This window comes from Schistocerca cancellata, chromosome 10 (assembly GCF_023864275.1).
Source record: "Schistocerca cancellata isolate TAMUIC-IGC-003103 chromosome 10, iqSchCanc2.1, whole genome shotgun sequence".
Lineage (NCBI taxonomy): Eukaryota > Metazoa > Arthropoda > Insecta > Orthoptera > Acrididae > Schistocerca > Schistocerca cancellata.
In genome coordinates this window covers 117,550,591-117,622,679 of record NC_064635.1, presented here as the reverse complement: position 1 = coordinate 117,622,679, position 72,089 = coordinate 117,550,591, and the positions used below count along the sequence as shown (strand labels likewise).

The window sequence follows — 72,089 nt, the reverse complement described above, 5'->3', positions numbered from 1 at the left end:
TACATTGTGTTCGTCAGGTGTATGCCCTGCTACTACAATGTCGTTCAAATAGTTTGAACAGTTTGGCGCTTGTGCAGTCAGCTGTTCCAAATACCACTGGAAAATGACGGGTGCGGAAGCACTGCCAAAAGGCAAATGCAAATGTCTAAACAAGCCCAAATAAGTATTTACTACACACAGTTTTTGAGATTCTTTACCGATCAGTATTTGAAGATATGCGTCGCACAAATCAATTAATAGAAATGTAGCGTCCAACACCTAATTTGTCCATAAGATCCTCTGGGCATGGCAATTGATAAACAGTTTGTGCGTTGACTACAGTCTTTAAAGTCAACACAGAGGTGATTGTGACCTGAAGGTTTGGGGAGCAAAACCAGTGGATTTTTAACATTTTTATGCAGCGACAGCAACTGATATTGTTTATATAAGAATATACAGCGTACATTTGCAGGTTAACTTTATCGTTTACCTAGGTTTCAACGTTATTAATAACGTCTTCTTCAGAACCTGTTTTTTCCTTTATTGTTATTTTAATCACCTTATACAAAGGCGGGCTGTCAGCAGCATATTACGCTTCTCTTCAGCCGCGAGTGGCACAATAAAGATGACATATAGGTGGCACAGATAATACAATAAAAACGGCAGGCAAAAACTGTAGACACGAAAAACACTAAACATGGAGCCGTTCACGCTGGACGAGAAAAAACACTAACACCAGTTGACACGGCGCACAAAACACGGACGACTGCGACGGCACAGGTGAACAGTGGTGGCGTGACGGTGAAAGAACACTAAACACAAAACGAAGGCACACACACGGGACACTGATGGCGATGATCTCCGGCGCGCGAATGTTCACTGAGCGTGTGCGAGTCCAGGGACCTGCCAAGAGAGGAGGGGGGGTGGGAGAGGGGAGAGCAGAGATGCCATGGGCAGGGGAGATAGGGGGAAGGGAGGAAGGGGGAGGGGAAGCCTGGGGGGAGAGGTGTGGAGGAAGGGGGGATGGGGGAAAAGGAGAGAGAGAAGGGAGGGAGGGTGCCCAAGGAAAAGACACAGGAAGTGGGAGGGGAGGATCAAAGTTGATAGAAGGGGTAGATAGAGGGGAGGAGGACATCATCAGGGAGGGGGAGCTGGCGGAAGCCACCTTGGGAGAGGGTAAGGAGGGTGGAGAGATGGAGACCGGGTGGGATGTGGGAATACAGGCACGGCAGGGGGTGAGGGTGGGAGAGGATGGGTGAGATAAGTGGGTGAGGAGGATCGAGTTTACGGGAGGTGTACAGGATCCATATCCTTTCAAGGAAAAGGAGGAGGTGGGGGAACGGAATGAGGTCGTACAGGATCCGCTTGATGGAGGGGAGACGGATGCGATAGGTGAGGCGGAGAGCATGGCGTTCAAGGATCTGAAGGGATTTGTAAAAGGTAAGGAGGGGCAGAGATCCAGGCCAGATGGGCGTAACAGAGGATAGGGTGGGTGAGGGATTTATAGGTGTGGAGTATGGTGGAGGGGTCCAGACCCCATGTACGACCGGATAGGAGCTTGAGGAGACGGAGTCGGGAGAGTGCCTTGGCTTGGATTGTCCAGAGATGGGGGGGTCCAGGAGAGGCTACGGTCGAGGTGCGCCAAGGTACTTAAGGGTGGGGGTGAGGGCGATAGGACGGCCATAGATGGTTAGATAGAAATCGAGGAGGCGGAAGGAAAGGGTGGTTTTGCCTACAATGAGCGCCTGGGTTTTGGAGGGATTGAGCTTGAGCAACCACTGGTCGCACCAAGCAGTGAACCGGTCAAGATTGGATTGGAGAAGGTGAGGATGGATTCCAGGACCTTGGTGAAGACTGAGGTAAGGCTGATGGGACGGTAGGAGGAGACGGCGGACGGCGGTTTACCAGGTTTAAGGAACATCAGGATATGGGAGGTTTTCCACAGGTCGGGGCAGTAGCCGGTGAAGAGAACTACATCGTAGAGCCTGGCCAGGGTGAAGAGGAAAGAGACAGGAGCTTCTCGAAGGTGGCAGCAGGTGACACGATCATGACCAGGAGCGGTGTTGCGTTTTGTGGGTCCTGTGTAGTGATAGGGGCATTGAGTTCCGTGTGTGCAATGTTGTCCAAGTACTGGAAACCAGGTGCGAGGGGAGGGACAGAGGTGTCAGTTCGATCGCGGACATCCAGGAAGAGGGAGTAATCAAACTGGGGATCATCGGGGATGGAAAAGATATTGGAGAGGTAGGAGGCAAAGTGATTGGCGTTACTAAGGGTGTCAGGGAAGGGGTGATCATCATTGAGAAGAGGATAGTAGAGGGAGGGTTTAGTTCTGGTAAGGCGACGGAAGGCTGACCAGAACTTTGACAAGTTAACGGGTAGGGTAGCATTTAAATGGGTGCATGTCTGTCGCCAGTCCCGGTGTTTCTTGGCCGCGAGCAAATTTCGAATGTGTCGCTGGAGTTGCCGGTGGCGTTGTAGTGTGTCCAGGTCATGCGTGTGGAGGAAGGCACGGTAAAGACGGCAGGATTCATGGAGGAGGAGGACGGCCTGTGGGGGTAAGGTAGGGTGGTGGGGATGGATGTCGACAGTAGGGACATGGGCCTCCACGGCCTCAGACAAGGTCTGCTGGAGAAAGGAGGCGGCATGGGTAACATCGTCAGGGTGGTGGTAGGTGAAGGGGTGGCTATCGACCTGGGTGGAGAGGGTATCGCGGTAGGCATTCCGGTTGGCACGGGAATAGTCATGGACGTACATTGGGGGAGGGTCATTACGAGGGTCGGGGTGGGGGCGACGACCGTCTGAAACGGTGAGGAAGACAGGGAGATGGTCGCTACCAATAGGCTCCAGGACATCCACCGTTATATGGCCAAGGAGGTTAGGGGAGGAAAGGATAACATCGGGAGTGGAGTTGGATTCGGAATGGGTGTGCTGGGGAATGGGGATGAGGTCGCCGTGAAGGGAGGAGAGGAACCGATGCCACCGCCGTAACTGGGCGGAGGAACGACTATGGATGTTGAGGTCGGCGGCGATCACATAGGAGGAGAAGGTACGGTCATTGTGAGAGAGGAAGTCGAAGGGAATAGGGGCGTTAGGGCGGACATAGATGATGGCGCAGGTGACGGTAAGGCCGGGGAAGAAGAGACTAAGGATCAGGTGTTCGGTGGGGTCGGGAAGGAGAGGTTGGAGCCGAACTGGGATCTGGCGGTGGTGACCAATGGCAACTCCGCCACGCGCAATCGGGAGGGGATTATCAGAGAGGTGAAGGAGGTAGGGCGAAGTGTGGGCGGTGTGGTGGGGTTAGAGGAAGGTTTCATTGAGGAGGAAGGCATCCACGCGGTGGGTGGCAAGGGTGTGCAGGACGAGGTTCTTGTTGGCGGGAAGGGAGTGGATGTTGTTGAAAAGGATACAGTGCTGTCGCGCCATGAGAGGGATTTAGACAAGGGTGTCAAGACGGGAGAAGGTGAACAGGGGCCTGGTTGTTGGAGTAAGTGGCATACATTTTTAGGTGGAAAACGGAACGGGCAGCGAGGGATATCTGTTGGAGGGTGTGGGGGCGCTGGAATAGGTGAACATTTTGGAGGACCATGGTGAGGAATCTGATGATCTCCTCAGCGGTAGGGGGTGGGCGAAGGGAATTGCCGGGAGGGGTGGGGGCGTCCAGAGGGCAGACAGGAACGGTGAGTTCAGGAGTGGTTGGAGGGAGTCGGGCCTTACATTTCTGGGAGTATGTAGGTATTACAGGAGGGGGGGGGACACTTATTACGTATGTGTCAGATAACATTTTTGTCATGAATTAATTTTATATTTTACTATTGTAAGTTAATTACAGTATCCAGCATGAGTACGTTTTACATTCTACTACAGAGCTTTCTAAACTGACCAACAAATCTCGTATGAACATCTGTAGGAAAGGATCTATTATTACAGAAACTGCGAGGTCACATGCATTATGAATTATTGTAAACCTAGTATAGGCTGGAAGCCTTCGAAGTATACCCTATCTTTTAGATACAGTGGATCGTTCAGTAAATTGCTTCTATCTGTAATTAGGTGTGCGTAATAAGTGTTTGTTTCTATACGTCTCGCGCATGTGCGCCGCCCTCTGTGAGGCAGACCGCGCGGTCCGCAGTCTCTAGTCACACGACGAGGCCCACACAATGGGCCTAAAGTGAAGTTGCTACAGCTTGTGTAATAGAAGTGACAAAACCTTATGGTTATGCATCAAGTTCTATGAAGTTGACTTAGGCAAACATTTAAATAATAATTTATGTAAGTACTATACGTTGCATCCTGTAGGATGACCGTATCTAATACAATTTACTAGCGCATTATAATATTAACTTGTTGCAGGTTCTGAAGAAGACGTTATTAATAATGCTGAAACCTAGATAAACGATAAAGTTAACCTACAACTGTAGGCTGTATATTCTTATATAAAAACCAGTGGATTTGCCCACTGACTAGCTGATATGGGCGCATAACTCCGTTATCTTGCAAGTCTTTAAGTTCAGCAGCGACTTTGTCCCATAATGCAATGGAAACAGTTCGTGCCTGGTAAAATTTCGGCTGGGCATTGCTTTTCATAGTAATATGTGCAACAAAATTGTTAACCTTGTCTAAACCTTCAGAAAAAAAAGTTCAGGGCTTTCTTTCAGCAAGCTACACTGTCTTTTGCATTGGAAGCAGTCGCTGACAACACATTGTCTTGAATTTGAAAGCCAAACAGATCAAAAGAATCGGGACCAAATATGTTCTCACACTCACATGATTGTAGCACTGTAAAAGTCACTGTTCGCGTATGCAAGCGGTACATAGCAGGCAAAGTACAAGTTCCAAGTACGGGAATGTCTTGTCCATTATAAGTCGTCAGTTGGGTGCTAGTATTAGACAGGCGTGGAGACCCTAACAGTTCATGTATGTGACGATTTAACAATGTGACAAAGGCACCCGTGACCAACTGAAATTTCACATACTTCGCAAAAATAAGTAAATGAACAAAAAGTTTGTTTGACTGATATGTTGTCACTGTAGAGACTGCTCGCTTGCTAGTTGGAGACTTGGAATATACTTCATCAATGACAAGGGACTCGTGACTAGATTTTTGTGATTGGGCCGAATTCTGATGTTTTATTCTGTTGCAAACACACGGATTGCTCATGTCCTTTCCTACCACAAGCGTAACATTGAGCTTGTCATGAGGGATAGTCTTGTCGTTTGTGCCGTGAATAACACCAAGGGCAAGACTTAATTCTGTTCGCCTGTGGAGCCACCTGTAGAGCAAATTGACTATGCGGAGTGGAGGGTTGTTTATTTGGCATGTCTAGCGCACGCAGCCGGTGCGGAATGGCGCGATCGCAACTAAGGGACTCCACCCAACAAATAGCTGCCTGCTCAGATGTATGAACCGACAACGCACAGGAATCGTACTGATCTAATACACACATAAAAAAGTTTTGCATCACCCCGGTTCCTAGAACTCCTGAAGATAGACATAGACTGTGGATTTTGTATCAAAGACACAGACACACCCCAAAGATGTAAACAACCTGCGCCTATTAGACGGAGGGGGTCCGACAGCCGATCAGTTCCAGTCATTCCACCAGGAAGGAGGTACACAGCTTGTGTTGTCTGTAGTTCAACCATTCCCAGACAGTCAATACCGCGGTTCGATTGCGTCTGCATTATTACGTTGTGCCAGGAAGGGCTCTCAAAGTGGGAAGTGTCCAGGTGTCTCGGAGTGAACCAAGGAGATGTTGTTCGGACATGGAGGAGATACAGAGATACAAGAACTGTCGTTGACATGCCTCGCTCAGGCCGCCCAAGGGCTACTACTGCAGTGGATGACCGCTACCTAAGGGTTATGGCTCGGAGGAACCCTGACAGCAACGCCACCATGTTGAATAATGCATTTCGTGCAGCCATAGGACGTCGTGTTACAACTCAAACTATGCGCAATAGACTGCATGATGCGCAACTTCACTCCCGACGTCCATGACGAGGTCCATGTTTGTAACCACGACACCATGCAGTACGGTACAGATGGATCCAACAACATGCCGAATGGATCGCTCAAGATTGGCATCATGTTTCCTTCACCGATGAGTGTCGCATATGCCATCAAGCAGACAATCGTCAGAGACGTGTTTGGAGGCCACCTGGTCTGGCTGAACGCCTTAGATACATTGTCCAGTGAGTGCAGCATGATGGAGGTTCACTGCTGTTTTGGGGTGGCATTATGTGGGGCCGACGTACGCTGGTGGTGGTCATGGAAAGCGCCGTAATGGCTGTATAATACGTGAATTCCGTCCTCCGACCGATAGTGCAACCATATCGACAGCATATTGGCGAGCCATTCGTCTTCATGGGCGACAATTCGCGCCCCCATCGTGCACATCTTATGAATGACTTCCTTCAGGATGATGACATCGCTCGACTAGAGTGGCCAGTACGGTCTCCAGTCTTGAACCCTATCGAACATACCTGAGATGGGTTGCCGGCCGGGATGGCGAGCGGTTCTAGGCGCTACAGTCTGGAACCGCGTGACCACGACGATCGCAGGTTCGAATCCTTCCTCGGGCATGGATGTGTGTGATGTCCTTAGGTTAGTTAGGTTTAAGTAGTTCTAAGTTCTAGGAGACTGATGACCTCAGAAGTTAAGTCCCATAGTGCTCACAGCCATTTGAACCATTTTTGAGTGCTGCTTTTCAGTATCTATTATTACAGTATTGGCCATTAAAATTGCTACACCACGAAGATGACGTGCTGCAGGCGTGAAATTTAACCGACAGGAAGAAGATGCTGTGGTATGCAAATGATTAGCTTTTCAGAGCATTCACACAAGGTTGGCGCCGGTGGCTACACCTACAACGTGCTGACACGAGGAAAGTTTTCTACCGATTTCTCATACACAAACAGTAGTTGACCGGCGTTGCCTGGTGAAATGTTGTGATGCCTCGTGTAAGGAGGAGAAATGCGTACCATCACGTTTCCGACTTGGATAAAGGTCGAATTGTAGCCTATCGTGATTGCGGTTTATCGTATCGAGACATTGCTGCTCGAGTTGGTCGAGATCCAATGACTGTTAGTAGAATATGGAATCGGTGGGTTCAGGAGGGTAATACGGAACGCCGTGCTGGATCCCAACGGCCTCGTATCACTAGCAGTCGGGATGACAGGCATCTTATCCGCATGGCTGTACGGAATGAGCAGCCACGTCTCGATGCCTGAGTCAACACATGGGCACGTTTGCAAGACAGCAACCATCTGCATGGACCATGGCTGCGGTTACCCATGACGCTGCATCACAGACAGGAGCGCCTGCGATGGTGTACTCGACGAACCTGGGTGCACCAATGGCAAAACGTCATTTTTTTTTGATGAATCTAGGTTCTGTTTACAGCATCATGATGGTCGCATCCGTGTCTGGCGACATCACGGTGAACGCACATTGGAAGCGTGTATTCGTCATCGCCATACTGGCATATCACCCGGCGTCATGGTATGGGGTGCCATTGGTTATACGTCTCGGCCACCTCTTGTTCGCATTGACGGCACTTTGAACAGTGGACATTTCAGATGTGTTACGACCCGTGGCTCTGCCCTTCATTCGATCCCAGCGAAACCCTGCATTTCAGCAGGATAATGCAAGATCGCATGTTGCAGGTCCTGTATGGGCCTTTCTGGATACAGAAAATGTTCGACTGCTGCCCTGGCCAGCACATTCTCCAGATCTCTCACCAACTGAAAACGTCTGGTCAGTGGTGGACGAGCAACTGGTTGGTCACAATACACCAGCCACTACTCTTGATGAACTGTGGTATCGTGTTGAAGCTGCATGGGCAGCTGTACCTGTACACGCCATTCAAGCTCTGTTTGACTCAATGCCCAGGCGTATCAAGGCCGTTATTACGGCCAAAGGTGGTTGTCCTGGGTACTGATTTCTCAGGATCTATGCACCCAAACTGCGTGAAAATGTAAACACATGTCAGTACTAGTATAATATATTTGTCCAATGAATACCCGTTTATCATCTGCATTTCTTCTTGGTGTAGCTATTTTAATGGCCAGTAGTGTACTTCACAGTTAAAAATCATAATCTTTTTAATATGGGATTTCTTCGTTTACCTGCGTCTATTAGGCATTTGCCTGTTACACCCTCGTGGTTGACATTATTAATCGTTGCATCTTTTACCCGGTTTTCCCAAACGCATTACGCCTACTAAGCAATAGTTCATTATTAATCCGGATATTCTGTCATCTTCGATACTTGTGACACAGTCCTTTCAATTGTTCCTATTCGTGATCCTTTCTCAGCTCATTTAAGATTTTCACTCCATGTCTTCTCTGATATCAGCATTCATCCACCTGTCAGACAGTGTGTAACCAGCTACTCTTATTGCTACAGTCCGCCATACACTTTCGAATGTCATAGTTGGTTCTGATGCTCTTTTGTAGAAATTTACTTTCTTATACGCTATGGTAACGTAATTATTTCTTCCTACTTTCTTTTGTATGTCCATTTCTGCCATGAATGAGATAGTATTTCCTACGACAGTGATCGAGTTTTTTCTTTCTGTTTTCTGATCATTTGTTATTGTTTTGCCCGGAATGTGGCTTCTGGGTCCTGAAAGCTATAAATCCTGTTTTCTCTGAAATTACAAAAAGATTACATCCTTTAGCGGTAGTGGAAAAAATATTAACAGCAGTCTGACGTGTGTTCTCAACTCCCAGGAAGTTACCAAGCAATTCCGTAAGTGGGTATGGCAATTTACAAATAGCCAGCTACGCAATATATAAGGCTGTTCGATTTTGCTAATTCAGCAAATATATCAGAACTTATTTATCGCTTTTCATGCAACGAAGATAAAAACCGTTGTTCTTCAGTAAAACAAAGGAAACTAATAGCTTCTTGGTCAGCCCAATGATTCCTTTCCTTCGCTCAATGCAAAATCAATTCGGTATCATTAACAAACACTTTAAACAGCATATACAACCATTCGCTCGACGAAAGATCCGTAACCAAAGACTGGAAAGTTGTACAGGTCACACCAATATTCAAGAAAGGTAGTAGGAGTAATCCACTTGATTACAGGCCCATATCATTAACGTCGATATGCAGCAGGATTCTGGAATATATATTGTGTTCGAACATTATGAATTACCTGGAAGAAAACTGTCTAGGCCAGCCGCTGTGGCCGAGCGGTTCTAGGCACTTCAGTCCGAAACCGCGTTCCTGCTACGGTCGCAGATTCGAATCCTGCCTCGGGAGTGAATGTTTGTGATGTCCTTAGGTTAGTTAGGTTTAAGTAGTTATAAATCTAGGGGACTGATGACCTCAGATGTTAAGTCCCATAGTTCTTAGAGCGATTTGAATTTTTGTAAACGGTCTATTGACACATAGTCAACATGGGTTTGGAAAACCTCGTTCTTGTGAAACACAATTAGCTCTTTATTCTCATGAAGTGTTGAGTGCTACTGACAAGGGATTTCAGATCAATTCTGTATTTCTGGATTTCCAGAAGGCTTTTGACACTGAACCACACAAGCGGCTTGTAGTGAAATTGCGTGCTTATGGAATATCGTCTCAGTTATATGACTGGATTTGTTACTTCTTGTCAGAGAGGTCACAGTTCGTAGTAACTGATGGAGAGACATAGGGAAAAACAGAAATGATTTCTGGCGTTCCCCGAGGCAGTGTTCCCTTTGCTGTTCCTTTGGGAGACAATCTGAGCAGCAGTCTTAGGTTGTTTGCAGATGACGCTGTCGTTTATCAGCTACTAAAGTCATCAGAAGATCAAAACAAATGGCAAAACGAATGGTGCATATCCGAATGGTGCGAAAATTGGAATTTGACACTAAATAACGAAAAGTGTGAGGTCATCCACATGAGTGCTAAAAGGAATCCGTTAAACTTCGGTTACACGATAAATCAATCAAATAAAATGGCCATGAATTCAACTAAAAACCTAGGAATTACAATTACGAACAAATTAAATGGAAGGAACACATAGAAAATGTTGTGAGGAAGGCTAACCAAAGACTGCGTTTTATTGGCAGGACATCTACTATTGGCAGGAGATCAACTGAGGAGACTACCTACACCACTCTTGTCCGTCCTCTTTTAGAATAATGCTGCAAGGTGTGGGATCCTTACCGGATAGGACTGACGGAGTACATCGAAAAAGTTTAAAGAAGGGCAGCACGTTTTGCATTATCGCGAAATATGGGAGAGAATGTCACTGAAATGATACAGAATTTGGGCTGGACATTATTAAAAGAAAGACGTTTTTCGTTGCGACGGAATATTCTCACGGCATTCCAATCACCAACTTTCTGCCCCGAATGCGAAAATATTTTGTTGGCACCGACCTACATAGAGAGAAACGATCACCACGATAAAGTAAGGGAAATCAGAGCTCGTGCGGAAAGATATAGGTGCGCTTTACGAGATTGGAATAATAGAGAATTATGAAGGTGGTTCGATAAATCCTCTACCAGGCACTTAAATGTGATTTGCAGAGTATCCGTGTAGATATAGAAGCAGCAAGTAGCAATGTAACGAATTAGTCACGATTCAAATGGGACAGAGAGTTTACCTCTTTTTTTGAGTCATCGGTCTTTTGACTGCGTTTGCGCGTCCCAACCCTCAATCTCTCTCCAGTGTCGACCTCTTCATCTCACAGTAGCATATGCACCCAATATCTTCACTTATTTGCTGGATGTTTTCCAGTTTTTGCTTCCCGTACAGTTTTTAACCTCTATAGCTCCCTTTAGAGCCATGGAAGTTATTCGCTGAAGCCCGCTAATGCTGTGAAGAACCTCCTTTTTATTTGTCTTATCAGTCCACCCTGTTTTCAACATCCTTGTATAGCACCACACTTCAGGCGCTTCGATTCTCTTTTTTCCTGTTTTTCAACAATTCTGTTGTCAAAACGTACATTCTAGAAAATTTCTTCCTCACATTAAGGTCGATGTTTGGTACCACTATAGTTCTTGTAGCCTGTGCTAGTCTGTTTTTTATGTCCTCCTTGCTTTGTTCATCACGTGATATTTTGGTTTCAATGTAGTATAATTGCTTCATTTCGTCTATTTCGTGGTCCCCAATTTTAATGTTAATTTTGCCGGTAATCTTATTTCTTCTACTTCTCATTACTTTCATCTTTTTCGGTTTACTCTCACTTCATATTCTGTACTTATTAAACAGTTCATTCCATTCAATAGGTCCTGGAATTCTTCCTCTCTTTCACTGAGAATGGCACTGCATCCTTTCGCCCTGAATTCTAATACCGCTCTTGAAACTTCCTTTTATTTGTCTTTCCTTCTTTGATGTATAGCTTTAACATTAGTGGTGAAAGACTACATCCCTGGCTTATACCCTTAGTATTTGGTAAAGCCATCAGAGAGGCAGTTCCGACGTTGCGATTGATAATTGAAACAAGACTGAAAAAAATCAGGACACGTTCATAGGACCTGTCGGCTGAAAAAAAGTATTCGAAAATGTAAAATGGTGCAAAATGTTCGAAAGTCTGAGAAAAATAGGGGAAAACGAAAAGGAAAGACAGGTAATATACAATATGTACACTCCTGGAAATTGAAATAAGAACACCGTGAATTCATTGTCCCAGGAAGGGGAAACTCTATTGACACATTCCTGGGGTCAGATACATCACATGATCACACTGACAGAACCACAGGCACATAGACACAGGCAACAGAGCATGCACAATGTCGGCACTAGTACAGTGTATATCCACCTTTCGCAGCAATGCAGGCTGCTATTCTCCCATGGAGACGATCGTAGAGATGCTGGATGTAGTCCTGTGGAACGGCTTGCCATGCCATTTCCACCTGGCGCCTCAGTTGGACCAGCGTTCGTGCTGGACGTGCAGACCGCGTGAGACGACGCTTCATCCAGTCCCAAACATGCTCAATGGGGGACAGATCCGGAGATCTTGCTGGCCAGGGTAGTTGACTTACACCTTCTAGAGCACGTTGGGTGGCACGGGATACATGCGGACGTGCATTGTCCTGTTGGAACAGCAAGTTCCCTTGCCGGTCTAGGAATGGTAGAACGATGGGTTCGATGACGGTTTGGATGTACCGTGCACTATTCAGTGTCCCTTCGACAATCACCAGTGGTGTACGGCCAGTGTAGGAGATCGCTCCCCACACCATGATGCCGGGTGTTGGCCCTGTGTGCCTCGGTCGTATGCAGTCCTGATTGTGGCGCTCACCTGCACGGCGCCAAACACGCATACGACCATCATTGGCACCAAGGCAGAAGCGACTCTCATCGCTGAAGACGACACGTCTCCATTCGTCCCTCCATTCACGCCTGTCGCGACACCACTGGAAGCGGGCTGCACGATGTTGGGGCGTGAGCGGAAGACGGCCTAACGGTGTGCAGGACCGTAGCCCAGCTTCATGGAGACGGTTGCGAATGGTCCTCGCCGATACCCCAGGAGCAACAGTGTCCCTAATTTGCTGGGAAGTGGCGGTGCGGTCCCCTACGGCACTGCGTAGGATCCTACGGTCTTGGCGTGCATCCGTGCGTCGCTGCGGTCCGGTCCCAGGTCGACGGGCACGTGCACCTTCCGCCGACCACTGGCGACAACATCGATGTACTGTGGAGACCTCACGCCCCACGTGTTGAGCAATTCGGCGGTACGTTCACCCGGTCTCCCGCATGCCCACTATACGCCCTCGCTCAAAGTCCGTCAACTGCACATACGGTTCACGTCCACGCTGTCGCGGCATGCTACCAGTGTTAAAGACTGCGATGGAGCTCCGTATGCCACGGCAAACTGGCTGACACTGACGGCGGCGGTGCAGCTAGCGCCATTCGACGGCCAACACCGCGGTTCCTGGTGTGTCCGCTGTGCCGTGCGTGTGATCATTGCATGTACAGCCCTCTCGCAGTGTCCGGAGCAAGTATGGTGGGTCTGACACACCGGTGTCAATGTGTTCTTTTTTCCATTTCCAGGAGTGTATAAAAGCCAAGAGGCAACAACAGGTCTTAAGACGAAGAACGAAGTGATCGGATTGAAAAGGGTGTAAGACAGGGATTTAATCTTTCTCCCCTACTGTTCGACCTATACATCGAAGAAACAATAATGGAAATAATAGAAAAGTTCGAGAATGGAATTAAAATTCAAGGTGAAAGGATATAAATGATAAGATTCGCTGATGACATTGCTATCCTCACTGAAAGTGAAGAAGATTACGGAATCTGCTAAATGGAGTGAACAGTCTAATGAGTACAGAAAATGGATTGACAGTAAATCAAAGAAAGAAGAAAGGCATGAGAAGTAGCAGAAATGAGAACAGCCAAAAACTTAACATCAGATTTGGTGATCACGAAGTAGATGAAGTTAGGGAATTTTGCTACCTAGGTACAAAACAAGCAGTGACGGATTGAGCAAGGAGGATATCAAGAGCAGACTAGCACTGTCAAAAAGGCATTCCTGGCCAGGAGAAGTCTACTAGTTTCACACATAGGTCTTAACTGGAGGAAGAAATTTCTGAGAATGTACGTTTGGAGCACAGCATTGTGTGTTTGTGAAGCATGGACTGTGGGAAAACCGAAAACGAAGAGTCGAAGCATTTGAAATGTGGTACTACAGACGAATGTTGAAAATTAGGTGAATGATAAGGTTCATAAATGAGGAGGTCCTCCGGAGAAATGGCGAGGAAATGAATGTACGGAAAGTACTAACAAAAAGAAGGGACAGGATGATAGGAGATTCATTAAGACAACACGGAATAACTTCCATGGTATTAGAGGGAGCTGGAGAGGTCAAAATTGTAGAGGGACACGGGGATTGGAATACATCCAGCAAATTGACGGAAGGTCATCGAGTTTCTGGCGTTCCCGAAGGTACTGTTATAGGCCCTCTGCTGTTCCTTATTCATATAAACGATTTAGGAGGCAATCGGAGCAGCCGTCTTAGGTTATTTGCAGATGACGCTGCCGTTTATCGCCTATTAAAGTCATCAGAAGATCAAAACAAATTGCAAAACAATTTATGAAAGATATCTGTAAGGTGCGAAAATTGACAATTGGCCCAAAATAATGAAATGTGTGAGGTCACCCATATGAGTGCTAAAACGAATCCGTTAAACTTCTGTTACATGATAAATCAATCAAATCTAGAGACCGTAAACTCAGCTAAATACCTAGGAAGTACAGTTACGAACAACTTAAACAGGGAACAACAAATAGAAAATGTTGTGAGGGAGGCAACCAAAGACTACGTTTTATTGGCAGAACACTTAAAAATTGTAACAGATCTACTAAGGAGACTGCCTACGATATGTTTGTCCGTCCTCTTTTGGAGTAATGCTGCATGGTCTGGGGTCCTTACCAGATAGGACTGATTGAGTACATCGAGAAAGTTCAAATAAAGGTTTTGTATTACTGCGAAATAGGGCAGGATTTTGGGTGAACATCATCAAAACAAAGGCGTTTTTAGTTGCGGCGGCACCTTCTCACGAAATTCCAATGTCCAACTTTCTCCTCCGAATGGGAAAATATTTTGTTGACATTGACCTGCATGGCGAGGAACGATCACAATAATAAAATAAGGGAAATCAGCGTTTGAGAGAGGAATAATAGAGAACTATTGTTCGATGAACCCTGTGCCAGGCACTTAAGTGTGAATTGCAGAGTATTCATGTATATGTAGATGAAATAATTGAGGACGTAAAGTTGCAAGTACTACTCTGAGATGAAAGGGTTGGCACAGGAGAGAAATTCTTGGCGGATCGCATTAAACTAATCAGAAGACTGATAAAAAACTTGGCTTGCACTCTTATTGTTCCCTCTTGGTTCTCGTAAATATTGCGTATTACTCGTCTCTCCCTATAGCTTACTTCTACTTCTCATAGAATCAGAGCATCTTGTTTTCTTTTTCCATTGTCGAATTCTTCTTCTAGATCCGCAAATCCTACGTACGTGTCATAATTTTTCTTTACTCTGGTTTCCATCATCAACTGCACAACAGAGCTGCTTTCTGCTGCGTTTAAGTCTCCTAAAGCCAATCTAATCGTCATCAAACAGATCCTAAATTTTCTTTTTCATTCTTCTGTATATTAGTCTTGCCAGCTTGGATGCATGAACTGTTAAGCTGATTGTGTGATAATTCTCGCTCCCATCTACTCTTGCTACCTTCAGTGTTGTGTATGATATTTTACAAGGAGCGAAACTCGATTGTGGTAAATGAAATTAAAGCAGTCTTCGATCTAACAACCACAGCAAAAACAACTTGAATCTGGGAGGACTGCTATATGAGACAGATGTCACTTGTACAGTTTGTGGGTAGAAATCATGACGGCGCCATGTACAGTTGTGGTACGCTAAAATACAGAACTGTTCCATTAGTACTCACCTGGTACTCTCTTGAATAACGCAAATGATCTAGATATCTTACGATATTGCTAATACTGTAATACGGGCGTTAGACTGTGGACCAAGGTATAATGCTCATAATACAAATATCTAAAACACCGCTAGTTACCCCCTTGAAAGCTTGCATTCGTTGATTAACTCCCTCTTTCAATTTTCCTCTTTTTTTTCTTCTAACTCTTTGGATACTAGTGTACATGTGGTTTTCCAAAAAGTGGAACCCTGGTTCTGCTCTTGAAGAGGACATGTATCAGAGTCATTTGTCAAGTGTTCTTGTGTCGAGAGGTTTCGCTACTGCGTCGTGCTACGCCCGCAATGTTGACGCGGACACGAGCCGCCGTCATTGTACTCGCCGCAGGGAACATCTGACGCAGCGGGCTGTGACATCCTGTTAGCGGCCAACAACAGCACGCCCTGTATCTCACTGTAGCTCACTGTCATTACAAACTCCGCCAGTCAGATGCCTACACCAAGATTGTGCAATAACATAATTATGCCATTAACTATTGTTGTCGAATACTGCGTTATCTTTCATCTCTATCCCTCTCCATGCCACTCTCTCTCTCTCTCTCTCTCTCTCTCTCTCTCTCTCTCACCCTCCCTCCCTCCCTCCCATCTCTCCCCTATCCGATCCGTTTTACCAAATCAGAGTCCAAAAAGTCTCGATTAATGTCTAGCGTTTGACGCACCTCACCTCTCCTGCTATCCAACAAAGAGGGATAACAACAAAATTTATAGGGACTGTCAATACCGTCACTGCGCGATAACGATGGAAATGTTACCGATGACGGTGCCACTAAAGCGGAGTTACTAAATACAGTTTTCCGTAATTCCTTCACGTAAGAAGACGAACAAAGTATTCCGGAATTCGAATCCAGAACAGCTGTTAGCATGAGTGACACAAAAGCAGGTATCTTAGGTGTTGCGAAACAACTCAAATCACTTAAGAAAGGCAAGTCTTCCAGTTCAGAGTACGCAGACAATAGCGCCTTTCTTACCAATCATATACAACAGCTCACTGGACGGAAGGTCTGTTCCTAAAGACTGGAAAGTAACACAGGTCACACCAATATTCAAGAAAGGAAATAGGAGTAACCTATTGAATTACGAGGTGCATTCAAGTTCTAAGGCCTTCGATTTTTTTTCTAATTAACTACTCACCCGAAATCGATGAAACTGGCGTTACTTCTCGACGTAATCGCCCTGCAGACGTACACATTTTTCACAACGCTGACGCCATGATTCCATGGTAGCGGCGAAGGCTTCTTTAGGAGTCTGTTTTGACCACTGGAAAATCGCTGAGGCAATAGCAGCACGGCTGGTGAATGTGCGGCCACGGAGAGTGTCTTTCATTGTTGGAAAAAGCCAAAAGTCACTAGGAGCCAGGTCAGGTGAGTAGGGAGCATGAGGAATCACTTCACGAAGAAACTGTTGCGTAACGTTAGCTCGATGTGCGGGTGCGTTGTCTTGGTGAAACAGCACGCGCGCAGCCCTTCAAAACATTTTCTTAGGATGCACCTGTTACCGTAGTGCCCTTTGGAACGCAATGGATAAGGATTACGCCCTCGCTGTCCCAGAACATGGACACCATCATTTTTTCAGCACTGGCGGTTACCCGAAATTTTTTTGGTGGCAGTGAATCTGTGTGCTTCCATTGAGCTGACTGTCTCTGGATTGAAAAATGGCATCCACGTCTCATCCATTGTCACAACCGACGAAAAGAAAGTCCCATTCATGCTGTCGTTGCGCGTCAACATTGCCTGGCAACATGCCACACAGGCAGCCATGTGGTCGTCCATCAGCATTCGTGGCACCCACCTGGATGACACTTTTCGCATTTTCAGGTCGTCATGCAGGATTGTGTGCACAGAACCCACAGAAATGGCAACTCAGGAGGCGATCTGTTCAACAGTCATTCGGCGAACCCCCAAAACAATTCTCTCCACTTTCTCGATCATGTCATCAGACCGGCTTGTGCGAGCTCGAGGTTGTTTCGGTTTGTTGTCACACGATGTTCTGCCTTCATTAAACTGTCGCACCCACGAACACAATTTTGGCACATCCATAACTCCATCACCACATGTCTCCTTCAACTGTCGATGAATTTCAATTGGTTTCACACCACGCAAATTCAGAAAACGAATGATTGCACGCTGTTCAAGTAAGGAAAACGTCGCCATTTTAAGTATTTAAAACAGTTCTCATTCTCGCCGCTGGCGATAAAATTCCATCTGCCGTACGGTGCTTCCATCTCTGGGACGTATTGACAATGAACGCGGCCTCATTTTAAAGCAATGCACATGTTTCTATCTCTTTCCAGTCCGGAGAAAAAAAATCGGAGGCCTTAGAACTTGAATGCATCTCGTACAGGCCCATATCACTGACCTCAATTTGCAGTAGGATTTTGGAGTATATACTATACTCTAACATTATGAATCACCTTGAAGAAAATGACTTATTGATACATAACCAACACAGATTCAGAAAATATCGTTCTTGTGCAACACAGCTAGCTCTTTATTCCCATGGAAGTAATGAGTTCTGTCGACCAGGCATCTCAGATCCATTCCATATTCCTAGATTTCCAGAAGGCTTTTGATACCGTTCCTCACAAGCGACTATTAATCAAATTGCGTGCATATGGAGTATCGTCTCAGTTGTGTGACTGGATTCGTGATTTCCTCTCAGAGAGGTTACAGTTCGTAGTGATAGACGGTAAATCATTGAGTAGAACAGAAGTGATATCTAGCTTTCCGCAAGGTAGTGTCATAGGCCCTCCGCTGTTCCTGATTTACATAAATGATCTAGGTGATAATCTGAGCAGCCCCCTTAGATTGTTTGCGGATGACGCTGTAATTTACCGTCAAGTAAAATCATCAGACGATCATTTACAATTACGAAATGACCTTGGGAGAATTTCTGTATCGTGCGAAAAGTGGCAATTGGCACTAAACAAAGAAAAGTGCGAGGTCATCCACATGGGTACTAAAAGAAATCCGATAAGTTTTGGGTATACGATAAATCGCACAAATCTAAGGACTGTCAATTCCATTAAATTACAATTACGAACAACTTAAATTGGAAAGACCACATAGATAATATCGTGGGGAAGGTGAAACAAAGACTGCACTTTGTTGGCAGAACACTTAGAAGATACGACAAGCCCACTAGAGGGACAGCCTACAGTACACTAGTCCGTCCTCTGCTGGAATATTGCTGCGCGGTGTGGGATCCTTACCAGGTAGGATTGACAGAGGACATCGTAAAAGTGCAAAGAAGGGCAGCTCGTTTCGTGTTATCGCGCAATAGGGGTGAGAGTGTCACTGATATGATACTCGAATTGGGATGGTAGTCACTGAAACAGAGGCGGTTTTCTTTGCGACGAGATTTACGAAATTTCAATCACCAACTTCCTCTTCCGAATGTGAAAATATTTTGTTGACACCCACCTACGTAGGGAGGAATGATTATCATAGTAAAATAAGAGAAATCAGAGCTCGAACAGAAAGAGAGTGGAATGGTAGAGAAGTAGAATGAAAATGGTTCGATGAACCCTCTGCTAGGCACTTAAGTGTGATTTGTGGACTAACCATGTATGTAGGTGTAGATGTACCCTAACTGCTAACCATCTGCACATGAAAACCTCAGCAGCTGTATACGTTCAGCCACTCATTCTGTGTTTCTGCTACTGTCTTTAACGAAAAGCGAGGAAACAAAATCTGAATGACTGACCGGGGAACCTCTGGGGAACGGTATTGGCGTGTCCTCTCCTGTGGAACCATCGCAGCGCTCGGATGCACTAATTTATAGAATCCTCAGAGAATTTAAGTCTGATAATTCTGATGGTGAATGTTGTGGATTGGCAAGACAGCCAACCCACTATGACAGGAAGCCGAAAGGCACGCGTTTAAGCTCACTCAGGCTGGCGTGAGGTCTGGAACAGGACAAGGAATTGAGACTAGCAAAAATAGTACGTATCTGTTGGAATACTTAACTTTAATCCATAATTGGTGAACATCGCTCTTGAAGGTACATGTTTTACAGCATCAATAGTAACTGGTAATGGCGCCTTGCTAGGTCGTAGCGAATGACGTAGCTGAAGGCTATGCTAACTATCGTCTCGGCAAATGAGAGCGTAATTTGTCAGTGTAACATCGCTAGCAAAGACGGTTGTACAACTGGGGCGAGTGCTAGGAAGTCTCTCTAGACCTGCCGTGTGGCGGCGCTCGGTCTGCAATCACTGATAGTGGCGACACGCGGCTCCGACATATACTAACGGACCGCGGCCAATTTAAAGGCTACCACCTAGCAAGTGTGGTGTCTGGCGGTGACACCACAGTGAACAGGATCATTTTACCCAAGAATGAGAGTGCAGTGTGTGACGCTAAGATTACGAGGAGAACACTTCAAGTCCCATAATCCAATTTTCCAGAAACTTCTCTCAGCGGTAGCAGTCAAAATAAGCGAACACGTGTCTCGTTACTGAAAAAACGACGGGTCAAAGTTTTCGAGGTATTTTCCAAGCACTTTGTGTGCCTTTTACCGCACGATATCCTCCGACTAAATGGTACCTCAGTGTTAGCGTCGCGGCTTCTTAATTTTGTGTCTCAAAATTCGATTATTATTTTCATTAAATTTATTTTTATTGTTTTCCTTAATACATCCACGTCCGCAGAAGGTTACTACACGAATGTTTCTTATCAAATAAAGCGGTGCAAGGCCTTTATATTAATTGTAAAATTACGACTGGATTCCACAGTAAGTGTCACACATTTATTATATAATATTTGTGTATATGGTGCGTTGAGTGGATACAACCTTTTTAAATTCTCATATTCTGATATTTCATTTTCATATCAATTCTTATATTTTATTCATATGCTTATTCTTCAGGAAAATTTGTTGCATTCGCTTGAATGATACCGATCGCAAAAACATTTGAAACACAGATATTCCGAACACCACGAACATCGTGCAAAGGCAAGTTCGTCACAGTGATATTTCTTCGAATGAGTCTCGTGGAAGAAAGGTCCTTAGCACTGATGAACATTTCGCGCATTGGCAATAATTCTGCGGCAAAACATGCATAACTGATCATTTTTGCGAAAACTGGCGCTTTTGACTGATTACGAATCAAGATACACTACATGAATTTCACGGTAAAAAATTTTCAAGTTAATTTGCTAATTTTTTTTTTAGTTTATTGATCTGACGTAAAATTAGTTGACGAATAAGGACAACGTTATATCAATATACACTGGAAAACATTCGTGCATTGGCGTTTATCTGGTAATAAATATGCAACCAGTCGTTTTTTTACGATTTATTCAACCATGAACATGTTTTAGAGCCACAGCAGGCTCATCATCAGATGGGGGTGTTACAAGAACATTATGTTGTGGACTAAGTGTAGCTAGAGGCAGAGATGGTGCTGCTGGCGGAAACGACGGGAATTTAGTAATCGGTGACGAAACATTTACGTACCCGAAAGTTTTTTGTGCTTTAGGTACTTACAGTGCACTGCCTTGTGGTATGCACATCAGATTGGTTCTTACAATGTGCATTATTAAGCTACGTACACAAATAAATACGGTATTTAGCTACACTTGGCTTTACACTAATTCACAGAATGTGAACATCCTATATTTTTACAAAGATATGGATATGACAGATACTACACTTAACTACACAATAGTCCATGGCAAGAGATGCATTGTTTTATGGTACAAATATTACTAGTACATATTTTACATTTCAGTTAATGTTGCTAGCTGCAGGAGTGTCTTTATATCGGCAAAAAGTTTTTAACGTCGGTTAACAGTTATACAGAAGGTAAACAGCTAGAGTGGAATATTTAATACATAATTAAAAACTTTTTGTAAGTTACAGGATACCATAGACATTACATGTCAAAATGAACAAGATTTATGCAGGAAGATGAATATGTGTTACTATTGACATTTTTGTTGTTTTTGTGCCAGAATATCCTGGAAATTGCTAAGAAATGCAAGACAGAAAAATTTTGGCATTTCTTTCTTAGTTTGTAATGGTGATGGTGGCTTCTTGAGTTTACTTCGGATTTTTTCAACTAGGGTGTTCATCAAAGAGGCATTATAGCCATTATTTAGGGCTATAGACTTAAGTACGTTCATTTCTTTACACGCATCTTCTTCACTGGTAGGGGTGCAGAGCATACGGTTTACACATAATATGAAGAAAGCAATTTTATGTTGGTTCGGGTGGCATGAGGTATTGTCAATGGTAACATCACTTGTGGTGGGTTATCTATGTATTTGGAAGGTATGCTTGTTATTGTGAGTGGAAATAGTCATGTCAAGGACGTTATTCCTTCAGTGGTCTGGTGTTCAAATGTGAATTTGATATTTGGGTGCATTTTATTCTTTCATCTGCTAGGTTATTTAGTTCTACTTTTTTTTGGACCATTGAAAAGTTTGCGAAATACTGTATTACAACACAACAATTGTACATAAATTATTTATGCTATTCCCTTCCATCCAGCTTTGCCACTTACCAACAGATCTATGTAGTAGTAGTAGTAGTAGTAGTAGTAGCAGCTTTATTCATCCGTAGATCTCTTTCTCCAAGGATATAGGACATGTCAAAGTATTTACAAGTTTAGACCAATTTAAAATAAGCTAATTCGTATACACAAATATTTACAGACACAATCATTAGATTTACTCCTGGTATACAATACTTTTTCAAAAAAAATAACTTATTAAATAATGTAATGCCACACTATTCACTCTTATCTCACTATCAGTCACTGCACACATGATACACACGTTGTTTCATAACACTTCACTCACTTCACTCACTACACACACACACACACACACACACACACACACAGGTGATATCTGGGCCGTTTTCTGTACCGCACCTTCCCATTTGCTGTCCTGAAAAACTGAGTCAGCATCCCTTCTTAATGAGTGAGATGTTGCACGCAGAAAGTGGAAGAGATGCTAATATTGTGCTATGCATAGCTTGGCGGTAAGTATTTCTAGAAAGGGAAGGAAAAGGAACAAATATGAAGGTGTTATGTGGAATGTTGGATGTTTTATAATCATTATTATTATTATTATTATTATTATTACTTATTTGCGTAAATTTTTATTAAAACCCCTACTCTGTTTTATCTAAGTAATCCAGCAATGTATAAAATGCATTGCATAACAAGTACTTTTTAGCGGCCTTTTTAAATACGTGTATTTTTGCAGTTTGTTTAATCTCTTTTGGTAATTTATTGTACTGTTTTATTCCTTGGTAGAAAATGCTGATAACAAATTAACTTCTGACTTGTTAGTAGCAAGTAACAGACACACTTGCATTCTAAGTATAAACTGCTACTATTTGTTTCTGTTGGAGCATGTGTTATAGTTTACATCACCACATGCAGGTAATCGGTACAGAGTACAGCGAGTATATGTAAAAAAATACTGTTATTGTTGTGGTTGTTGGGAGTCAGATATGCATAGTTACATTGTAGTAATCGGAGCTGAATTTGTGGTTTGTGTGGTGGGTCGTAGATTTTTCCCCCACACCTAGCAAATCATGAGTGATCGCAAGGTGCGGGTGGGGGATGGGGGCAATAAATGCACTTCATAAATTTTTTAAGCCAACAGGGAGCAAGTGTTGTTGGACCCACTCCTGCATAGAATCAAGATGTCACTCGCTTTCCAGCTATAAATTACATAGATTTTAATTTAAATGTTGATAGCAACAGCATCAGTGTTCGTCTGTCGCAGGTAGAATCATTTATGACGTGTTCTTTGATTGCCACTGATCTCGCACTACAGAAAATCGATTTGTCACGAAGGACTTAGCTTTCTGGATGCTGGATGGTGCTCGATGTAATGTGATTGCTCTTCGTGATTTTATTGTGGAGTTGGCAGCGCCATACGATTACTAGGTGTGAGTTTTACAAAATGGTTAATAGTCATTCACCGCTGGTACAGTATTGACTCAGTTGGTGCGCCACTGGAGACGATATCGAACTGCATGTCTTCTGTTATTCCAGCCAAGTCGCGTGTCTTCGTCAAGGGCTTGGAGGAAGTGAAGTGTATCAAAGATTAGTTACCGGAATATGATGTCTATAATACTGAGGCCGAAGGGTGTCCCCTACTACCTACGCTCCAACTGAGAATGCGTGTTGAGAAAAATGAACCAGTGTCTGGTAAGTTAAAAGCGAAACTATTGGGAAATTAGTAATGTGATCGTCGCTTGTGAGATTTCTTATATTTTAGGAACGTAATGTTTCTTTGCGTTAAAATACGAGTAAATCTTGTTGTCAAACGATGAAATGCTATTTTTTTACATGAAAATTACATCTGTAATACATGTTATTGTGGAACCGTTCAACCCGCACTGACCCACTGGCAAACATAATCTATGGAAATTCCTACTAGAGCTGTAACTATCAGCTTGTAATGGTTAAAACTACTAAGGAGAAGGAATAATTTGTTGCAATATCTGACAGTAACAACTTCTGTGAGACTAAGGTACTCACAACTACAACGTGAGGCTGGTCGGCACTGCTACACTGCGTGTCTTCATGTTTCAGCTGCCTGACACAATAAGCACGCACATGCACTCAAATGCCGCAACTGCCACAAGCAAGTCGACCATCTCTCCACAATTTAGAAATATGCAAGGCATTCCACGCCGTAAAAATTTGCTGATGTCAAGTTGTTTTACATGGATACAGATAGTTTCATCCACTGGGTGAAAGGCTGCAAACTATATGAAATAACTGGGTACAATCCTGAGTAATGCGACACGTTTGGATACGCGGCCGATAAACCTTGCAGGATAACATTTCAGAACAAGGGATTAGGCCTGATGAAAGATGAGGCGAATGGCTCGTAGACAGTGGAGTTGCCGGCCATAGTGGCCGAGCGGTTCTAGGCGCTACAGTCTGGAACCGCGCGACCGCTACATTCGCAGGTTCGAATCCTGCCTCGGGCATGGATGTGTGTGGTGTCTTTAGGTTAGTTCGGTTTAAATAGTTCTATGTTCTAGGGGACTGATGACCTCAAAAGTTAAGTCCCATAGTGCTCAGAGCCATTTGAACCAAATTTGAACAGTGTAGGGCTCAGAACGAACATGTCTGCATACTGTATAGTTGCAGGCGTCACCCATAGATGGACTAAGTGTGTGCATCGTGCAGCCTCAAAGACTCTCGCGATCAAAGATGAGAAGGAGTGACTGCCGGATGATGATGAATCTCCTCCTATGATGCAACAAGTAGTCTTTTGGTCGTGGGAATCTTCTAGCTGAGAAAGGGACGGATCGTGTGTTTTGACCTGTGAAAACGGTGTTAAACTGTGTCAAATACACTACTGGCCATTAAAATTCCTACGCCAAGAATAAATACAGATGGTAAACGGGTATTCATAGGACAAATATACTACAACTGACATGTTATTACATTTTCACGCAATTTGGGTGCATAGATCCTGAGAAATCAGTACCCAGAACAACCACCTCTGGTCGTAATAACGGCCTTGATACGCCTGGGCATTGAGTCAAACAGAGCTTGGATAGCATGTACAGGTATAGCTGCCCATGCAGCTTCAACACAATACCATACTTCATCAAGAGTTGTGACTGGCGTATTGTGACGAGCCAGTTGCTCGGCCACCATTGACCAGACGTTTTCAATTGGTGAGAGATCTAGAGAATCTACTGGCCGGGGCAGCAGTCGAACATTTTCTGTGTCCAGAAAGGCGCGTACAGGACCTACAACATGCGGTCTTGCATTATTATGCTGAAATGTAGGGTTCCGCAGGGATCGAATGGAGGGTAGAGCCACGGGTCGTAACACATCCGAAATGTAACGTCCACTGTTCAAAGTGCCTTCACTGCGAACTAGAGGTGACCGAGACGTGTAACCAATGGCACCAGATACCGTCACGCCAGGCAATACACCAGTATGGCGATGACGAATACACGCTTCCAATTTGCGTTCACCGCGATGTCGACAAACACGGATGCGATTCATCCGAAAAATGACTTTTTGCCATTCGTGCCCCCAGGTTCGTCGTTGAGTACTCCATCGCAAGCGCTCCTGTCTGATGCAGCGTCAAGGGTAACCGCAGCCATGGTTTCCGAGCTGATAGTCCATGCTGCTGCAAACGTCGTCGAACTGTTCGTGCAGATGGTTGTTGTCTTGCAAACGTCCCCATCTGTTGACTCAGGGATCGAGACGTTGCTGCACGATGCGTTACAGCCATGCAGGTAAGATGCCTGTCATCTCGACTGAAGGTGGCAGGGATAAAATATAGGGAGCGAAAGGATATTTACAATTTGTACAGAAACCAGATGGCAGTTATAAGAGTCGTAAAATGGGGATGTTGGTCCTTCTGAGACAAATCACAACTGATGCCGCCACCAAGAGTAATACGTCGTAACAGCCCACAAACAAGAGGGCGACCTCTTCTGGAAAGAATCGCAAGTATTCCTGTTACTTGGCCATGTCCGAGGGAGTGTAGACATTTATGATTCAGACACCACGGAAGGTAACAGGAAGACTCCTATCCGGTGCTAGGTAAGTCACTCGTCAAGCAAATGCCTTCTTTTAGGAGTTTAGCCATCTGACTACCACTGTCAGCACATGGGGTTAGACGCACAGTATGGCTGTAGACAGCCGAAAGCGTCTGTATGCGAACTTCTTGTGGCAGGACAACATCGAGGTCCGATGCCCGCAGTATTTCTGGCAGAATTTGTAATTTGACATGCATGCCAATGGTGTTGACGCTGACTGAGCTTGTCGCGGAATTGTTACTACTGGGACGCTCACTGAGGCACGTCCAAGGCTGAAATCAAGGCAGAGCTTCTTGATGACTGCTTAGGCTCTCATCGAGAATCCACATGCGGCAAGGATCTCGCGATGACGGGAGAAATGTCGGTATTTTGGAGAATGGATGGCTCCAAATGGCTCAAATGGCTCTGAGCACTATGGGACTTAACTTCTGAGGTCATCAGTCCCCTAGAACTTAAAACTACTTGAACCTAACTAACCTAAGGACAGCACAAACATCCATGCCCGAGGCAGGATTCGAACCTGCGACCGTAGTGGTCGCGCGGTTCGAGACTCTAGCGCCTAGAAACCGCTCAGCCACCCCGGCCGGTGGATGGATCCAAAGGAAGAACTTCCCCCTAGATATTCGGAGAAGTGGTCACTGTGGAGGTCTCTCAATAGATTACGATCAAACACAATGGGATGCAAGACCAATCTGCAGACTTGGAGTTTCTCTGTGGACTCAGTTCTTTGCCAGTGTGGCCTTGAGCAGAATAACAGCCATGTCCTTCAGTGTTCCTCATCAACCACCTGCACCATGCAAGACCTTATGAGAGCTACACCAAATGCACTTGAAGTGTCCAATTTTTGGTCTTCTTTTGTGTAAAAGTATGTCAAAAGATATATATATATATATCTGTACTTTTTACACGATAAATAAATTGTAAATTGCAGGAAGACCAACGATGTACAAAAGTGTCGCCCCAGCAGGCGGCACATCCCCTTCCACTACCTCTGTCGATTAGCAGTCATGGTTTTGAGCAGCAGCGTTCGTTGTTGTCAAAACGACATGCCTTTCGTCTTCGCCATCATCACACCACACAGAATTGTGTGGATACAGTGAGTGGCGAGTCTGAAGGCGGTGTTGTGTCTCTGGCGGAGGAGTGGCGTTGGTCGATCTGCCGTCCAACATCCAAGAGTGCGGCACCTGGTACGTGCGACAGTGGATTCACCACAGCTGGCGGGCTAGCTTGTGGTTCCACCACAGAATCATCTGTCGAGAGACGGTCTTGACTATTGGGATCCTCGTCGTTTTGAGTTGGTGTTCGGCAGGTGTCAGATGAAGTGATCCAATGCTTCCAACTTCTCTTCGGGGACTGTTAGCTACACGCGTGGCTTCAGTGTCTGAAGACGCCTAGGAGTCCTGATGATCAGGCACAAAAGCATCAATAAGCACGATCATAAAGGTTCATGCCTTCCACCGAAGATTGCTCACCACAGCATGAGATATGCACAAGGCAGTGTAGGAGGTGGCAAGGGCAAATGCATCATCCTGTCTGCAACACGCTCAGATGCTGCTGGAGACAGCAATAGTTGAGTAGTTGAAGTCAGCACAGACTAAGGCTGAAGGTCGTTTTGGATGATCTCGACAACCATCAGCAGGAGTGTCGTTGCAGTGGTCGCGACTCGCTTGTCCCAGGCAGTAGCTGTGTGATCCTGGATTACATACAGCAGGAACGAACATGTCCTTCTTGGCCACATCCTGAGCACATCTTTGGCTGGCCACCATAAATTATGATGACACTGCACCCACCTTTATACATGAGGTAATGGGAGTAAGTGCAGATATTTTTATATGTGGTACCTTAACATGTGCACACATCAGAATAAGTGTTGGCTGTTTTTTCTCTGCGTGATTCTTCCCACAAACATAACAAATAGTTGAAACTTCCTGGCAGATTAAAACTGTGTGCCCGACCGAGACTCGAACTCGGGACCTTTGCCTTTCGCGGGCAAGTGCTCTACCATCTGAGCTACCGAAGCACGACTCACGCCCGGTCCTCACAGCCATGTCTCCGCAGTATCCTTTCTTTCAGGAGTGCTAGTTCTGCAAGGTTCGCAGGAGAGCTTCTGTAAAGTTTGGAAGGCAGGAGACGAGGTACTGGCAGAAGTAAAGCTGCGAGGACGGGGCGTGAGTCGTGCTTCGGTAGCTCAGATGGTAGAGCACTTTCCCGCGAAAGGCAAAGGTCCCGAGTTCGAGTCTCGGTCGGGCACACAGTTTTAATCTGCCAGGAAGTTTCATATCAACGCACACTCCGCTGCAGAGTGAAAATCTCATTCTGGAAACATCCCCCAGGCTGTGGCTAAGCCATGTCTCCGCAGTATCCTTTCTTTCAGGAGTGCTAGTTCTGCAAGGTTCGCAGGAGAGCTTCTGTAAAGTTTGGAAGGCAGGAGACGAGGTACTGGCAGAAGTAAAGCTGTGAGGACGGGGCGTGAGTCGTGCTTCGGTAGCTCAGATGGTAGAGCACTTTCCCGCGAAAGGCAAAGGTCCCGAGTTCGAGTCTCGGTCGGGCACACAGTTTTAATCTGCCAGGAAGTTTCATATCAGCGCACACTCCGCTGCAGAGTGAAAATCTCATTCTGATGTCAAATACTTTACAACCTGAGGTTTTCTGCACACTCGTATTGCACCACAAAGTGGGCTACGCGGGCCTGTATAGACTAACCGCTTTGCATCCCTCTGACCACACTTCAGCATCAGACCGGCTGCCCAAAGGGAAATAAGCATTAACGACTCTTGCCGCATTTACTTGTAGGTAGTAACCAACCTAAAACCATACAACATGTACTGGCTACAATTGTTAGTCTGCTAATGATGTAAATGTAACGTTGTTCATACTAAATTGTAAACTTTCACGGCCGGAAATATCATGGCCATTATAATTATCCGGGCTGTTATGCCGTGCTCGGTTGATGAATTCTGTGGTGATTCCCAATGCAAAACCGCCGAAAAGTAATATAACTGTGGGTGAGAGAAGAGCTTTAAAACTCCTGAATGACGACGGTAGTATTTTTGTTCTCCCAGCTGACAAAGGAAGCGCAACGGTGGTTATGGATGTGGCCGACTATCAGAGAAAAATTACGGATCTACTGGATCCGCAAGCATATAGGAAGCTGAATAAGGACCCCACTAACAACGTTGTCAGAACTGTGTCGCGGTTAATAAAAAAGTCCTCCATTGAAGAGTGTACAGAAAGGCTTTATGGATTGCCCAAAATTCATAAAGAAAATGTTCCGTTAAGACCGATACTAAGTGCCATTGGTTCGCCCACCTACTCGTTAGCCAAGTTTTTGACTACACTGTTAAAACCACATGTGGGCCGTTCGGACTCTTATATAAAGAATTCGACACATTTCATCAGCAGGTTGAATGGCATAGTGGTCCAGCCGGAGGACATATTGGTCAGCTTCGATGTGGTATCGCTGTTTACCATGGTTCCACTTAATGATGTATTGGAACAGCTGGATCGAATTTTTCCTGCCGATATTTTAGAGCTGTTTAAGTGTTGTTTGACGACCACATACTTCAAGTGGAATGAACAGTTTTATGAGCAAACGGATGGCGTGGCTATGGGAAGCCTCCTAAGTCCCGTAATTGCAAACTTCTTTATGGAGAAATTCGAAGAACAGGCCTTAGGTACTGCCGGCAAGAAACCAAATGTATGGTTCCGATACGTGGATGACACGTTTGTGTTGTGAAGACATGGTAGGGAGGAACTAAGCCGGTTCCACGAACATCTGAACAGTATAAACTCGAGAATTCAGTTTACAATGGAGGAGGAGGTAGACGGCAAACTACATTTCCTCGATGTGCTTGTGTTTAGAAACGAAAATGGTAGTTTGGGCCACTCAGTGTACCGCAAACCCACGCACACGGACCGTTATTTGCACCGGGATTCGAACCACCACCCACAACAGAAGCGGGGTGTTATCAAGACGTTAGCGGACAGAGCTAGAAATATTTGTGAACCTGAGTTGCTCGACGCTGAGATGGAATATCTCCACAATGTACTAACGAAGAACGGATATTCGTCCGCCGAAATAAAACGTGCGTTGAGGCAGCCACGCAGAAATCATACTGACGTAGAGGCTACTGCAAAATCTAAGGTTTTCCTGCCGTTTGTTAAAAATGTAACGGAAAGAATAGGGAGGATCTTGACGAAGCGGAATATTACCGTAATTTACAAGCCCACCAGGAAGATACACGAATACCTTAGGCCTGCCAAGGACGCTCGCAAACCATTGGAAAAATCAGGAGTGTATAGGATCCCATGCAGCTGTGGTGATGTTTATGTGGGTACCACTAAAAGAACTGTTTCTAAACGTTTGGAAGAGCACAACGGAGAAACGGAACGATCAGCTGTTGCGGAGCATGCTTTCCAGCCAGGGAACCACAATACTCGTTTCGAGGAGACGCAAGTACTAGCGGCCACGAGCGGATATTACGAAAGGCTCTACAGGGAGGCAATCGAAATCGCTAAACACCCAAATAATTTCAACCGAAAGGAGGAGGGCGTCAAATTAAACGGTATATGGATGCCGGTGTTAAAGAAGATGTGTACCACCCGCCCACTACTGGGTGATGGCAACGGCGATCGACGGCGACGGACAGCGGCCAATTGCACTGACGTTTTCAAAACACGTGACGTCACGCCGCGGCGCGGGGGCGCGCGGATACGGAATTTAGCGGCAGTCAGTAGCGAGCCAGTGTGTGTGTTGGACCTTCCATCAAGCTACAGACCCCCTTGAAGATGTCTCCCGCAGTCGGAGACGAAACTTTGGGAATCACCACAGAATTCATCAACCGACCACGGCATAACAGCCCGGATAATTATAATGGACATGAACGTTGTTCATTTCATCATCCTCAGTCACCAACACAAATATTTGCTCTTACAACTGCTGTCCGCCCTGATGGTTGAATAATTAGCATGACGGACTGCCGTCCTAAGGGAAAATCCCCGGCTGGGTCGGGGATTTTCTCCGCTCAGGGACCGGGTGTCGTGTTGTCTTCATCATCATTTCCGGCACGCAGGTCGCCCAATGTGGCCCCAATGTGGCCACCTGCACCAAGGTGGCCGGACCTGCCCTGCAAGGGGCCTTCCGGCCGTTGACACCAAACGCTCCTTTCCATTTTACTTATATCTGCTACACTCTACCTATGTAGAACATCACACGTTTGATCAGCTTGATGTGGAACTGTCTCCCCCTTTTGAGAACAGGGTACATGATACACTGAGCCCACTTTTCAGCTCTATTGCTAATCACCTTTCCATGTGGAAAAAATGCAGATACCACCATCTCTAAAGGGACCTCGAAAGTGAGTTCAAATGCACAAATCATCTGTAGTCCAAGACCTGCATGTTCCACAATTACTTCACCAATTTGGCCATCTGCGTGATGGGGTTTAAAACCACTCGTAGCATTCCATTACATACATCAATATTAATCCATTTCACATACAGCACACTGTTCACTGAATACAGTTGGATGTCACCAAGTTTGTTAGAATCAACCTACGCTGGTAAATTGTTCAAGTGCCATCGATCATGAAATTCAGTCGAAAAGCTGATCTTCAGTGCTGATTTGTTGCAGAAATAAGTCATTCTCCTTCTAAGAAAGCTGAATAACACAAAAAATTGTATAAATGCCTGGTGTCTGTTCTTTTGGACATGCAGAAAATGGACAGGAACTGCAGATAGGTGGCGCTCGGTGGTAATGTGAATCAGCCGTCAGGTACCGAGATAGTCCATGAGGTGGCGACAAGCTCTTGTGTCCTGGGTGGCACATTGGCTAACGCAACTCCCTAGTAAGCAGGAGATCCCGTCTTCGAATCCCAGTCTGGCACACGTTTTCACTCGTCGCCACTGATTCCGCGTCATGTCCCGATGCAGCTGACATCACTTATCCCTTTCCTTTCCTTTGTCCCCCTCCACCTTCAATATACATATAATGACACAAACAACTCTGAGCGAGAGTTCGGTGGCAAGGATGTAAACAAGACATCAAAAATGTTTCAAATGGCTCTAAGCACTATGGGACTTAATATCTGAGGTCATCAGTCCCCTAGACTTAGAGGTAAGTAAACCTAACTAACCTAGGGACATCACACACATCCGTGCCCGAGGCAGGATGCGAACCTGCGACCGTAGCAGCCACGTGGTTCCAGACTAAAGCACCTAGAACCGCTCGGCCACAACGGCCGGCTAAACAAGACATCCATTTCCACTTCGACTATCTGAGCACGCTCCCATGATCGATCAAGACTTCCATATGTCAGTAGTCACAATTCTTATGCTCGTATAATTCATGATGCCTGCAGCAGAGACAACCATTCTATCGCCATTTTAGCCATTGAGGCTTGGATACATCATTGATCGTTACAATGTCTGTGTTTCTACAGTGGATGTATCTTCACAATACCATATAATTGAGAAATATATGCATGCCTGAAAGGACAGACACTGTCTCTGACGATTGCAGCTGTCTGCAAGACATTGTATTTTGAAGATGCATGCACTGTATCACAGACATTGTAACCATCAACGACTTTCGGTAATGTCAGGTGGGTGATCTGGTTACAATTAGCAATTTTAGCACGCGTGCTTCTTTTTCTCACATTAGATGCGTCTAGCAGTGCTATCAGCGCAGTTCTGGTTCCCTTCTCTTTCAATAAAATGGAAGACATGGCCTTTGTGCGAAGGTGTTCTCCACAGAACCCAACAGTCAGTGAGGAGATGAGAACATGTAGATGCCTTTTCAGATTTCGTTGGGACGTCCAAACCTGATCGTCTGTAGGGCGCTTTTGACGTTGTGATGAAAGTCTTTACAGGAGTCGATTTGTAAACACCGAGGCAAGTACTGGTGGAACTACAGAGAGAGAGCGAAAGGAACAGTGGATGATGGCGGGATTTCCACGTGGCTTTTCGCGTATGATGATGCAATATACAAAAAGGTTAGAATGGTAGAGAAATGTAGCAAAATGTGGGAAGAGTTGCCGAGTATTGTCTCCTGGTGCAGGGATTGGTGTTTGACCGTCAACGTAGATAAATATTACGTATTGTGTAAAAAGAGGCAGAAACGCCTGTAGTTTGATACCAGGTAGGACTGATTCAGCAAGTAAATAGAGCATTTTGATATAGATTTGGTTTAGTAAACATGGAAACGTCTTGGAGATGTTCGTCAAACTCCAGCGGCAGACGTTACATCAACATATGTTAGAAATCAATAAAATTGGGTTACAAAATATGGGTAAAATTGCACTTAACAGCTTCCTGAGACTTTTCTGTTGCGTATTACTGTTGGAAACGGTCCGCTCAGTGTATGACGCCAACTGGTCAGGGCTGCACCATCAACAGGTGTCCGGCGCCGTTCACTATGAGTCTATAGCAGTGGGTGCCCAACCCGTCGATCACGATCCACCGATCGATCGCCGTGGCTTTGGAAGTCTATCATTCAAAACCTTTGTCCGAAATTTGTTTAACTGTTCTTGTAAAGTATCAGTTTGTTGACAATGAGTGTTTCGCGCGGTATTCGCAGATGGTAAATATGACAACACTGTCCCCACTTCTTTCGTCTGCATCCGTATTTCGCCGCCTTTTACGTTCTCGCCAAGTAACAGTCCTTCGTCCTGCGAGCGCACATGAATAATGTGGAAAATGAGTGCAGCCAAACACAGGAAAACATGCCAGTACGGAGACCTGCTATTGCACACCGAACTTCGACGGCTGAATGGAGGTATGGTTCTAAACAGATGTAGAGAACTTCTGCCAGCGACCAAATTTTTTGTGTCTAAAAGAGGGGAAGATTACTCACAACTGTATGATTTGAGCTGGTTGTTGGACCTGGCATTTGTAATTGATATTGGAGGTAACTGAATGGATTAAACGAAGAACTTCAAGGCAAAGAGCCAACCGTCGTTAACTTACGTTTTCTATAAAGTGTTTCGAGCAAAACTTGATTTTTTGAAAGCACAGTTACAGAAATTAAGTATGAAACACTTCCCTCAAATACGGTAAGAATGGTCGCATCTTTTTACACTTGTGTAATATCTCGAAAATCGAGTGGTCAGTCTAGATCTTTTGATTGAGAGGAAATTACATCGTATGTATTTTTCGTAATTAAAATGATTAATTTTGGCTACGATATTGTTTTGTACTTAAAACTTTATGAATTTTTAAGTCAGATGCTCTCTAAATGGACCAAATTACATGTAGTAGATTCCAAGCCCAGAAACTTTGGGTACTCCAGGTCTAGAGTGGATCTCACACACAACTGGGATCAGCCATACATCAATAACGAGAATTTTGGGCCCACATAAAATGCACTCCTAGAAAATGGTAATGTTACGAGGGCTATTCGGAAGGTAAGGAACGATAGGTCGCGAAATGGAAATCACAGTGAAAATCAAAACTGTTTTATATGCAACAGTTAGTTACAACTTCTAGCTACTTATCTCCATAGTCGCCGAAGCGACTTAGACGTTTGTCGTAGTGTTGTACCATCTTTCCAATACCCTCGTTGTACTAGGCAGCCGCCAGTGCTTCCCGCTAATTCTCTACGCTGGCCTACAGCTCGTTGTCTGTGCCAAAATGTTGTCTTCCTAGCAAGTGGTTGATGTGAGCAGAGATGAAACTCAGAGTGAGACAATTACGGGCTGTATTGTGGGTAATCAAACATTTCCAATTGAAAACGATGCAGGAGCATCTTCATTGCCCCTGCAGAATGTGGCTGAGAATTGTCTTGAAAAAGAAAACGCACGACAGTTATGTAATGCTGGCTGCATAGCTTCAGGCGAAATTTCTCACCAGGCCCTCGTACTTGGCGGGAGCCACTATTGTTCTAGGTATCTTTATGTGCTCCCTGTGTGCTCAGAACTAAAAAGAACGACGTAACGCCATCGACGGACATATTAGAGACACTGCCCAACACCCCTGTGCAAAACTTCATCGGATTTTCACTGTGGTTTCCATTTCGCGACCGATCGTTCCTTACTTTCCGAATAACCCTAGTACATTATCTCACTGAGGACGATCCACATCGTCAGGTTCAGTTTGCAGTTTGGGCGACATGGGAGCTGGAGACGAAACCTGTTGCTTCCACTGTGACATACTGTTTACGGATAAAGTGGATATCTACATGAACAGAGAGTCAATGAGCAAAATCACATATCCTCAGCGGATGGAGCCATCGAATCTAACTGGCTCCTAGCAAGTAAGATGTGGTGTGGAATACGGAATTCTCGTTTTGTTGGATCCTTTCTTCATTCAGGGTACACTAACAGCAGTCCGTTACCTGCAGTTGTTAGACGAAGATGTGCTGCTGTCTGAAAATGGGAGGTTTCAAAATTTATTTCACCTCGAGGGTGTCCCACCTCATTAAGGGTTGATGGTTAGGCATAAGTGGATATCCAGGTTCCTTGAGGATGAATAGGTCGTAGAAGTCTGGTGCAATGGACGCCACATTCTCCAGATTTAGATTCATTACATTTGTATCTGTGTGGAAATATTCAGGCGTCTGTTCACACCTCACAGAGTCGTTTATTGATGCTTGTGCTCGCTTTCCGGGACATATGGGATAACACCAACTTCACAACGTGCTGGACAATGCATTGAACACATAATTTAGCCTTTCCTGTGCTAACCTCTTCATCTCGGAGTAGCACTTGCAACCTACGTCCTCAATCATTTGCTTGACGTATTCCAGTCTCCGTCTTCCTCTACAGTTTTTGCCCTCTACAGCTCCCTCTAGTACCATGGAAGTCATTCCCTCATGTCTTAGCAGATGTCCTATCATCCTGTCCCTTCTCCTTATCACTGTCTTCCACATATTCCTTTCCTCTCCGATTCTGCGTAGAACCTCCTCATTCCTTACCTTATCAGTCCACCTAATTTTCAACATTCGTCTATAGCACCACATCTCAAATGCTTCGATTCTCTTCTGTTCCGGTTTTCCCACAGTCCATGTTTCACTACTATACAATGCTGTACTCCAGACGTACATCCTCAGAAATTTCTTCCTCAAATTAAGGCTGGTATTTGATATTAGTAGACTTCTCTTGGCCAGAAATGCCTTTTTTGCCATAGCGAGTTGCTTATGATGTCCTCCTTGCTCCGTCTGTCATTGGTTATTTTACTGCCTAGGTAGCAGAATTCCTTAACTTCATTGACTTGGTGACCATCAATCCTGATGTTAAGTTTCTCGCTGTTCTCACTTCTACTACTTCTCATTACCTTCGTCTTTCTCCGATTTACTCTCAAACGATATTGTGTACTCATTAGACTGTTCATTCCGTTCAGCAGATCTTTACAAGTTAGCATCAGCATTTCCTATCAGGTTCCACGTCTCGTGTAAGGAAGAAACATCTAGTCCTTACTCAATATTTGTTTCAAATGTCACACAACCACCGGCCGGAGTGGCCGAGCGGTTCTAGGCGCTACAGTCTGGAACCGCGCGACCGCTACGGTCGCAGGTTCGAATCCTGCCTCGGGCATGGATGTGTGTGATGTCCTTAGGTTAGTTAGGTTTAAGTAGTTCTAAGTTCTAGGGGACTGATGACCTCAGCAGTTAAGTCACATAGTGCTCAGAGCCATTTGAACCATTTTGTCACACAACCCCCTTTCCGCTTGAAAAGGCGGACACGTCCGTTTCTGCAGTTACTATGAGTCAAGACACAATAGGACTGTAGCTCCTCGGGAGCGTTGACTTGTATCAATGAGAAAAGTTGAAAATTCGTGCTACATTGGGATTCGAACCCAAATTTCCTGCTTATTAGGCAGATTTGCTGACCATGCACCATCCACAAACAGTGGTCATCGCAACTACAGGGATTTCCTAGAACACCCCATGTCAGACCCAAATTCTCAACTAGACCACAGACTCCTGACGTAGTGCCCCTGCTCACTAACCTCATTAGTCGTGGCATCCCACCAATGATGGGGTGGTCCATGCGGTTGTGGTGACCACTGTGTCCGGATGGCGTACTGGTCAATGCATCTATGAGGGTGAGCCAAATGAAAAGCTTAAATATTTTTTAAATACTACACTCCTGGAAATGGAAAAAAGAACACATTGACACCGGTGTGTCAGACCCACTATACTTGCTCCGGACACTGCGAGAGGGCTGTAAAAGCAATGATCACACGCACGGCACAGCGGACACACCAGGAACCGCGGTGTTGGCCGTCGAATGGCGCTAGCTGCGCAGCATTTGTGCACCGCCGCCGTCAGTGTCAGCCAGTTTGCCGTGGCATACGGAGCTCCATCGCAGTCTTTAACACTGGTAGCATGCCGCGACAGCGTGGACGTGAACCGTATGTGCAGTTGACGGACTTTGAGCGAGGGCGTATAGTGGGCATGCGGGGGGCCGGGTGGACGTGCCGCCGAATTGCTCAACACGTGGGGCGTGAGGTCTCCACAGTACATCGATGTTGTAGCCAGTGGTCGGCGGAAGGTGCACGTGCCCGTCGACCTGGGACCGGACCGCAGCGACGCACGGATGCACGCCAAGACCGTAGGATCCTACGCAGTGCCGTAGGGGACCGCACCGCCACTTCCCAGCAAATTAGGGACACTGTTGCTCCTGGGGTATCGGCGAGGACCATTCGCAACCGTCTCCATGAAGCTGGGCTGCGGTCCCGCACACCGTTAGGCCGTCTTCCGCTCACGCCCCAACATCGTGCAGCCCGCCTCCAGTGGTGTCGCGACAGGCGTGAATGGAGGGACGAATGGAGACGTGTCGCCTTCAGCGATGAGAGTCGCTTCTGCCTTGGTGCCAATGATGGTCGTATGCGTGTTTGGCGCCGTGCAGGTGAGCGCCACAATCAGGACTGCATACGACCGAGGCACACAGGGCCAACACCCGGCATCATGGTGTGGGGAGCGATCTCCTACACTGGCCGTACACCACTGGTGATCATCGAGGGGACACTGAATAGTGCACGGTACATCCAAACCGTCATCGAACCCATCGTTCTACCATTCCTAGACCGGCAAGGGAACTTGCTGTTCCAACAGGACAATGGACGTCCGCATGCATCCCGTGCCACCCAACGTGCTCTAGAAGGTGTAAGTCAACTACCCTGGCCAGCAAGATCTCCGGATCTGTCGCCCATTGAGCATGTTTGGGACTGGATGAAGCGTCGTCTCACGCGGTCTGCACGTCCAGCACGAACGCTGGTCCAACTGAGGCGCCAGGTGGAAATGGCATGGCAAGCCGTTCCACAGGACTACATCCAGCATCTCTACGATCGTCTGCATGGGAGAATAGCAGCCTGCATTGCTGCAAAAGGTGGATATACACTGTACTAGTGCCGACATTGTGCATGCTCTGTTGCCTGTGTCTATGTGCCTGTGGTTCTGTCAGTGTGATCATGTGATGTATCTGACCCCAGGAATGTGTCAATAGAGTTTCCCCTTCCTGGGACAATGAATTCACGGTGTTCTTATTTCAATTTCCAGGAGTGTATTTATTGTGCAGAAGTGGTACGAAGCTGTATCGCAAGTCCTCCAGCGCTTACAAAGCGCATAAATTCCTTTAGAAAAAAATTCTTTTGCTAGTCCGCGCAACCACTCATGCACCGCGTGGCGTACTTCTTCATCATAACAGAAATTCTTTCCACCCATTGCGTCTTTGAGTGGTCCAAACATATGGAAATCACTTGGGGCAAGGTCTGGTAAGTATGGTGAATGAGGAAAACACTCAAAATGCAGGTCTGTGATTGTTGCAACTGTTGTACGGGCAGTGTGGGGCCTTGCATTGTCATGTTGCAAAAGGACACCTGCTGACAGCAATCCACGTCGCTTTGATTTGATTGCAGGCCGCAGGTGATTTTTAGGAGATCTATGTATGACGCACTGGTGACAGTGGTCCCTCTAGACATGTAATGCTCCAAAATGACGCCTTTTTCGTCCCAAAAGAGAGTCAGCATAACCTTCCCTGCTGATGGTTCTGTTCGAAACTTCTTTGGTTTTGGTGATGAGGAATGACGCCATTCCTTGCTTGCTCCCTTCGTTTCCGGTTGGTGGAAGTGAATCCAGGTTTCATCCCCAGTAACGATTCTTGCAAGGAAGGCATCACCTTTTCGTTCAAAGCGCTGAAGAAATTCTTCACCAGCATCGACACGTCGTTCTCTCATTTCAGGAGTCAGTTGACGAGCCACCCATCTTGCAGACACTTTGTGAAGCTGGAGCACATCATGCACAATGTGCTGTGCTGACCCATGACTGTAAACATGCTCCAATGTCATTCAGTGTCACTCGGCGGTTTTCCTTCACCATCGCTTCAACTGCTGCAATGTTCTTTGGAATCACAACTCGTTGTGCCTGACCTGGACGATGAGCATCTTCCACTGAAGTCACACCATTTGCGAACTTCCTACTCCATTAGCAGACTTGCTGCTGTGACAAACACGCATCACCGTATTGACCCTTCATTCGTCGATGAATTTCAATACGTTTCACACCTTCTCTACGCAAAAACCGAATAACAGAACGCTGTTCTTCCTTGGTGCAATTGGGGCGGTCATCTTTATACTGATACTGCGAAGGTATGTGTGCATCTGCACTATGCTACTACCAACAGGCCATTCTGCACATTGTTTGTAGCACGGTTACCAACTTACAGGATAACGGCTCGAAATTTCGATTTGTTATTAGAAATTTAAGGTTTTAATTTGACTAACTCTCGTACCTCATCAGGAGACCCAGGTTCGAATCCCATTCTGGCACAAATTTTCAACTTGTTCCATTGATAACAATAAATGGCCACTGGCAGCTAAAGTCCTTAGTTCCTTTGTGCATTCATGCACTACTGTCCATTAAAATTGCTACACCACGAAGATGACGTGCTACAGACGCAAAATTTAACCGACAGGAAGAAGATGCAGTGATATGCAAATGATTAGCTTTTCAGAGCATTCACACAAGGTTGGCGCCGGTGGCGACACTTACAACGTGCTGACATGAGGAAAGTTTCCAACCGATTTCTCATACTCAAACAGCAGTTGACTGACGTTGCCTGGTGAAACGTCGTTGTGATTCCTCGTGTAAGGAGGAGAAATGCGTACCATCACGTTTCCGACTTTGATAAAGGTCGGATTGTAGCTTATCGCGATTGCGGTTTATCGTCTCGCGACATTTCTGTTCGCGTTGGTCGAGATTCAATGACTGTTAGCAGAATATGGAATCGGTGGGTTCAGGAGGGTAATACGGGACGCCGTGCTGGATCCCAACGGCCTCGTATCACTAGCAGTCGAGATGACAGGCATCTTATACGTATGGCTCTAACGGATCGTGCAGCCACGTCTCGATCCGAGTCAACAGATGGGGACGTTTGCAAGGCAACAACCATATGCACCAACAGTTCGACCTGGGTGCACGAATGGCAAAACGTCTTTATTTCGGATGAATCAAGGTTCTGTTTGCAGCATCATGATGGTCGCATCCGTGTTTGGCGATATCGCAGTGAACGCACATTGGAAGCGTGTATTCGTCTTCGCCATACTGGCGCATCACCCGGCGTGATGGTATGGGGTGCCATTGGTTACACGTCTCGGTCACCTCTTGTTCGCATTGACGGCACTTTGAACAGTGGACGTTACACTTCAGATGTGTTACGACCCGTGGCTCTACCCTTCATTCGATCCCTGGGAAACCCTACATTTCATCAGGATAATGCACGACCCCATGTTGCAGGTCCTGTTCGGGCTTTTCTGGATACAGAAAATGTTCGACTGCTGCCCTGGCCAGCACATTCTCCAGACACCTCACCAATTGAAAACGTCTGGTCAATGGTGGCCGAGCAACTGGTTCGTCACAATACGCCAGTCACGACTCTCGATGAGCTGTGGTATCGTGTTGAAGCTGCATGGGCAGCTGTACCCGTACCCGCCATCCAAGCTCTATTTGACCCAATTCGCAGGCGTATCAAAGCCGTTATTACGGCCAGAGGTGGTTGTTCAAATGGTTCAAATGGCTCTGAGCACTATGGGACTTAACTACTGTGGTCATCAGTCCCCTAGTACTTAGAACTACTTAAACCTAACTAACCTAAGGACATCACACACATCCATGCCCGAGGCAGGATTCGAACCTGCGACCGTAGCAGTCGCGGGGTCCCGGACTGCGCGCCTAGAACAGCTAGACCACCGCGGCCGGCGAGGTGGTTGTTCTGGGTAGTGATTTCTCAGGATCTATTCACCCATATTGAGTGAAAATGTAATCACATGTCAGTTCCAGTATAGTATATTTGTTCAATGAATACCCGTTTATGATCTGCATTTCTTCTTGGTGTAGCAGTTTTAATGGCCAGTAGTGTATGTATGATCGGAAATTGCGGTTTGGCCATAATTGTTCCAGACTAAATCCGCGCCAGACTCTGAAACACAATGTCGCCGAATGTGACAAAGGAAATGCGCCTGCATTTTTTTAACAGCCACCTGGAGCTTAACAAGTGATTTTTCACGCTCGTTTCCGCCAGTCATGACAATTTTTTTCTGCTAGCGCTTTCGTCCGTTTTTTCACACGTCAGGAGCGCTAATAACAGGGTCTGGTTTTTAACGGAAGCGTGTGACAGTCATGCGCGCCGGAAGAGTAACAAGGCCCGGAGGCTCGGCAGGGTACAAATATGGCGGTGACCTGGCCTGTGGCGACACTTGGTGGCCGACCAGCGAGTATCGATCATCAGCGATTTGTCGACATGAAGAGCTACGTCGCTCTCGTATTTGCAGCTGTCGCTCTCTTCGCCGTCGCTAAGGTAAACATAAACTCTGTTTTGTGCACACAGTGGTGAAGCTCGTGGCAGGAAACTGCACATCTCAACCGTATCTTAATAACGGGAACTAAATAATTGGTTGTACATAGGCCGACATTTTTGTTAGAAAAAGCACACTGGTCAAAAAATTAATCACACCCAGGAAACAGTACGTAAATACCGCGTAACAGCGCATCTAGTCTCCTTGCTGTTTTGGTCTTTGTTCACTGACTGGTTTGTTGGCGCCCCCCCCCCCCCCCCCCCCTCCATGCTGCCCTGTCCCGTGCAAGCCGCTTCAGTTCTGAACAACTACAACAAGCTACATGCTTCTGAATCTGCTTACTATATTTACCTCTTGGCCACCCTCTACAATTTTTACCCTGCTCACTTCTATCCAGTACTGAATTGATGATCCCTTGATATCTTAGTCCATTCTTTTTAGTCAAGTTACGGCACAAATTTCCTTCCCTGCCAAGTCTGTTCATACTTCCCCCTTACTTACTTCATCTGCCCATCTAATCTTCAGCATTCTGCAGCACTACAAGGCTATACTCCAAACAAATATTTTCATATAAATAATTCCAAACACTTACTTCTATATTCGATCTTGACAAAGTTCATTTCTTCAGTAACGCTTTACTTGGCATTGCCAGTCCACATTTTGTATGCCCTCTACTTCGGGCATCATCTGTTATTTCACTGCCCAAATCCCAAAAGTCGTCTTACTTTAAGTGTCGCAGATAGCTCTAAGCACTATAGGATTAACATCTGAGGTCATCAGTCCCCTCGACTTAGAACTACTTAAACCTAACTAACCTAAGGACATCACACACATCCATGCCCGAGGCAGGATTCGAACCTGCGACCATAGCAGTAGTGCGGTGCCGGACTGAAGTGCCATAGCGGTCGGCATTAAGTGTCTCGTTTCCCAATCTAATTCCTTCAGCTTCGCCAAATTTAATTCGACTACATTCTATTATCCTTGTTTTACTTGTATTGGTTTTCATCTTATATCCTTCTTTCAAGACACTGCCCATTCCCTTCAACTGCTCTTCCAAGTTCTTTGCTGTCTCTGATAGAATTACAATGTCATTGTCAGACCTCAAAGTTGTTAATTCTTCCCCCTGAACTTTAATTCCTACTCCAAATTTTTCTTTGGTTTCCTTTACTGCTTGCTCAGATTGAATAACATCTGGGATAGGCTGTGATTCTGTATCTCTCCTTTCTCAGCCGCTGCTTCCCTTTCAATCCCCTTGCCCTTCTCGTCCCAAAAAATGGTAGCCATCATTTTTCGATTCGAGACCGGAGATTACTTAAACTTTTTTCGTTTGGGCGAACTTTAATGGCGCTTCTATATTAATTGTTTTTTCGATTCTGCGTTGGTGTACGATATTCACTTCTCGCCGCCAGTAACAATGTGGAAAAACGAATCATCTCCATCTTGTCTGTAGCGCTCCTAAAACTGTGGTGCACTACGCATTATTTGCTCTTTGTATTGATCAGTAAGCATTTTTGGAACCCACCTCGGGCAGAGTTTGTGATATCCAAACTGTTCAGTGAGAGCCATGCAAATTGAGATTTGAGCAACATTTTGGAATTCATTAGCCAGACAACTAATCGTTAATCGACATCGTTTCGAACTTTTTGGTTCGCTTGATCAACGATGTCGCCGGTCAGAGTACTGGGCCTGCCATTCCGCTGTTCATCGTGAAGATTTGTTCGGCCAGAGGTCCAAGTGGAGGACTAGTTTACTTCCAGAAAATTTTACCCAAGGGGACACCATCATCCGTACGGTAGAGCTGCATGTCCTCGGAAAAATTACGGCTGTAGGTTCCCCTTGCTTTCAGTCATTCACAGTATTAGCGTAGCAGGGCTGTTTTGGTTGATGTTACACGGCCAGATCGATCACTGATCCATACCGTTGCAGCTGCAACAACTGAAAATATAGCAGTCTGTTCTGGTTCTACCCACGGTACGGCTATCTGTATCGCTGAGATTAAAACTAAAGAAATTGGAGAAAGGTAGGAAATTAAGGAGATGTGACCTGCGTAAGTTGAAAGACCCAGAGGTTGTTGAGAGTTTCAGAGGGACCATTAGGCAACGTTTGATTAGAACAGGGGCAAGGAATACAGTAGAAGAAGAATGGGTAGCTTTAAGAGATGAAATAATGAAGGCAGCAGACGATCAGGCAGGTGAAAAGACGAGAGCTAGTAGAAATTATTGGATAATGCAAGGAATATTGAATTTATTTGATGAAAGGATAAAGTTTAAAAATACAGCAAATGAAGCAGGTGAAAGGGAATAGAAATGTGTTAAAAATGAGGACAGGAAGTGCAAAATTGCTAAGCAGGAATGGCTAGAGGACAAATGTAAGGTTTTAGACGCACATTTCTCTAGGGGAAAGAGAGATACCGCCTACAGGAAGACTAGAGAGGCCTTTGGGGAAAAGAGAAGCAGCTGTATGAATGTCAAGAGCTCAGGTGGTCAACCAGTCCTAAGCAAAGAAGGGAAAGCAGAAAAGTGGAAGGAGTGTATAGAGGATCTGTACAAGGCAGATGAACTTGAAAGCAATATTATAGAGAGGGAAGTGGACGCAGGTGAAGATGGTATGGGATATACGATTCTGCGAGAAGAATGTGATTGAGCTCTGAAAGATCTAAGTCGAAACAAGGCCCCGGGAGTAGACGATATTCAGTCCGAACTAATGATATAGCCTTGGGAGAGCCAACCATGGCAAAACTCTTCCACCTGGCGTGGAAGATGTATGAGACAAGCGAAATACCCTCACACTTCAAGAAGAATGTAGTAATTCCAATTCCTAAGAAAGCAATTGCTGACAGGTGTGAAAATTGTCGACTTCTCTGTTTAATAAGTTGCAAAATTCAAACACAAATTCTTTACATAGGAATGTCCGCCTCTGGTAGCTGAGTGGTCAGCGCGACGGAACGTCATACCTAACGACCCGGCTTCTATCCCCGGCTGGGTCGGAGATTTTCTCCGCTCAGGGACTGGGTGGTGTGTTGTCCTTATCATCATTTCATCCCCATCGACAAGCAAGTCGCCGAAGTGGCGTCAACTCGAAAGACTTACACCAGGCGAACGGTCTTCCCGACGCGAGGCCCTAGCCACAAGGCATTTCCATTACAGAAGACTGGAAAAATTTGTAAATCCGATCTCGGGGAAGATCGGTTTGGATGCCGGAGAAATACTAACCCTATGACCTATCTTAGAAGATAGGTTAAAGAAAAGCAAACCTACATGCGGTGTATAGCATTTCTAGGCTTAGAGAAAGTTTTGACAGAGTTGATTGGATTATTCTCTCTGAAATTCTGAATGTAGCAGGGGTAAAATACAGGGAGCGAAAGGCTATTTACAATTTGTACAGAAACCAGATAGCAGTTATAAGACTCGATGAGCATGAAAGATAAGCAGTGGTTGGGAAGGGAGTAAGACAGGTTTGTAGTCTATTCTCGATGTTATTCAGTCGGTATATTTAGAAAGCAGTACAAGAAACCAAAGAGAGATTTGGAGTAGGAATTAAAGTTCAGGGAGGAGAAATAGAAACTTTGAGACTTGCCGATAACATTGGATTACTCTCAGACAGCAAAGTACCTAGAAGAGTAGTTGAATGGCTTGGAAAGTGTCTTGGAAGGAGGATGTAAGATGAACATCATCAAAAGCAAACCGAGGATAATGGAATGGTGCTAAGGGAATCAAATTAGAAAACAAGACATTTAAACCAGTAGATGTGTTTTGCTATCTAGGCAACGAAATAACCAGTGATGGCCGACGTAGAGAGGATATAAAATGCAGACTGGCAATGGCGAGGAAAGCGTTTCTGAAGAAGCGGAATTTGTTAACATGGCACATGGATTTAACTTTTGGGAAGTCTTTTCTGAAGGTATTTGTATGGAATGTCTTATACGTATGGCTCTAACGGATCGTGCAGCCACGTCTCGATCCGAGTCAACAGATGGGGACGTTTGCAAGGCAACAACCATATGCACCAACAGTTCGACCTGGGTGCACGAATGGTAAAACGTAATTTTTTTCGGCTGAATCCAGGTTCTGTTTACAGCATCATGATGGTTGCATCCGTATTTGGCGGTATCGCAGTGAACGCACATTGGAAGCGTGTATTCGTCATCGCCATACTGACGTATCATCCGGCGTGATGGTATGGGTTGCCATTGGTTACACGCCTCGGTCACCTCTTGTTCGCATTGACGGCACTTTGAACAGTGGACGTTGCACTTCAGATGTGTTACGACCTGTGGCTCTACCCTTCATTCGATCCCTGCGAAACCCTACATTTCATCAGGATAATGCACGACCGCATGTTGCAGGTCCTGTACGGGCCTTTCTGGATACAGAAAATGTTCGACTGCTGCCCTGGCCAGCACATTCTCCAGATCTCTGACAAATTGAAAACGTCTGGTCAATGGTGGCCGAGCAACTGGCTCGTCACAATACGCCAGTCACTACTCTTGATGAACTGTGGTATCGTGTTGAAGCTGCATGGGCAGCTGTACCTGTACACACCATACAAGCTCTGTTTGACTCAATGCCGAGGCGTATCAAGGCCGTTATTACGGCCAGAGGTGGTTGTTCTGGGTACTGATTTCTCAGGATCTATGCACCCAAATTGCATGAAAATGTAATCACATGTCAGTTGTAGTATAATATATTTGTCCAATGAATACCCGTTTATCATCTGCATTTTTTCTTGGTATAGCAATTTCATTGCTTCACTACTCCTCGTCAAGCCTCGAGCGCATTTTCATACAGAAAGGAAGTGCCTTGAAGATTGTTCGATAGAGAGCGGAATAGATGGAAATCTGACTTAAGATCAGATGAATAAGGTGTGTGTGGAATTACTTCCGAATCCGACTTCTGTATAGCGTTTTTGTCAGCGTAGCAGAAAGCGGGCAGTCGTTATCTAGGAGTAGCATCACTTCCGCAGTGTTCACGGTCGTTGTCCTTTGTCTGCATCTGCAATACATCTGAGTTGCTGACAATAAATGTCAGCAGTGATTGTTACACCTCGGGGAAGCAATTCATAGTACACTACACTGTCACTGTTACACCAGATGCAATACATTATCTTTTGTGGATGTGTGCAAGTCTCTGTACGGACAGTTGCTGATTTGTTTGGGTTTAACTATTCGTTTCTTTTCCATACATTAGCATAAAGACACAATTTCTCACCACCAGTAAAGATACAGGACAGGAATGGTCAGTGTTGTTCATCAGCTAATTAATGACGAGCAAGCAGAGATGCACATGTGGCCATCTGCTGATTTTTGTGATGTTGGCTTAGAGCATGTGGTACACATGCACCCAATTGTTGAACCTCACCCATTGCATGCAAATGTCGCTTGATGGTGGAATGATCACAGTTCATTACATTTGCCAGTTCTCGACTACACTGACATGGATCATCTTTTGCTTAGGGCCGTTGTCCCACGTCGACGCGGCGTCAGATTAGATTAGATTGGATTAGATTAATACTTGTTCCATGGATCATGAATACGATATTTCGTAATGATGTGGAACGAGTCAAATTTTCCAATACATGACATAATTAAGTTAATTTAACAACATACTTAAGTTAATATAACAACTTTTTCATTTTTTTGTGTTTTTTATTTTTGTTTTTTTTTTTAATTTTTTTAATATTTTTTTTAAAAATTTATATCTAAAAGTTCCTCTATGGAGTAGAAGGAGTTGTCGTTCAGAAATTCTTTTAATTTCTTCTTAAATTCTTGTTGGTTATCTGTCAGACTTTTGATACTATTTGGTAAGTGACCAAAGACTTTAGTGCCAGTATAATTCACCCCTTTCTGTGCCAAAGTTAGATTTAATCTTGAATAGTGAAGATCATCCTTTCTCCTAGTATTGTAGTTATGCACACTGCTATTACTTTTGAATTGGGTTTGGTTGTTAATAACAAATTTCGTAAGAGAGTATATATACTGAGAAGCTACTGTGAATATCCCTAGATCCTTAAATAAATGTCTGCAGGATGATCTTGGGTGGACACCAGCTATTATTCTGATTACACGCTTTTGTGCAATAAATACTTTATTCCTCAGTGATGAATTACCCCAAAATATGATGCCATATGAAAGCAACGAGTGAAAATAGGCGTAGTAAGCTAATTTACTAAGATGTTTATCACCAAAATCATCAGTCTATTACTATGGCTTTGGCAATGTTAGTGGCAGAAGGTTGCTGGATGCCCTTCCTGTCGCCGCCCCGAACCCCCCCTAATCGAAACGTTTTTTTGCAAATGTCTGTGAACCGTGTCACATGGTGGGACATGGAGACCAGCCTGGTATTCACCTAGTGGGATGTGGAAAACCGCCTAAAAACCATATTCAGGCTGGCCAGCACACCAGCCCTCGTTGGTAATCTGCCAGGCGGATTCGATCCGGAGCCAGCGCGCATACCTGAGTCCAGGAAGCAAAGCATTAGCACCCTCAGCTAACCTGGCAGGTCATACACTGACATGGATAATTGTGGATTAATGCGGTTAAACGATCTTCATCAAACCCCAAAGGTTTTCCTGAAGATGGAGAACTACCAATGTCAAACTATTTTCGTGGCATGCTCTGTCCAATGGCATTATCCCCACATGCGGTGCAAATGTTTCTGGCTGCTTCTGCTGCTGTCACCTCTCTATTGAACCGAAACAGAAGAATATGGCGGAAATGTTGCGATTTCTCCACTTGACACTCCATTCTCTACCACTCATTATCTCCAGATGATAAAGTGACAATATGTAAATTCAAACAAAAACAGTAAATAAACCCATAGTAATCGGAATACTAACATGAAAAACAAAAACGCTACCAACCTAATGCTTGTGGCAAACCCAGTGTACAAACTTTCCACTTGTGGGTGCTCATCTTAGTTTGCCGTCGCAAGTGGCTGCTTGTGCCTTAAACTAGCCCCATATCCACCATGATGTGCAAGTAACGGAAGCAGGGTTGTACCGTTTGCGTGGCGATGTAGGTCCCCACAAGAACTCTTGATGAAATTTCGACATACCGAATTATCCATATACACTCCTGGAAATTGAAATAAGAACACCGTGAATTCATTGTCCCAGGAAGGGGAAACTTTATTGACACATTCCTGGGGTCAGATACATCACATGATCACACTGACAGAACCACAGGCACATAGACACAGGCAACAGAGCATGCACAATGTCGGCACTAGTACAGTGTATATCCACCTTTCGCAGCAATGCAGGCTGCTATTCTCCCATGGAGACGACCGTAGAGATGCTGGATGTAGTCCTGTGGAACGGCTTGCCATGCCATTTCCACCTGGCGCCTCAGTTGGACCAGCGTTCGTGCTGGACGTGCAGACCGCGTGAGACGACGCTTCATCCAGTACCAAACATGCTCAATGGGGGACAGATCCGGAGATCTTGCTGGCCAGGGTAGTTGACTTACACCTTTTAGAGCACGTTGGGTGGCACGGGATACGTGCGGACGTGCATTGTCCTGTTGGAACAGCAAGTTCCCTTGCCGGTCTAGGAATGGTAGAACGATGGGTTCGATGACGGTTTGGATGTACCGTGCACTATTCAGTGTCCCCTCGACGATCACCAGTGGTGTACGGCCAGTGTAGGAGATCGCTCCCCACACCATGATGCCGGGTGTTGGCCCTGTGTGCCTCGGTCGTATGCAGTCCTGATTGTGGCGCTCACCTGCATGGCGCCAAACACGCGTACGACCATCATTGGCACCAAGGCAGAAGCGACTCTCATCGCTGAAGACGACACGTCTCCATTCGTCCCTCCATTCACGCCTGTCGCGACACCACTGGAGGCGGGTTGCACGATGTTGGGGCGTGAGCGGAAGACGGCCTAACGGTGTGCGGGACCGTAGCCCAGCTTCATGGAGACGGTTGCGAATGGTCCTCGCCGATACCCCAGGAGCAACAGTGTCCCTAATTTGCTGGGAAGTGGCGGTTCGGTCCCCTACGGCACTGCGTAGGATCCTACGGTCTTGGCGTGCATCCGTGCGTCGCTGCGGTCCGGTCCCAGGTCGACGGGCACGTGCACCTTCCGCCGACCACTGGCGACAACATCGATGTACTGTGGAGACCTCACGCCCCACGTGTTGAGCAATTCGGCGGTACGTCCACCCGGCCTCCCGCATGCCCACTATACGCCCTCGCTCAAAGTCTGTCAACTGCACATACGGTTCACGTCCACGCTGTCGCGGCATGCTACCAGTGTTAAAGACTGCGATGGAGCTCCGTATGCCACGGCAAACTGGCTGACACTGACGGCGGCGGTGCACAAATGCTGCGCAGCTAGCGCCATTCGACGGCCAACACCGCGGTTCCTGGTGTGTCCGCTGTGCCGTGCGTGTGATCATTGCTTGTACAGCCCTCTCGCAGTGTCCGGAGCAAGTATGGTGGGTCTGACACACCGGTGTCAATGTGTTCTTTTTTCCATTTCCAGGAGTGTATTTTGCAAACAATACCGAGATATATCGGCGATGTTTACTCCACCGATATATCGATATCTAAGTGGCAATATGGCGTGTCGATATTTTTCTTTTATATTATATTTATTTTGAAAGTTGCAGTAAATATTTGAAATCGTTATTTTGAAATTTTAGTAGAACATAGTATTACTTTAGCTGCGTGAAAGTGTCTCACTAGTTTTTGAGCGTTCACCACGTCCAGTCTTTCTCTTCGACTGTGTGAGACAAGTATAGGTGGCACAAATGAAGAGTATGATAGCACTAGGTGGTGGCATGTGAATGGAGTAACTAGATTTAATATCCAGATTCTTCCAAAACACTATATGAAACAATAATCTGAATGACAAAATTGGTGTTTGCGGTGGGCAGAGACGTGTGAGCGGAAATTCTGACGCAATCGATGCTCTGTACTACCAACAGAAACTGCAACATTTAGCTTCACCACACAATTTTAACACTACAACTGCTAGGTCACTGGCGTTGCTTAAATGAAAAAAAAAGGGAATCCGACATGAAGTATTCCATATAAATCCATATGTGCCACATACATACAGTTACCATTGTTAGCAAAATGGTTATCCTCCAAGCACGAACGTACATCATTTTCCTTTCAATTCTTGCCCTAAGAGGGATAAACTGGCTGCTGACTTGTTGGTGTACAGAGTATCTAATAAAAAAATCAGTACTTAAATATACAGCTCTAACACTGGCGTTATATTTACAATGTGCAATTTTTAAAGGTATGTCAACATTTTTTCCGTCGATATATCGACAATTTTTCCGATATATCGAGGGCCGTTAATGGTTTTCTTAAAGTGTCGATATATCAGATTCGCGATATTTTCAAAAACAGAAACAGTTCTAGTCCCCGTCAAAGGTGCAGGCATAGAAGAGGTGGACAAGCCGCTGAATGGGGAAAAAAGGAAACAAAGAAATTGTGAGCTCTCCTGGGCCTGTATTTCTTACCTATGGCTACAGGCAGAAGCCTTTTCCTCCATTCACAACTTTAATCTCACGCAGATATCACAGTGTCATTCTGTTCAAGTAACATCATAGAGAAAGGACCATTACCGAGCAGACGTATGTCGCAAACACGATTTACGTGGCAACAGTGCGCTTGGTTCACACAGCTGCGCGTACTCGGCCCGCTCACGTTAAACACTGGAGCAGTTGCTGCAATTTCGCTTACGGTATTGTAGGATCTGACGCGAATACGCCATTTGACAGAAAGCTTACGATTCTTGCAGACTTATGACTGGAGTAATGTCCTATGGTGGAGGAAACACGCAATGAAGCTGGAGGTAGGAAAACGTAATTTACTTGCCTCTCCAGCCAATACCTGCGCTGCTCCTAACTTTTGATTCGCGCGATCTGCTGTGTAAGGAAAAAAAATATTTCAAGTGTATGGCTTCCGTGGCTCAGTAACGATGTTACGGGAGCTGTAGTGTCTACAGACGGCTATAATGTGTTCAACGTCGTTGAAACTTCGTGTAAACAAACGTATGCACTACCATTGGTCACCAGCCGCATTGCACAAGAGCATCGTGTAACACAATTGGACATACACCTTACTTACGTATTACATATTTTGCTGTAATTCTGGGTCAAAAAGATGGTTCAAATGGCTCTGAGCACTATCGGACTTAACTGCTGTGGTCATCAGTCCCCTAGAACTTAGAACTACTTAAACCTAACTAACCTAAGGACATCACACACATCCATGCCCGAGGCAGGATTCGAACCTGCGACCGTAGCGGTCACGCGGTTCCAGACTGAAGCGTCGAAACCGCACGGCCACACCGGCCGGCTGTAACGCCTAGAACCGCTCGGCCACTCCGGCTGGCAATTCTTGATCAAGTGGAGCTGTGGCACACTCTTACGTCCCCAAATACTCTTATTGTCAATTAAATAACAAAGAATGATTTTTTTCTCACAGCCCTACTGGCTTGTTAAAAAAATGGTTCAAATGGCTCTAAGCACTACGGGACTTAACATCTGAGGTCATCAGTCCCCTAGAATTTAGAACTACTTAAACCTAACTAACCTAAGAACATCACACACATCCATGCCCGAGGCAGGATTCGAACCTGCGACCGTAGCAGTCGCGCGGTTCCGGACTGAAGCGCCTAGAACCGCTCGGCCACCGCGGCCGGCACTGGCTTGTTACTTTCGTAAATATCCTTGTCGCTTTCATTATCTCAGTGGCAGTGAACGTCTATCGATCACTGAGCGAGAATATAATTACGTTGTTCGAGTTCTATAATTTGTCTTAGGGCGACAGAATATGCACTTCGTAGAAAACCACTTGATGGACCTAAAAGTGTGAGGACATCTTAAAACATCGTGGCAGTGTGAGTGTCCACTGAGCAGTCTCTATTGCACTCTGCGTGGAGACATGCTGTTACTCTTGGAAGATCATCCAGAACAGTAAGGCGAATTTTACACTCTGACATTCGCTTATACCCCTCCAAGCTGATGGTTGCTCAAGAACTTAGTCCAGAAGACTAGGTGAAACATACAGATGCTTGCATTGCAATCTTAACGTCTGTGCAACCCAACACTATTCTGTGGTCTAGCAATGAAATGCATTTTCACCTATCTGGCTCAGTAAACATGCAAAATTTTTGCTACTGAGCGACTGAAAATCGTCTCGAACTTCACCAAAGACCTCTGCAAAGCCCAAAACTGACAGTTTGGTCCACTGTATCCTCCATAGGCATTATTGGGCCATATTTTTTTGAATCTCAAGGTGCAAGTGTTACTGTGAACTCTGTTGGCTACTCTATTGTTAGGTGCTGAAGAAAGTTTTACTCCTCAGAATGGAAGAGCATGGTGAAGAATATGACACAGACACCTTTTGGTTTCAACAGGATGGTACCTCACACTGACCATCATTCACGCCAAACTCAGGAAGAACAGTTTCCCAGCCGCCTGATCATCTTATGAGGGGATGTTTCGTGGCCCCCCAGCTGTCCAGATTGCAGCCCCTGTGATTTTTTTCTTTGGGGATCCCTCAGAGCAGAGGTTTACAAAGTTCGACCAAGGATCTTGGAAGCTCCTAAGAGGGCAGTTACAGACGACATTGTAGTAATGCAAGATACGCTGAGAAGAGTTTTGGAAAACTTTTTTGAACGATTCAATAAGTGCATTATTTGCTAAGGTCGTCACCTGGATGATATAATTTTCAAAACCTAAGGAAAATAAAATTGTATTGAATGAAGCTTTCGGAAGCAAAAACTTTTTAAAATTATCTTTATCGGTTTTTTTACAATTCAGTCGTCAAATCAGGGAGTCTATTCTGTCCCACCTTTTATATCTGACATTTGTAAGCTTGGCTGCTTTGATACCCTCAGCACGCATTCACAGTAGGGTCTGAACCTCTTACGGGAATACAGCAAATGCTGGAAGCAAAATGAGGTAAAGGGACGGGGAAACTGCTTCATAGTGTGTGATGGGTTGAGAATTGGGATCAGACGCTAAGTGTACTCAGATAGCCGAATCGGCTTAAGGTGACTACTAGTGTTGTGCAGCAAATCCAATTTCAAGCCTTGGCCTGACACAAATTTTCAACTTTCGCCACTGAGTTATTCCTGTGCCCAGTTGCGACTGATGACGGTAGCTCCATCAAAATATGATATGTCACCAAACTGAAATGTCAAACAGAACTCACATAACCATACCATTTCATGTTACTTTAATTTCTATTTGGGAAACATCTTACATGAGTGTTCTGTATTGCAACATCCTAAAACGTGCAGCCGATTTTGGTGGCAAATGTAGCGGAGATACTGATACATTGGAACTATTGAAAGCAGTTGCTACGTTCAAGTTCCAGGTGAAAAATCTGATAAAAGCACTGACACAATTCCCACAGTTAGATATTCTGAAGATTTCTCAAAATACGAACTATGAGACGCCTATCCAAACATGGGAATAACCTTGACGATATTTATGACAATGTCATTGACTGCAGTTCAGCAATAGTAAGATTTCTTAATGCTGCATAGAGAAAGCTGCTGAAAGCTAGTCTTATGGGAGCAAAGGGGTTGGCAATACTGCCAAGGCCACAAGATTATCGTGGTATGGTTCTGCCTGGCGGTGAAGTGATGGGTACGTGCCAGTTGGTTGTATGGGATCAGCGCAGTTAAGGTGGATCTAGATGGAAACGTGACAGAATAGAATGAGGTATTGTGTTTGAATGTCCCAATGACTACACTATGAACGAAGCTACCTGCATAATGGTCTAGTGATGTGTATGTGATAGTGGATTGTGTGGGATAAGCGCAGTTAAGGTGGGTCTAGGTGGAAATGAGCTATTGTGTTTGAATGTGCCCATCACTATCCGTGCCGAAGCTGCCTGAGTTGTTGATGCATCAGTGTGGACTGCCCAGCGTGACTACAAGGAATGGTGTACCACTGACAGCCATGTATCATGGCATGAGAACAGTGATTGTAGAAAGATCCTAACCGACAGGGACCACAAAAGAGTACCACTCATTGCAAACGATAATCAGTTCTAAACTACACTCCTGGAAATGGAAAAAAGAACACATTGACACCGGTGTGTCAGACCCACCATACTTGCTCCGGACACTGCGAGAGGGCTGTACAAGCAATGATCACACGCACGGCACAGCGGACACACCAGGAACCGCGGTGTTGGCCGTCGAATGGCGCTAGCTGCGCAGCATTTGTGCACCGCCGCCGTCAGTGTCAGCCAGTTTGCCGTGGCATACGGAGCTCCATCGCAGTCTTTAACACTGGTAGCATGCCGCGACAGCGTGGACGTGAACCGTATGTGCAGTTGACGGACTTTGAGCGAGGGTGTATAGTGGGCATGCGGGAGGCCGGGTGGACGTACCGCCGAATTGCTCAACACGTGGGGCGTGAGGTCTCCACGGTACATCGATGTTGTCGCCAGTGGTCTGCGGAAGGTGCACGTGCCCGTCGACCTGGGACCGGACCGCAGCGACGCACGGATGCACGCCAAGACCGTAGGATCCTACGCAGTGCCGTAGGGGACCGCACCGCCACTTCCCAGCAAATTAGGGGCACTGTTGCTCCTGGGGTATCGGCGAGGACCATTCGCAACCGTCTCCATGAAGCTGGGCTGCGGTCCCGCACACCGTTAGGCCGTCTTCCGCTCACGCCCCAACATCGTGCAGCCCGCCTCCAGTGGTGTCGCGACAGGCGTGAATGGAGGGACGAATGGAGACGTGTCGTCTTCAGCGATGAGAGTCGCTTCTGCCTTGGTGCCAATGATGGTCGTATGCGTGTTTGGCGCCGTGCAGGTGAGCGCCGCAATCAGGACTGCATACGACCGAGGCACACAGGGCCAACACCCGGCATCATGGTCTGGGGAGCGATCTCCTACACTGGCCGTACACCACTGGTGATCGTCGAGGGGACACTGAATAGTGCACGGTACATCCAAACCGTCATCGAACCCATCGTTCTACCATTCCTAGACCGGCAAGGGAACTTGCTGTTCCAACAGGACAATGCACGTCCGCATGTATCCCGTGCCACCCAACGTGCTCTAGAAGGTGTAAGTCAACTACCATGGCCAGCAAGATCTCCGGATCTGTCCCCCATTGAGCATGTTTGGGACTGGATGAAGCGTCGTCTCACGCGGTCTGCACGTCCAGCACGAACGCTGGTCCAACTGAGGCGCCAGGTGGAAATGGCATTGCAAGCCGTTCCACAGGACTACATCCAGCATCTCTACGATCGTCTCCATGGGAGAATAGCAGCCTGCATTGCTGCGAAAAGTGGATATACACTGTACTAGTGCCGACATTGTGCATGCTCTGTTGCCTGTGTCTATGTGCCTGTGGTTCTGTCAGTGTGATCATGTGGTGTATCTGACCCCAGGAATGTGTCAATAAAGTTTCCCCTTCCTGGGACAATGAATTCACGGTGTTCTTATTTCAATTTCCAGGAGTGTAGATAGAAATTGCTGTTATAAATGGGTATAGGTCCCTCTAACCCAGTTTTAGACCAAGTGATACGAAGGGAACTGCATGTAACGGACATTTAAAGATGATTATCTGACAAAAGGCCATTCGTCACAGAGGCATGTTTTCAGTTGGTCAAACAACACTGGAACTGGACAGCAATTGGCTGGAGGTGTGTAGTGTGGTTCAATGATTTGCAGTACTCTTTCTTTTCAAATGAGGTGTATCAACCCCACTGGTAACATACTGACGCATTTAACATTAAATTTGCGGAGGGTGTAGTTCAGGCTTCAGATGGGTCACTGGTGTTTTGATTTTGTTTTTCACACCAAGTGTCGCCCTTCCCTCTACAAACTCACGATGTGTATTCTGTGGATGCTCTCCTTTCCAAAATGGCAACAGCTGTGTTGTAAGGACTTTGCTCATACGTTCCTGGTTTATTGGACACTCAGGCACTGTATTGAACGCTGAATTGGTCTCTAACTCACTGATGTTAATCCCATTGTATCAGTCTGTCACTATTTGGATAAGCAGGTGATTCACTGCAGTCGACAACCATGCAATTTGGGAGCTTCTGGGATTTAACAGTCAATGTGTGGCTTCAGCTGAACGTGGCATACCTGATGAAACTTGTGCACTCTTTTTCTCACTGAAAAGAGGCCACTGTCACGCCTAGAGGCGATTTTACACGGTATTTACCGGGTTTCTCCTCAGGTTACAAATTTATTGTCCAGTGTGCTAAATTCAAAAATGGCAAAAAAGCTTGAAAGAAATGAGAATGTCCTTGCCCAGTTTTATTAGTTAACATAAACACAAATGCTTAATTTTAATGTTACTGTGTTTAGTATATACTGAACTAACAGAAGTCATGGGACACCTCCTAATATCATGTCGGACCTCCTTTTGCCCGGCGTATTGCAACAATTCGACGTGGCATGGACTCAACAAGTCGTTTGAAGTCCCCTGCTAAAATATTGAGGCAAAGCTCAAATAATCTCTCTATTTTCTGTTACAGGCAGACCCTTCGAAGCTGAAACAAGCTGTAGAAAAGTGCAAGGCATCTGAAAACCTGGGTAAGTTACATTGGTCAGTGATTGTACAGGGGGTTCAGTAAGTGATGCAATACATCTTTTTTCTCTGTCAATTTCGATTAAAAAGATGTTAAATTTCTTGTGAGATATCATGGAATATTTCCGCTTCTGGCCCTGCAGATTCATGAAGTTGCGAACGGTGTGAGTGCTACAAAAAGCCATCAAAATGGCGTCTGTAATGGAGTTGCGTTCCGAGCTCTAGACAGCTGTCATTGGGTTTCTTTTGGCAGAAAACTAGAGCATCACAGATATTCATAGGGGCTTACAGAATGTACAGGGTGTTTCAAAAATGAACGGTATATTTGAAACGGCAATACAAACTAAACGAGCAGCGATAGAAATACACCGTTTGTTGCAATATGCTTGGGACAACAGTACATTTTCAGGCAGACAAACTTTCGAAATTACAGTAGTTACAATTTTCAACAACAGATGGCGCTGCGGTCTGGGAAACTCTATAGTACGATATTTTCCACATATCCACCATGCGTAGCAATAATATGGCGTAGTCTCTGAATGAAATTACCCGAAACCTTTGACAACGTGTCTGGCGGAATGGCTTCACATGCAGATGAGATGTACTGCTTCAGCTGTTCAATTGTTTCTGGATTCTGGCGGTACACCTGGTCTTTCAAGTGTCCCCACAGAAAGAAGTCACAGGGGTTCATGTCTGGCGAATAGGGAGGCCAATCCACGCCGCCTCCTGTATGTTCCGGATAGCCCAAAGCAATCACACGATCATCGAAATATTCATTCAGGAAATTAAAGACGTCGGCCGTGCGATGTGGCCGGGCACCATCTTGCATAAACCACGAGGTGTTCGCAGTGTCGTCTAAGGCAGTTTGTACCGCCACAAATTCACGAAGAATGTCCAGATAGAGCGTGATGCAGTAATCGTTTCGGATCTGAAGAATGGGCCAATGATTCCTTTGGAAGAAATGGCGGCCCAGACCAGTACTTTTTGAGGATGCAGGGACGATGGGACTGCAACATGGGGCTTTTCGGTTCCCCATATGCGCCAGTTCTGTTTATTGACGAAGCCGTCCAGGTAAAAATAAGCTTCGTCAGTAAACCAAATGCTGCCCACATGCATATCTCCGTCATCAATCCTGTGCACTATACCGTTAGCGAATGTCTCTCGTGCAGCAATGGTAGCGGCACTGAGGGGTTGCCGCGTTTGAATTTTGTATGGATAGAGGTGTAAACTCTGGCGCATGAGACGATACGTGGACGTTGGCGTCATTTGGACCGCAGCTGCAACACGGCGAACGGAAACCCGAGGCCGCTGTTGGATCACCTGCTGCACTAGCTGCGCGTTACCCTCTGTGGTTGCCATACGCGGTCGCCCTACCTTTCCAGCATGTTCATCCGTCACGTTCCCAGTCCGTTGAAATTTTTCAAACAGATCCTTTATTGTATCGCTTTTCGGTCCTTTGGTTACATTAAACCTCCGTTGAAAACTTCGTCTTGTTGCAACAACACTGTGTGTTCCAGGCGGTGGAATTCCAACACCAGGAAAATCCTCTGTCCTAAGGAATAAACCATGTTGTCTACAGCACACTTGCACGTTGTGAACAGCACATGCTTACAGCAGAAAGACGACGTACAGAATGGCGCACCCACAGACTGCGTTGTCTTCTATATCGTTCACATCACTTGCAGCGCCATCTGTTGTTGAAAATTGTAACTACTATAATTTCGAAAGTTTGTCCGCCTGAAAATGTACTGTTCTCCCAAGCATATTGCAACAAACGGTGTGTTTCTATCGCTGCTCGTTTAGTTTTTATTGCCGTTTCAAATATACCGGTCATTTTTGAAACACCCTGTATATGTAGACCTGTCAGTGAACAAAAGCACAGTGAATCATTCGGCGTGGCATCTCTTATCAGCACAACAAGGTTGTGAGTACCTATCTCATCTCCCATGTGCTGGCTTGCCGCACACAGCTGTGATGCCTGCTGTGTTGTTGGAATGTCAGGGCATTCTCTGCCAAGGTGCTGGATGTATCACAACCAAACACCTTGCTGCTCAACTGGACCTCTCTGTTGGTAGTGCTGAAATGCTTTTCCAACAATTGGGGCACTCAGAGGTGTGTCCCCTCTGGGTTCCTTACTGCCTTACAGAAGACCACATGGAGTAGCTAAGAACCGTCTATGCGGAATTGCCCAGTGAAGGGTGCACCCTGCATGAAACAATGCATGGGTGATGATGGGGAGGTTACTGAAGCAGCAGGATATTGGTTCCGAGGTCAGCCAGTAGACTGGTATCCATGCAGCCATACAGGTCCTCCCAGTAAGGTGGCATTATCCCATCGCATTCGACAGAGGTTATATTGAAAAATAAGGTTTTGTAGCAAAAAGAGTAGGGGATAATATGGTGCACTGGAATCCTGAATAAAATCAAGCTGCTTTCAGAAAAAAGTGTAGTGTTATTTGTTGATGCCAACTGAGAAATCTTCCATTTGTTCCATCAGTTCCAAATACGTGTGTGTGTGTGCGTGTGTGTGTGTGTGAGTGAGAGAGAGAGAGAGAGAGAGAGAGAGAGAGAGAGAGAGAGAGAGAGAGAGAGAGAGAGAGAGAGAGGTGGATCGGTACTTGCAAAAGACAGATTTAGGAAAGGCAATGCAGAAAGACTGCATGCTGGTGATGCAACATTAAGTGCATTCTTATGCTGCCTTGCTATTCTGTAGCCAAAGAACCAGCTCAAAAACATGCGTGTGAGAATTGACAATTTCTTGGCTAATATAGATCATTATCCATACGTAGTTATCAATCAGTGATCAGGACATTTAGTCATTATTTGTACATTTTCGTTAATCTAGATAAATCATCAACTATGGAAGTAGAATTGTGTGTGCCTCAGTGCTGTCAGATAGTACCATTAGTATCTATGACATACCATGTATATGTGACCTCATAGGTATATTCAGTTGCTTGCAGCAGATATTTGCAGATATCACAGTTGTGCATGGGTAGGTGCTTTTAGCATGATTAGAAAATGGCTATGAATTAAACAAAACCCAGGAGATGATCAAACCTTAATACAAATACTGGCAACTGGCATACATAATAAATCACGTATAATGCAATATATCTTGATTATTTGATTACACCATCACTGAGTAAGCAGTAATATGAGTTACAACAATTCAATATTTGAAGGAACCACCTGGACCAAATTAAGATAGAACAATGACAAAAACCTAATTGGTTAAGTTGATGATCATAATGATTTGTTAGGACAAATCTCTTGTGAGATGAGTGGGGTTAAAAGGAAACCAAACTGTTTCATTTGCTGTGAAAGCTTAATCCATCCACTAGAGTGCTTGTGATTAAGCAAGGCAAGTGTATTAAAAAACTATAGGCTAACATGCTAAGAGCATGTAATAGTACAGCAAATAAAATTACAAAATGTAATGAAAATCAGATATAGAATGCTATAGATGTGAAGGGGTGACATTTTGAACAATTAATTAAGAATAAAATTTTTGTGTAATTTGTGTACTGATGATCAAAGATCTCAGTTTGTAACTCCACTACTATAGAGAAAATTAAATGAAAACAACTGCAAAGCATATTCCAAAGTGAGCAGTTGCGTGTTTGACTGCAAAATTAAAAGATTCCTGTAATTCTTCCAAACTATTGTAGATTTAGAACTTCAAAAAAACTAGGCAAGGATGGAAACTGAACTTTGAGTTTTGAAATATTTATGTGCTCATTTATAGAACTGCATTTAGCAAGATAGTAAGGCTAAGATTAGTCACTGAAACTTGTTAGGCACATCCTTCTGATGTAGCTACACATTTTAAAATTGATATGCGTAAGAATTCATCTTCTGTGCCAACAACAAAATATTTTCACAGTTGTTGAACATCCAGCCCGATACTCTACTTAGTAGTAGTAGTAGAAGGGTTTTGTGGGCGCACGACAGCAAGGTCTTCAGTGCCCGTTCAGTATCATAATGAGACGGGGGTCAAGAAAGAAACTCAGAACATTTACATCAAACGGAACATAAAACACGGGGAACAATCATGGAAAAATATGTGCTCACCCACACCGAAGCATGGGATGAAGCAGGGCGTCAGCAGTAAAACATGGACAACACAGGAAGAAAAAGGTAGAGGGAGCTAAAACAATGGAGCAGATGGAAGTGGCTGGCTGACCGCAAGGAAAAAAGGGAGGAGTCAGCCACTCTGCAATACACTAAAACCGCCAGCTTAAAAGTTTAGGCCAGAGTCCAGACACATCACAAAACTTAAAAACCCTAGACACACACGTCTCATTGTTAGCTAAAACACAGGGCAGATCCCCATCAACTTGTGCTTCTGCCCTTGCATCACGGTATAAAACGCAGTCTGTTAAAATGTGCCGGACAGAGATGTGCACACCACAAGCATCACAAAACGGAGGATCCTCCCGCCATAATAAATAGCTATGTGTCAGAGGACAGTGCCCGATCCGAAGACGTGTGAGCGCCACCTCTTCCCGCCTGAGCAGCTGGCAGGAGGAACGCCACGGCCGAGTGGTCGACTTTACCGACCGCAGTTTATTGGCCGTCACCATCAGCCATTCGTCCTCCCACAACTCCATGCATTTCCTGTGGAGTGCAGCGATGACTGACTGCAAGGGGATAGGACACTGGACCACATCCTGCTCTCTGCAGGCCTCCTTGGCAGCCCGATCAGCCTGTTCATTGCCCCATATGCCGACATGACTCTACTTAGTAAGAAATGACGTAACACTCTTCAAGTTAACTCAGCACTCTCATATTATGTAGTTCACACTGAATTAGGACACTCCAATTCATGCTGTTACGTAAGACTTACGATTAGCTGGCTCCTTCCACAACTTCTTTTTTCCTCATGTAGCCCATGTCTTTTGGAATAGCATAATTTGTGACCTGCAAGAATATTTGTGAAGCCATTAAACATACTTTATTACTTTGACAACAGTTTCTAAAATATTAAATAGCAAATGAAATTGTGAATCATAGCACACTTTTTGAAGGTTGAATCACTATCTTTATGAGGTTTCCAATTACCCCCATCTAGAACCAACTTATCTTTGAATATTTCACAATTCTTCTAAACAAAAAAATCCTAGTAAATCAGTTACATCTGAATAACATTAAACAACAAACCTCCCATACTTACTCTGGCAAAGTCTGAGTTTGAAGAGATAAATTTTATTTTTATTTTTAATTAGCCTGAATGCAAAAAATATCTGCGTGCTTCAGCAAGACTGAGTTAAGTAAGGAGTGTTACAAGGCATTTGATTTTTCCAGTTTGCTATATTCACAGTTGTTTGTAAACTTGAAACTTTCAGTGCACAATGTAACTTGATTCAAATAAAGATAAAATGTGAACTACAGAGTATCGAGAAATTGTTCATTAACTAATATAATAATTATTGCTGTGTGTTACAGATAGTTTGGATGGAATCAAGGCTAACAGACAACCCTTCACCAATGAAGAGAAGGTAAACAGATTTCACTCACATTTACTGTATTGAGTGTGTTTTGAAGGTCATTAAAATGTGCATGATGTAAAGGGATCTCCAAATGATTTGTGTTACAATGTATATAATGATGAAAGTTTATGTTTAACTGTACCATTTACCCTTTATTACACTTGGAAATGTACATCATGTTTACAGTTCTCATTCTGTCATATTCAGTCACTGACATTTTGCTACTGTGTGAAGGCACAAACAAGCTTTATTTTCAACTACATTTTAACATACAAGATAAGTACGCTAAGGTGAGAAATATCATGGGACAGCAGTATGCACATTTTGAGATGGCAGTAGTATCGTGTATATAAGATATAAAGGGCAGTGCACTGGTGGAGATGTCATTTCTACTCAGCCGATTAATGTGAAACAGTTTCTGATGTAATTATGGCCACACAATGGGAATTAGCAGATTTTGAACATGGAATAGTAGTTGGAGTAACACACAACACATTTCATCTCAGTAATTTTTAGGAAATTCAGTATTCCAAGATGACAGTGTTAAGAGTGTGCCGGGGATACCAAATTTCAGGCATTATCTTTCACCACAGACAATGCAGCAGCCAACTTCTTCAACTATTTGTAGGGCACGGGTGATAAAACAATGGGCCTACAGTTAATAGTTGCCCTTTTGTCACATATGTGTTTTTAATACTTATAGTTTCATTCCATTTGTGCTAGAGCAACAAATAACAAAACAAATCAGTAATGCATTCATACTAAACTGAACATTGTGAAACATTTAAAGAGGACCACATGATATTAACTGGCCACTATATCACTCTCTGTCAGCAGCGGTTATTTGGCAGGGGGAGGCATGGGATCAGCACACCATGCCACCACCCAGAGTCATCTTTCCAAACCTTGGAGCCATTAATTTTCATCTTGCACACTTAATTCAATAGAGATATGTAACTGATGGATGCAAAATGAACTTTAGAAAATTGTTGTAACTAATGTACATCATTTTCTCTTTCAGTGCTTTGTTGGCTGTGTGACACTGGATATGAAATTTGTAAGTACAGATATTATTGCTGACCTTAAATGTGAATTGTGGAGAAATATATTTTATCATCTTCAAACTTTTAGTATTTCATTTAAGTCCATAAAAATTGTTATATTTGGTGATTTACGGAATTCCCAGATATGAACATTTCTCCTGGGACACTGTATAGAACATAATGTAACTTCTCTTAATTATTTTGCACTGGACTGGAAGACCTCTCATTATCACAAATATTAATCAATATTGTGATTTCTGAAGCTACTAAATTATGAAAATAGTTTATTCTTTTTTTACATTTTTTCATGTGTAGTGTTGGTTTGAGTCTGCATATAACAATAGATTATCTGGTATTTAGAAGAAATTAAGATGAGCATGAGTGACATTTTTAGTAATTAAATTCTACAAATTATTCTAGATACTAATCAGTTGGGGAAATCCTAGTAACATACCAGTTATACTGAAACTCTGGAAAAAAGTTGTCAGAAATGTGTTCTTCACATCAGAATTTAATCATATCATCAATTATTTAAAATGCTGGAACTTTTCACATCCCTCCCTATTCATCTGTGAGATAGTAATATTTTTATATGGTAAATGAGAATTATTGCTCATGGAAAGGAATATTTTGACATTCCCACAATACAAGGAGTAAAGATTACTTTATGCTTCCAGTCTGTTGATTAAAATTACCTGCACAGACTGCCCTACATGTGTAAATAGAAATTATCAGCATTGTAAAAGATAAAGACATTCTCAACATGATGCTAGGTCTATTGTGTGAGAATGTACATGATACCCTGATACAGAAATATTACTACTCTGTGAAAGAGTTAATGAAGAATGGTCTATATAGTTTAAGCAGGTCACCACTAGTTATCAATCTTATGTTAAAGAAATGACTATTTTCAGGAAAAATATAATTTTTGGTGTGTTTGGTGTACCATGATCAGATTATAATAAGTCTATGTTACAAGACATGATGTCATTACACTGAATTTGAAATGCCCATTGTGACTGCTGAAGATGTATCATGTACATTCCACAGCATTCTGTTAGACCACATAAGACTAAATTCACAAGTTTTCTCCCTTCTGCATAAATGGTAACAAATTTCCTCACCATTGCTATCTGGCGTCATATGTCATCCTTGACTCACACCCATTCTCTGCCACAACAGCTCTCTGCAGATGGACAGTATGATGCTGCTGGCACTAAACAAATGATAAATAACTGTGAACACCTTAAGGACAAACCTGATGAAAAGAGTGCTGCTTTGGCAGTGGCAGATGACTGTGGCAAAACAGGTGAGGTTTCAAACACATCATTTCTTGTAAAATAAAGTTGTAATTCTATTACTCAGAGGTGATTTTCCATTAGTCACAGCCATGACTTCAACAAAGTTCCACTTTGTACAATTTTATTTTATACTAGGTTGTTGTTGTTGTTGTTGTCATTGTTGTTGCTGCTGCTGCTGCTGCTGCTGCTGCTGCTGCCACTGCTGCTGTTCTCTGACCAAAAGCTAATTTGTTGCAGCTCTCCATACCCACCCATGTTGTGCAAGCCTCATCATGTTTCCATATCTACTGCAACCTACATCATCCCACTCAACCTGCCTTGTTCTCCCTCAGCAATTTTAACCCTCATTCCTCCCCCCCTCCTCCCCCCCCCCCAACTCCACCACCACCACCAACACATGCATACACAAAGCAACAACCAGCAAGTCATTCAAAGATGTGATGAGGCAAGAACATTCAAGACAAAAATGAAATAATGGTGGTGTGATTGGTCTGGATACATACTACACCACAACCAAGTTTTTATAAACATTCTAGAAGGAGCATTAACTGTGAAGAAAGGCCAAGCAAGAGGCTGACTGGGATTTTTAAAAAAAAAACCATAAGTAATATGGAGTCCAATAATAAAAGAAAAGGCATTAGCTTGTATCAGACCCATGTGGGGAGTTGCCAACAAATCAAAAGACCAATGAAAATTGTTTGTTGTATCCTGTTTCATACAATTTGACACATTTTATTCCTCAGTACTTTCCTCAGTGTGTGATTTTGTACATGAGACATGTTTAGTTCAACGACATTTTAAGCAACACCTCACCTCTTATTGTTCCAGTTACTGGCTGCAATGGCTACTGTGAGTGTGGTCCCATGACTGTTGGCTGCTTGATAAAGGGGATGATGGCTAAAGGCTATGAGGTAAGGACTGATTTGACTGTTTTCTTAGTATGCACGATACCTATGAGAAATGGACTATTTATAAAAATAAAAATCTGAACACACACACATACAAGGTCCATTTTACAGTGAAGTAAACTCTACCCATTTATAAATTTTAAGAGTGTGATATATTCACATAGTCTGTGTTGCAATCCATATCATATGTTTTAGAGGCTGGCTTCCTAATAATGCTTGTTATGGTTGCATCAAAATTTTGACAGTAAACAGGAAAGTGTCTTTTGTTGACAATCAGTTGCCAGTGCCCATGTTATCAAGTCAGATAAGACAGCTGAAAATTAATAATCAGAAAGGCAATAGAATTCTGGCTTTCTTTACTGTTGATGAATTTGTAAATTCATTATTATTAATTTAGCTCTAAATAAATAGCTTCTTTCTCCATTCTTCCTAAGAGAATGTGTATAGCAATTATGAAGAATACAAGGTAATTCAAAAAGTTACATACAAACTGGAGGAGCTGATGGAGTAGTTGAATGAAAGACAACAACTCTGTAATAGGAGCTCATGATCTCAGAAGTAATCCCGAGCCTGTGAAAGTTTTTCAATGTAGGAAAAACAAGAGGAATCAATGTACACACACCTTATGTTCCGTAAAGATAATGTACTGTTTGCTCAACATTGCTATACACTACAGAGGGGAATGAAAATGTTAACCCCCACATTGAAAGAAGCATAACATCTTCATAGAAAATTCTGGCATGCTTTATCAAGTATGCTACATCTTGGCTACATCTCATTATATACTGCAAGCATTCTGGTAGCAAGAAGTGTTTCTTCACCATGAATGGTTTTCTGTAAATAAGGCTTTTGAAATGCCCCCCCCTCCCAATAAAAAGAAAATAGAGAAACATCAGATTAGGAGAGCAAGTTTGCCATGCCATTGAATCTCCACTTCTGCAAAGGGTATGTAACATTGAATTTATCACATACTTGCACAGAAAAGAGTGCAGATGTTCCTTCTACTTGCATCCACACCTGATGGCACACATTAAGTAGTACAGCCTCTAATAGCTGTGGAGGAATTTGTTCAATGGAGACCTTCTACCTCACTCCATTAAAACATTCAAACATGGTGGTCTGGTCTGATCACACAATTACAGGTAACGTCAGCCCAGGCTTGAAAAAGATGGTCAGTTAAGACAATTAAAGAAACCATCTCTAGTGAACTGTACGTGAACAGCATGTTGCATAGAAAATTGGTCTCTTTCTCATAACGTATTCACAAAAATGACCTCTCTCATAAATCCTCCAAACATAAAACACTGGACTCTCTATTCATGATAGGGGTGTAATTTGTTGTCACGTAGGAAATGGTACACATTATTTTGAGATGTATCCATGAGATGAGTGATGGTACATATATTTTCTGATGGCTTTTCTTCCACATGTGCAAGTGCCTCCTCTTCCACATCGGCAACTTAACTGTTGGTGGCCCACAAAATGCACTGGATGTAAAGGACCCATCTCCAAATATGGTAAAATGGTAAAACGATTGAAATATGCAAGGCTGTGGTTGATGCCTGTTTCTGTACTGAGTGCAGTACAGGTGTCAAGCTTCATGTGTATTACCAGTGTCTCACCATACATGAAATGCATGCCTTGCATTTCTGCAAACACTTCCACTTGGCAAAGCACTATATGTATCACAAACACTGCAATTACTTTCAGGAACGCTGAAGTCTATGCTACTAATCCATGATAGTCCTGCAATGCAAAACACCCACTTTGGGCAAATGAAAACCAGATGTTCATACACAGCAACTGTTACAGAAGACCTTAACATTATGACAAAAGGAGAACATGCTTGAATGACAAGCAGTTGTACATACACATAAACAATGTATTATCCTGAACTTAAAGCATATGTGCAGTGAGTATCCTTGCTGTTCCTGACTTTCAAAAGCTTTCCTGGGGCTCAGGAGATATGATCCAATCATATGATCTCTGATAACTAAATCTATGTTCAAACAAAATGTGTCTTTACCTCTATCAGTGTTTACACAATTATGTATTTGCTTATGTGACCTGTATTTAAACAAATACAACATATTATGTATATGTAACAGGAGACAATACTTTATGCAGCTTAAAAACTCTCTACAGACTAATAAATAGATATTGTAGAAACAGCAGGAGTTAAATGGTAATTGCATATGACAGCCAGGAAAGCAACAACATTACACAAAGCAGTGTCCTCTGTAAATATATGAGGTCTGTTCCAAAAATTCTGGAACTTTGTCCACAACATTTTTCTACACTTACCTTTTAATTTGAAATACTCTCCTCCACAATTGATACACCAGTCCCAATGCCTTTTCCACTTCCGGAAGCAGTCTCAGTGCACCTCTTGCTGGATCGCACTTAGCATCGTTTGTGAATTTTCTTTTATCTTGTCTATTGTTGCAAATCATCTTTTCAGCAGGGTTTTCAACTTTGGAAATAAAAAAAAATAAAAAAAAATCTGCAGAGCCAGGTCATCGGTTAAGATTCTCTAGTGGAACATCTCATTTTCATTTGCGCAATCCAAAAGCTCTTCACTGATTGTGAGGTGAAGGTCATTCTCATTTTGACTCATGAGCCCTAGGACGAACTTGGTGGTAAGAGGATGCATTCCAAGATGGTGATCAGGATTTCATTACACGATCCAACTGAAATGTTACATTCTTCTGCAATCTCTCAGACAATCAGTCTTCAATTGGACTGCACAATTTCATTATCATACCTAACTGAAACATCATTGGTAGTCATAGTGGGGTGTCCTGACTGAGGATCATCTTTAACTTCCATCTAGCCATTTTTAAAACTTGTGAACCATTCATAGCAATAATTATGGCTTAAGCACTCATCACCATTGGCTTCCTGCATCATTTGGTGTGTCTCTGTAAAGGTTTACTTGAGTTTCACTCAAAATTTAATGTAGATGCATTGCTCCTCTAACCCTGCCATCTCAAAATTTGCAAGCTGTGCAACACAATGTTCTACTTAATACAGCACTAAAAATAACATACGCCAATAAAACTTCTGGCAACTACACATTAAACACAGGCAGTGCAGGGATGCCAATTGCATTTTGCTTCAACTCACCATTGGCATGAAATTACGAATGTTCCATCGTTGTTTGAACAGATCTCGTATAAAGACACTGCAGCAATCACATGTAAAGAAATAATATAAAATGAAATTGCAGCATTATGTGCCCTTCTGCTTCTGCACACAACCCAATTCCTACAATCATTTCTAAATCTTATAAAATACATTTCAAATTATTTCATTCTACATGCTTTATAGAGCCCTGTTGCTGAAATAAGGAATTTTGATGAAAAACTCAGTGCAAGTTTCAGCTGTGAAAGTGGCAAGAATGTCAAAACTCTTTGGTCTTATTGCCAATTCTGCCTGATGATCAAAGTTTATCTAGCATTGTATTACTGTCTTCTACACAAGCATTGTACATGCCAGTCTGTGGGAAGACACTGTGTCAAGCACAGAATACTTAACCTTTATTTTCCATGAATCACAATGTATTCCTTTTTGTATACGTAGTTGAATGATGACAATCCAGGCAAGCATCTAGTGTAGGGACTAGGAGGAGCCAATTCTATGAAGAAAAGTGTTAAAAATAGGAGGCTTTCAGAAACAGAGAATTTTCTGCTAACAGCAAGGTTTAAAGGAGAGTTGATGTCACACACCACAAAGCAATTAAAAATGCTATGAACAAAGTAATATGAAGAAAAAAAGGGGATATGTTACATATGGCAGGGCTGATCCCTGGACAATCATTCAAGATATATCAACTGCAGATCAGAACTTGCAGGTCTGAGCTTGTGTTATTTTGTCCTTTTTTGAAGAAAACAAAATGCCCTATGTACCACACAAAATGGATCAGAAAAATATGTACCAGCTGTCTGTGAAAACTATATGAACTTTTGGAGACGAGTATGACAAGCTTCTATTGATGATAATGCTTTTCTGGAAAATATCTGATACACAGTCCCAGTTTTTTATGGTTTTATTCCAACATTCATATCTGGTCAACGTAAAACTCTCATGACCTGGAAAACAAGAAAGAATCAAGGATAATATACAAAAAAAAATTGTCGGGTCTTTTCTGATAACAAATCTTTTATAATTTTCTCTAATATTTTTAAGCCTAATATATAATATTCCCTATACTTTTTGCTACAATAGAAGGGAATAGCAGTGATATAGGTATTCATAGAAGATAATAGCAAATAATTCTAATGAAATTTGAGGTCAGTAATGAACAAAAGTGATCTTTTAGGCATATAAGGAGAGAAAAAGAGGAAACAAAAGTCTTTAAATTTAACATTAGTGCTACACACATTTTAATTTTGTTGTTGTTTTTCCAGGAATCATTTGCCAGAATTGACAAAATATTACAAAAACTTGATGGATAGTGTCCTTTATTATGCAGTGAGTACATGGACAGAGAAAAATTTGGTGTCGTGAAATATGGAGAAAGGATCTTCAATGAAAATGTGACTGGATGAAGACTAAAAGATAGCAAATTTTTGTCTAAATATTTAGATTAGTGATGATGTAATATTATACGAGACCAAAAATGTAATTCTCTATCAAACATGTCTATTTTATATAAGCAATTTTGCTTCCATGTACCTACATTGTAAAAAAGTAATAAATGAACAATAGAGTCATTTGCTTTGAGGAATTCAGTTTTTAGAGCTCATCTCTAATTAATGTTTAAATATTAACACACAAATATCTAGTAATATGGTTTCCTATGCATTTGTTGAACGTACAAATATATAAGAAATAACTGCCATTAAATACTTATAATGATGACTTGAAAATACAAGTTTGTCTGATGACTCAACTTGCATTGAAACTAGAAAAATATAAATCCCTATATCCAGCTGAAATATTCAGCACATGTATAAATAATGGGGGACACAATCAAAATGCACATGTTTGACTTCAACGTAATCTCCATTGGCAGCAATAAACTTTGAGAACCATTCATAAAGTTATTGCAAATCTACTAAAGAGTTCTTTTGAAATCAGTTGCAGTACTTGGTTCACACATCTTTGAATATCCAACAAAATATACATAATACTGCTGTCCATTGCAATTTCAGTGGTTGTCAATCATTCTCCTCACCATGTGTGTTCCAGGCCCAATACACTGCACTGATAATTTGCAGAAGTGTTGAATCTCACTTACAAGCCAAAAATTTTAATGATATCTCTACAGCAGTTTCCAAGTACTGAAAAATGGGATTAACACCAAACATACTAATGCAACCATTTTATAATAGTTACCTACTAGTTACATGCAGCTCTACTGTATGATTAAATGATGATGGTGTCCTCTTGGGTAAAATATTCCGGAGGTAAAATAGTCCCCCATTCGGATCTCCGGGTGGGGACTACTCAGGAGGACGTCGTTATCAGGAGAAAGAAAACTGGCATTCTACGGATCGGAGCGTGGAATGTCAGATCCCTTAATCGGGCAGGTAGGTTAGAAAATTTAAAAAGGGAAATGGATAGATTAAAGCTAGATATAGTGGGAATTAGTGAAGTTCGGTGGCAGGAGGAACAAGACTTCTGGTCAGGTGAACACAGGGTTATAAATACAAAAGCAGGAGTAGGTTTAATAATGAATAAAAAAATAGGAGTGCGGGTTAGCTACTATAAACAGCATAGTGAACGCATTATTGTGGCCAAGATAGACACAAAGCCCATGCCTACTACAGTAGTACAAGTTTATATGCCAACTACCTCTGCAGATGATGAAGATATAGATGAAATGTATGACGAGATAAAAGAAATTATTCAGGTAGTGAACGGAGACGAAAATTTAATAGTCATGGGTGACTGGAATTCGTCAGTAGGAAAAGGGAGAGAAGGAAACATAGTAGGTGAATATGGATTGGGGGGAAGGAATGAAAGAGGAAGCCGCCTTGTAGAATTTTGCACAGAGCATAACTTAATCATAGCCAACACTTGGTTCAAGAATCATAAAAGAAGGTTGTATACCTGGAAGAATCCTGGAGA

At 44.1% G+C, this 72,089-nt stretch overlaps 1 protein-coding gene across 1 annotated transcript; it reads left to right on the top strand.

The window, feature by feature from the left end:
* Positions 1 to 41,607: 41,607 nt before the first annotated feature.
* LOC126106777 (uncharacterized) lies at positions 41,608 to 70,729 on the top strand. Its single transcript, XM_049913155.1, has 7 exons — positions 41,608 to 41,739; positions 57,219 to 57,276; positions 62,719 to 62,771; positions 63,784 to 63,819; positions 64,988 to 65,114; positions 65,935 to 66,017; positions 70,424 to 70,729. The coding sequence occupies exons 1-7, from the start codon at positions 41,611 to 41,613 to the stop codon at positions 70,469 to 70,471; spliced, it is 534 nt and encodes a 177-aa protein (XP_049769112.1). The 5' UTR covers positions 41,608 to 41,610; the 3' UTR covers positions 70,472 to 70,729.
* Positions 70,730 to 72,089: the final 1,360 nt, after the last annotated feature.

Excerpts from the sequence above, each read along its gene's own strand:
- LOC126106777 (XM_049913155.1), top strand. The coding sequence starts at position 41,611 with ATGGCGGTGACCTGGCCTGTGGCGACACTTGGTGGCCGACCAGCGAGT. Across the intron at positions 57,277-62,718 it reads CAAGGCATCTGAAAACCTGG|ATAGTTTGGATGGAATCAAG; the intron begins GTAAGTTACATT and ends TGTGTGTTACAG. Across the intron at positions 65,115-65,934 it reads AGATGACTGTGGCAAAACAG|TTACTGGCTGCAATGGCTAC; the intron begins GTGAGGTTTCAA and ends TTATTGTTCCAG.